General features: G+C 42.9%; 1 protein-coding gene and 1 long non-coding RNA gene across 2 annotated transcripts; one reads left to right on the top strand and one right to left on the bottom strand.

Moving 5' to 3' along the window:
• Window positions 1-22,240: 22,240 nt before the first annotated feature.
• On the bottom strand, window positions 22,241-60,666 carry PKDCC (protein kinase domain containing, cytoplasmic). Its single transcript, XM_062571891.1, has 7 exons — window positions 59,583-60,666; window positions 45,794-45,916; window positions 43,314-43,585; window positions 39,186-39,265; window positions 38,083-38,190; window positions 26,361-26,534; window positions 22,241-23,499 (listed from the first exon to the last, which is right to left on the bottom strand). The coding sequence occupies exons 1-7, from the start codon at window positions 60,195-60,197 to the stop codon at window positions 23,414-23,416; spliced, it is 1,458 nt and encodes a 485-aa protein (XP_062427875.1). The 5' UTR covers window positions 60,198-60,666; the 3' UTR covers window positions 22,241-23,413.
• LOC134138352 (uncharacterized) lies at window positions 51,071-55,882 on the top strand. Its single transcript, XR_009957864.1, has 2 exons — window positions 51,071-51,406; window positions 52,591-55,882. It is a non-coding gene; the product is annotated as an uncharacterized LOC134138352 (long non-coding RNA).
• Window positions 60,667-72,089: the final 11,423 nt, after the last annotated feature.

Below are 72,089 nucleotides of genomic sequence, written 5' to 3'. Positions count from 1 at the left end.
GGACCAAGGGAAAATTACAGAGAGCAGAAAGGTGGGAAGTACTACACCCCTACAAGGAAACATTTATAGCAATAACCTGGATTCGGTTCACTCCTCTTCCACCCCTGGACAATCCTACCAAAAAAACACCACAGCAGCAGTAGAGTCATATGGGTACAATTTATGGCTGAATTTGGCACTGCAGAGTGTTTCTTCATTCCACTGGGCTGCAGTCCCTCAAAAGTCTGATCAGCTAATTCATAAACGCCTTGTGTAGTTATATTGTTCTGTATTAATATAAGTGAGACAATATATTGTTATTACTTCATACAATCTAATACAAAGTTCATGAAAAAAAATCCTTGGCACTGCAGAAGCTGTGAAACTATACACTTAAAAGAAAATACTGTAACAGAGAGCAGCTCTGAACTCTTTAATATTTTTCAAAAATTCCTCCAGTCCTGGAGAGTCTCAGGAATTTCTTTCATACTGGAGCACCACAGAACTCTGTATGTCATGCACCAGAGACTAAGCTGAAAAGGTGCCGTTTGCTCATCCTTTTAAGGCTTTAATTTTGAGTCTCATATGGTCACTTTTTCTCTTAGGCCTCCTAAAAGAGGGTTGTCAATTGCAGCAACAGATCTATATCTGACTACATTGAATGTTGTTTTAGCCTTTATTCATCAGAACCAGATGCTTCAGGTCCTAGGTTAAAGCTTAAAATGTTGTGCACTGGCTTACAGATATAGCCTTCCCTTCTCACCGTTTGCCTTCTGGTAGCATCCTGAAGTACAAGTCAGACATGGGACCCAGTTAATAATGCACTATTCCTACAGAAATCTTTAAAAAGTCCTGTTCTTCAAGGGCATATAGTTTATACAGACCTGTCAGACTGAGTGGAGCAACAAGGCTGGAGTGTGCCAGCCAAATCAGCAGAGTTCACATCAGAAAAACTTGTTTTGCTTCCTTTCCTGGTTTTATTTCAAGGATATGTATTCCTGAGGGACTGGCCAAAAAGAGATGAGTCAACAGGATATGAAATTTTAAAAAATGAAGGAAAGGAAATCTTTATGGAAAGGCAAAATGGAAATAGGAAGGGAAAGACCAGGAGAGAAATGCCACAGGGCAAGGAGCGTGAGGCTGTAGAAAAGCCACGAGGAAAATCTGAGATTGCACAAAGTAAGGAAGCAGAATGGAGGAAAAAGAATAGCTGCAGTGTAGTAAACTCAGAACAGTCAAAAATTAATTTCTGAAGCTGTTACTGCCTCAACTGTATGCCCTGAAATGGGAGCCAGTTTAAACAAGCCAGCCTGAAAAGCTGCAGTAGGAGCACTCAGTCACAAACTGATCTTCAGGGTAGCAATATGTGCCACAGAGGTGGAGCAGTAGGTATATCTTTAGTCATCCAAATTTAAGCTGGCCTATCCAAAGTCTATTCTAGAGGCTGCACTGAGAGAGGATCAGAAAGACTTCTGCCTTTTTTATGATAAAAGTGAACTTAACAGAATTGTCTCATGCAAAAGGAAACCCTGCTTGCCAGAGTCCGATTATTTAAAGCCTTTGAATGACCTGAGAGACTTCCTAAACTTTCTTCCCTCTACCTCCCACTCCCCACACTCTAAGGGTCTATTTTTTTTTTGGCATTTCATGCCAATAAATTTAAAACTCCTGGATCTCTCAGCTCGCTCTTCCTAGTTGGCGCCTTACTTGAGTAATGGGTCATGAAGTTGACATTCTTCCAGTGATGTATTACTTGCTGGAGTGGCATTGACCAGGAAAGGCAAGTCAAATAGTGTTTTAATTTAATCTTTTACAGCTAGAGATGAGATTGCTATAAAAATATCCACATGATATCCACATGATACTCTCACTGGATAAAGTATCCATGGTGGGGAGAGAGAGAAAGAGGCAGAGAGAGAAAAAGAAGGAGAGAGAGAGATGACATCAGGAGCCACTGAGAGCTATATCTCAAGAAACATGGCTTATTTTGGGGACGAGCCAAAGGCAAAATAACAAGCGAGAGGGAAATGACAGAAAGATTCTGTGGAATTTTTCAGTACCTGATTACCTTCTGCTTAAAGGCTTGGCTCCAACTTCTTTTTAGTGGCTTCATCCAAAATACCCTTCACAAGACAGGAAGAATGTTACTCCTGGGAAGTTGAAGTTGAGCACAATAAACTTTGTTTTCTTTCTGTGACTTTGAGTAATAGTTTTTTAAAAATATATCCTGTTTCTGTTGGGCCATTACTCCTGATGGCATGGTCCTAAAGTTGTTGCAAAAGACTACACTGTTTCTTTAAGTTTAATGTGTCATCTTAACTTTGTGGGGAGCTGGAGTCTACGATAAACAAGAAGAAGCAAAGGAAAAGTGTATTGGTTAGTAAGCCACTACCACTCTGTAAAATGTGATGAAGCTCTGCTAACCATTTATATAGTTAAATTCAGGATGATACGGTTTATTTTCATTAATTTCTACTTCATTTGATGGAGTAAAGCTTGTTTGATGCAATTCTATTATTCAATGAATAGACAAAGGGTATACATTTCCCAAAACTGAAGAATAACATAAATTGTCTGCGTTCAAAGTTCTGAATCCCCTTTCCCATCGTCACTTTGCCCTTTTGCAATTCCCCAGGCTCCATACAAGATGTGTCTTTTTTTTTCCTCTCTTCTTATCTTTTCGGTCTTTTTGTCCTTCTTTCACTGGATCGCAAACCTCTATAAAACTGTAATAAAGAAAACCCATTCATCAATACTTGTCTTGAATGAACAGGCATGTGCTTCTACTTGTGATGGAAACTTGCTATAGTTTCAGCAGTCTGACTCCAGAAAGGAGACTAATCATTCTGACAATAGTTGTAAATGAAGGGCTGTATTTCTGATCAATCCATAATAGTATTTTTTTGCTGTTATTTCAGCTTCACACATTGTTTATGCTGATCCCTCTCTTCATACAGGAAACTAATTTTCTATATTTCACCTAAAGTTACTCCATACATTTTAAAGTTTGAGGAACAAATTCCAACATTGTTACTCATTCATCACTGATACTGAAAAATTATGAGATATCATAAGAATGTCTCAAGAAAGAAAAATGTTTATGTTTGACTTCTGCTTTCTTGACCCTCTGAGGTTATTTGCTTCATATTTTCAACTTTTCTCCACATCCTGGAAGGCTACCCAGTCACTCTATTTAATGGAAGCTTAGATTCTCATGGACTTCTCTTATTCCAGGATCTGGGGCACAGAAAAAAAAACAAGTATCACAAGACTTTGAGATAAAATTGAGAAACTTGGCAACACTTTTTCCTCCTGCTGATTAGCTGCTTACTCTGTGAGTAATCTAATATAAATCAATGCGATCCATCACCGGTAGGTATTATTCATAGTGAGAAAAGCTGGCAGAAATATGTTTTGTTTGAAACAAAACATACTGAAGCAAGCTCCCAACCCAATAGTCTTGGTTATAGGATATATACTATACAAAATGTATGTAGATGCACACACACACCATCTGTATATCTGTATACGCACACACATACACACATTGTTAAAAAATACTGCACTAAAATCTGAAGTAGAACTACTTCAGATATAGTTCCAGTATGACCATCCCTATTAAATAAAACACCAAGTGGTTATTTCTCTGTTCATCTTGAATGAAGTGGACTGCATCTGTATGAAAAGAAAGGAATTTTTACAAGACTTGCATCTTAAATGCCAGGTAGCCACTGCAGGAGCAATGTTGTGTGATCACATGGTGATACACAGCGTGAATTGACATGCATAAGCCAGGTTGGCTGGAGAAGATATTGCTTGCATCTTATGTTATAACTATAAAACTCTGGGGCATTTAGGGTTCTTGGTTGTATGGATTCTTTCATGTGTAATAGAAATATGGGCAGCCTCTCTTTTAAATAGGATACTTCAGAAATCGCTTTCTCTCTTTTCCATTTGATCAGTGATTTTGACACTACTAGTAAGAACTTAATTGCTTTTGAACCTTCAGCTCCCTCTGTCAAATTTAGCTGAAATTGGCTGTTGTGATAAAAAGACTATTGTGGGGACCCACAGACAGTGTGACTATAAAAAATGATGTGTGTTCAGCTAATAGAAGTAATTCTGGCTTATTTCTGTATTATATCACAAATCCCCATGAGAACCACGAGCTGGCATTTGTAAATGGCAGCTGCTGCCTTTGAGCTGGTGCAATCAATCTTCATGCTACAGCAGTTATCCACATAAAAAATAACCAGTGACAGTGAGTCAATAGGCATGTACCATTTATCCCTATCCACTTACAAGTATCAAAATAACAGCTGACCAAGGCAGAAGTGTAGGCAGTAGCCTCTTATTTTTATGTCACATCCAGTGTGAATGCAGAAGTTCAATACAGGCCACAAGGTCTCACTTTACAAATTGATCTCATTTAATTAATTTGATATGTCTGGGACAAATCAAGACAACATAATAGATATTATTGCATTATTGTCTTAGTTGTTCTAAATTTTGATATCAGCTCCATTCTAGGAAAGCAGTGACCTCTAAACTGAGATTTGATTCCATGAATGTGATCGTATTTATCAGTGAAGAATAGAGTATGAATTACGTAATGCATTTACACTGTTGCTGACTGACTATAGGAAAAAGTTCTGTTAAATGAGGTTATTGGGTTGCCATCATTGGTAACATGATATTTAATGGTATGATTTTTACATAGACTTGGAGAAGATACTTCTCTATTGGGGATAGCAGCCATCTGAGTTTCATCGGATGCTTTCTTACGGTGGGAAAAAGAAGGAAGAAATGGATAGCTGCTCTTCTCATTGATACTCATTATTTTGGGTTTAAAATCATCCATAGGTCCCACTAAGCCAGTCATTTTCAGCTCATAGGCTTTGGATGCAAGTGAGTCATGGACTACTGTGTGAAAATCTGCAGAAGATAACTACCAGAGTGAAGGCTATTCTCAGTAGTTCATATTCAAACGGGTTCCATATCTCAGGCTGAAAACACCTGACCATGTATCTGTTAAGCACACGCTTACTGTAAGCACATAAGAAGCCCACTAATTAGAATGTGGTCACTAAACTTAAGAAAATGCACTTTGCCTGAAAATTTTGATGGTCCCATCTTTTACATGTCAAACAGCCATAGTCTAAGTAATCGTTCGTGTGACTCTTCACATAACTTGCACTGGTTTTGTTATTCTTCCCTGGACACTTTCTATTCGTAGCATGTTAATTTATATTGAGGCATCTAAAATTGATTGAACTGTGGTACAACTGAAGATGTATTAATCGTAGCTTTCTATTAAATCATTATTGCAGTGAGATATTACTTGTATAAAATATTTTGTCAAGACCTGTCTTTGTTAGTTTGTTTTGGAAAGGCCTATTCATTAAGCTGCAATACTCACAATGATTCATATCTGTTTCCTCAGGGAACCATGTTAGATCAAAGTCCATTACCATAATGAGAAGTTTATTATATATTATAACACACACTACTTTTCATAAGAGCTGCCAGAATGCTGATAGATGGATAGAAGAATGAATGCTTTGAATGAATACAAGTCCTTCTAGGAGTCTCTAATGGCTCTCTTTTGTTGTTACTTATCCAGAATCACTTGTTAACAAATTTTATTAAATCTATTTTCCCAAATTTTTCAAATAATAAGCACAGACTGACACATTTTCTCATTACTCTCTTAGTCAATAGTCAGATATTTACTATAAACTCTATATATCCTATAGGTTTTGATTTGCAACAAGATTTGCTATTTATTTTACTTCAAAGCCTCTCATACAAGGCCCTGTCAGAAGCCTTTTGAAATTCCATGTAAATTGCATTTGCAAGATTCATCCTATCCCTTACTTTGTGCACTTTTTCAAAGAATTCTTGCAAGATAGAGCAGCACAATTTGCCCTTACAGAAGCTCGTGTCAGTTGGTCCTTATCATATTATGCTTATCTTAATGTGTAATCTAGTCTTGAAGCAGATTCCATTTGGGGTCTTATCTTTCCCAACTAGAGTAGATTAAAGAGGAAAGTCTTTGTTCACTGAAGTGCTGTGACTTATTTGCCTTCAAATCCTTGGAATTCAGAGCCTGAGCCCTACTAGACCACTGCCTAGCAAAAGCTTTTATGCACTTGCTTAGCTTTGAGCACAGTCTCACTGCAGCCAGCATGCCTGCTCTCTTGCTTAAAATTACATGTGTGATTAAATACTTTGCTAGCTGTATTGTACAAGTAAAAAAACCCTGAACCTCAGGTGAAGAAAAACAGCAGAATGCAACTATCTCAGCCAATTAGCATTTTTTTCCTCTTTTTGTATGGTTTTCATAAATCATATACAACACTCAGCATTCAGAGGGGTTCTCTGTAAATACCATATTTCATTAGTTCTAACTTCCTCAAACATAGTTTCTGTCATACCTAAGGAACTGCCAAATGTTTCCAAAAGAAGCACATGATGAGAACATTTCTTAGTGAGAAAAATGAAAAGAAAACATATGCCTGACTTTTCTGAAGTGTGTTAGGGTCCTGCCTAAATTTCTGTTTTTTCCTCAGCTTTGAAGAGAATCCTATGCTTAACACTAAACTCACAGAATTAGCCTTTTCTACATTTTTCCAGTGACCAGTGGAAAATATACTCATCTCTACTCCACTTTCTGCTGTATCTCTTACTGCATAGGTTGTTTAGTTTCACTGTGTTAGCATCCAATGCAAGTCATTTTTGCTGCATGTAGCTGGGTCTTTTAACTGTTGTAAACCCTTTGAAGTTTCCTCTTTCTGCCGAGAGGTCAACGCGGTCTTTCTTTTGCCCCTTCAAAAGGACCTTTCATTCGTTCCTGTGTTTGGTCAAGTTGTTGTGGGTTCTGCTGTGGCCTGGCACCATGAGTCGCCCCTACACAAGCAGTTGCTGCTTTCGTTGCTACTGCTGTTTGTACTCCTTATTGCTTCTTTCATTTATCTTCACTGACACACCAAAGGAAAGAGGGGACTAAAAGGGGAGAATTTGGCTGTAAGCTAAATTTATTGCATGTTATATTTCATGGAAGTCTGGCAGGAAGAGTTGAGTGATCTCAGAGGTTCAGGAATATTTTTGTTCCTATTGTGCAAATCAATCAAAGCAAGGCTCAGCCCAGCCTCTCCACCCCCTCAGCAGCCCGCAGCAGAGCTTGCTGCATTGTCAACAAAGGCTTGAATAGAACAAAAGTCTCCCAAGTGGACGCTGCATTCACTTGATGGGGTCACATATTACCCAATGTTTAATAAAACTCACATGAATTTTGAAAGGATTCCCAGATAGATCAATGACTGGAGAAGCAGTAAATTTAACTAGTGGAAGGGATGCCCTAAAATCGAGGTAACTCCATTACATGTGGCAGTTATTCTTCTGTTCAGATATTAAATATCATGGGTGTCTTGGGACTATTAGGATGAATTCTGGTCAGATAAACATATCCATCTCTTTCCTGTGATGTTCCCACCGACCCTAGATCTTCCATGAAAGAATTCTCTTAAGGAGGGTTGTTTTTCCCAAGCCTTCATATGCAACCCTGGGTTAACAGGCTGGCCTGCATCCACCGTTACATTATCAGCCTTACATGTTTCTCTGCAGCACAAACGCAAACCTAGCAGCGCTGGTGACTTTGGAAACGGTGAGGCTCAGGCAACACCTAAGCAACTGCCCTCCTGAGTACCTGGGTAGGACTGTCTCCAGCACATCACACTCCCTCCCTTTGAGCCAGAGCATTGCTTTAATCTTTTCCTGCCTTTTCTGCTTAATCCCCAAGAGATGGCCATGCTTTCCTAAAATTATAGCCAATCTGTTAACGTCATTCTTCACCAAGCCCTGATAAAAAAGTGATCTCAGTAATCCTGGATGCTGCTAAATTAATCAACTCTTAAATTTTGACACAATATGTGATATTTTCATTTCATGCCTGAAAATAGTGAGAAATAATGACTCTGCATTCTTTCCTAGCAAATGCGTGGCCCCAGGCTGTCTAATGATCATAAGGTGATATGATGTGTCACTGTTCAAAAATTCAAGAGGAATCCAAAGGAGTGCTTTATCCTTGATCCTTCCAGTGTTATCTAGTCCACCACTAGCTTTGGCAATCGCTGTCAGAAGTGAGAGCTGAGGGAATGCTGAGTCTGGAGTCATCACTCATCTAACAAGTTAGTGCTTCTACAAGATACATGACAACTTGCTGACTGCCAGCACCTTAGTTTGGACATAAGTCAGACTAGAAAGAGAGAATGGATGTGAGACCTTGCAAAAAACAGGTCTCTGGACAGGCTTCCATTCTGCAAAAAATCTCATGTGCCTAGTTTTGCTTTAGCAAGAGCATTTGGGGGTCATATTAATCACCCATCTCTGCAGCATACTGCAAAATACATCATTCATTTGGAGTGTTTGTTTTTTAGTGACTTATTTTTGCCATGCAAATATATGTCTCATTAACATTCTTATGAGAGGAAGAATATATGGAACATTAAGGTCAGAAGAAAATCCATGAAAAGGGACATTTTGAACATCAGAATTTATTCCTGGTGTTTTCTTCTCTCTCTTTTAAAGAAACATTCATTTATTTTTAGCAAATATTCAGAACTAAGTTTTTCAATTGGATGCCCAAATTCTTTACACCAATCTTATGTTTCTACAGCTGGAAAAGCAATAGTGCTCAAAATGTGCATTGACTTGCCATTTACCCATTTTTCCCACACAGTTACTCTATAAGGTAATTCCGTATGGCCGGTTTAGAAGCACAGTTTTGGCTTTTTAGGATTTTCAGAAGGACTTCAGGGTTGGCTACTGCTAAATGTAGATGGCAGTTGGATTTCTGGCTCTAATAATCACTTCAGAAATCTCAGTTCAAAAGGCCCATGTGACAGCCATAAGACCAAGGATCTAACAGAAAAAATGTATTCTTACTGGGACTTTACAGGGGCAGTCAGAATACCACAGTTAAGAACTATTCAAAAAAAAAAACAAACTTGGAAAGTGAAGGTTCTGAAGCTCAACCTGTATATTTCATAAACAATAAACAAAAATTAAATCTTTGAGCAGCATGCACTTTTATAAGGCCCACATACTACCCTAAGACAGCTCCCTGTTTGAAGCTGCCTGGTCTGTACCAGCCTCAGATATTAACACTAGGAAGAAACAACATTATTGTCTGGCATACTTCTACATTCCAGCATGGATGCTAACTGTGGAATTTAGGGATATTATGCTAAATGTTGTTATTAGCCGATGTTAATAATCTGCCTAAAATGCATAGCTGTTTTCAAGTTCTTTGATCTATGGGTGAGTAGAAGGATATATATATATGACATCTACTTTTGCTGAGTAGTAACCCCAGAGTTAGTAGTTGAGTCCTGTGACTGCACCATCAGTTACCAAACCAACTTTATGACTGATAATGAATGAGCTGTTTTGTACCACAGTTCAAAATAGAGGGGTAGTCTAAATAAGAAAAAAAATTATGCCTAAAACTCAACTGCTGTTGAAAAACTTCAGGAAATAATGTAAATACTTCTTTTACTGGCTCTAGGAGCAATTTATGAAAGAAAAATATGAATTGCAAAAAAAAATGAAACAATTATTAATATTTCTATCAATACATTTCAAAACTCTTAAATATCTTGGGATGCTGTGATCTCCACAGGAAAGACCACCTCTGGCTCCACGCAGATTTGTGTCAAACCCATAAGAATTTGCTTGAAATTAGCCTCTTTTCTTAATATATGCCAGTAGATCACCACTTGGTCTGGTTAATCAGACATCTTTTTGATTTGGAGCTGGAGCCACTGACAAGCTACTTTCAAGGAGTACTGTGTAGATGTCATTGGCCAAAAGACCTCAGATCAGTTTGGCTCTGTTTCTGCACTGAATGTGTGAATGAACACATCCAGAAGGAATAAATTCATATTTACTTTGAAATACATTTCCTCAAGTTTTCCAGTAATCCACTTTTTGCAAATATTTAGGCCAGTAAAGTATAATCACACAAATATTATGGAAAGCAAATACCAAACAGGTGTGAGCCAAATGAGTTCTTCTAAAATTCAAGGAGAACGTTTGCAGTATTCACCCAGTACTGCTATCTATGGATCCTGAGAAAAGGAGATCTCTTAGATCCTCTTGCTAAATGTGAGCAACTTTGTATAATTAATGAAGAGGCTGATGCATGAAGGATTAGATCCTGACTTTTCCCAAGTCTGGGATATACCCTAATGGCTGAGTAGTATTCCTGTGTCTCTGTCTGCTTAAGCTTGGGTTTAGTCTTCAGTAAAATTGTAATCTCACAGGGTTCCTATATGTCTGTGTTCTGCTGTATATAGAACTGTGCAAGTACGAAATATCAATATAGAATCGTTTAAATGTTGATAATTCAAACAGGACCTCCTCCTTTTGGTGGACTCTACACTTCTGGGTTTTTTTTAGCTTAAAAAAATGCTAGCTTTTTAACATCATTTTTGTTTATTTATTTTCTATTAGAATTCTTGAATGTAATCAGCTGGAAAAATAAGCACACAGGAAAAAGTGTTGTGGGGCTTCCAGCCAGATCCAGCACTGCCCCAGGAAACACTGGGGCACCTTGACTCTTCCTGGTATCAGGAGGCACTCAGCACATAACATGACTGGCCAATGTAAATAAATGTTGGCAAGGCACTGATACCCTTGGATTAAAGGTGATATATAATTAGTCTGTATGACTTTTGTTGATAATAATTGCAGGTAACTGGCTGCATTCTGTTAATTCAAATGACCGTCACTGTATGCTGAGGGCATATGTTATCTACAAAGGCTTCGTATTTCATTTCAAATAAGGAGTTATCCATTAATAAAACAGAAAGTGATTACATTAATGTGTTCTCTGCCAAGACTGCCTAGCAAACACATGCAGAGCTTTTTGCCAGTGCTTTCCCGCTGAGCAGCGCTACCCTTGCGTCTCCCCTGTGCAGCACGGCCAGCCGTGGAAGGGCTCCCACAGAATGGCAGAAATGCCTGAGTAATTCACTGCAGTGAAATGCAACAAGTAAATACTTGAACTGTGTTGTCCAGTGAAAAGCAAACAAGACCATCTTGCAGTGGGAGAAGGGGCGTGAAAAGATGTTAATCGCCTGAGCAGTAATCTCTTCGACTGTTCAATGTGCCACACTTGGGCTTTGTTTGCCTTGACTTATCTGGCTTACTTATTCCAATCCATGTGATCGTGGAGGTGGTGGAGGGCCTTTTTAAGTGTGCACAAGATCAGCTACTGGAGAAGGGGAATGAAATAGTAAGGAGGAAAGGTGGTATCATTAAAAAAAAAAAAAAAAAAAAGGCAACATTCAAGGCCACCTATCTAGACAAAAGGGCTCAGACAGGCAATAAAAGCAAAAAATCATTGAGACAGCAATGAATTATGAAGGCTATTAAAACCCACAACTGAATTTACAGAATCAACTTCCCCTGGTGTATTATAAAAATGCTTTTCCTTAAGAACTGGAGATAACAGAATTTGTATTGCAGATTAATTACGGTCTTATTTAGCAGAGCTGAGGAGGGAGAGTTCAGCTCAGTCAAAATAGTGTGGATATTAATAGTGTTAAACTTTCCAAAACTCAAATACTACCAGGAAATCGTTAACATTACATTTAACAATTTCAGGTACTTTTGAGTTTGAACTCCAATTTTATTATTTATGGAATCTTTATTGCAGAAAAAACATACCCAGCACTTGTATTTAGATTCTGTTTACAAAGGAGCTCTGTGTTCTCCCTGGAACTTGCATAAGAACAGAAAAGTAGATTATGTGGTTTCTTAATAGTTCTTCACAGAGAGTCTTCTGTTTCTAACAAATGGTTTATGCAAATGTATTCTCTGTATGGCTTCAAGCAGAATACATGGAAAAATGACATTTTGCAATCGGTAACAATGAATATTCAACACATCATTTCTTAGGTGAACTAATGTGCAACATATATCCTATGGCAGTGCCATTCTCTAATTTGAAAATTTCCACAGAGAGCAGAGAAGCATCAACTGGCTATGGGCAATACAAAGCACGAATTTTCAGCTCGTCCAACAACTATTCTGAGAAAGGCAATTTGGGATTTTAAGTGGAACACTAGATGAAAATTTTCAGTTTCTGCATGCTAAACTAAAGGATTGTTTATAAAGGGGCAGTATGGATAAAAAAAATTATCTTCATCTTTGAAGTCATAGCTACTGCTATACTTTAGAAGGGCAAGAGGGTGAAGGCTTCACAGAAGCCTCCCACAGATAGTAATCTGTGGTGTGAACAGCACAAAAAAGAGCCAATTTGGAATGTACAGGCCATATTTTATAAACCTCCTTCATACAAGCAGTCATACTGAAGTCAATGGCGTTGTTTGTGTAGGGCTGGGACTAGTCAGAGAGCAAAGACTACATGAGAAGTCCTCATTTTAAATCCGATTCAGAAAGGATGTGTTGGCAGTGTGAATATGACCTTTTTGCGATAAAATAGACCATCAAGATCTTCCGAGTTCATACACAGCTGCTATACATGAATGACAGTGTAATATGATATAGAGCAACAAACTGAAAGGTGTAAGACAGGCAAGTTAAAGTAGCCATGATGTATATGCTTTAAGCCTCCTTTGCCTCTCATGCACCTTCTATAAAAGCAGTAAGCTTTAAATGTTTAGTCTTATAAGTGAATATAGCAGTTATAGGGGGGAAAGCTAAGCTTTTCTCTCTCTTCCTCTGTTCTGCAATCTTGCAATTTTTACCAAATGTTTTTCTGATTTGGAGATTGGATGTGAATTGTTCTCAAGAGTAAGGGAATCTCAGCTTGTCCATGTCCTTGGCCACTTGTATTTTGTTCTTACCAGTGTTCTACAATTACCAGGAAACTAAGTTGCTGTATCTTTGAAAAGTAGAAGTTCAGAGATAAAGGATTGCTCATAAAATCTTGATGCAGTTTGAAAAAAAGAATCAGACTGCTTATTTCCACATAAGACAGAGGAATATAGATGTGCAACAGAGTAATTAATATGTTTGAATGCTGGGCTTTTCAAGTTTAACACATGAAGTGCAACTGGGGATTGAAAAGCAATAACAATTTCGTGCATATGAGTGTCTACTAGTAAGTACGTCTGATTAACAGTTGCCCTTAAGAGAGAGCCTCTGGACATAGTGTGCAAGTCTGGAACTTGCATTCCAAAAAGTGAATTAAACAACAATGTTATGGGGAAATCCACTGCAAAACAATGTTAAATGAATAGACATGTTATCTCTTTCACATCCTCAGTCATCTGAAGTTAACAGGCCAAATTCACTGTTCAGTTGCATAACCATAATTCCTAAATTAGCTTGAAGTAAAATTCATTCATTCAATGGGGACCGGAACTCAATAGCTGAGAGTGGGATGTGCACTGCAGGATCACACAGCATTCAGTCTGCCTGTTTTCCTCACAAAGCGTATTCAGGAAATCAGAAATGTAATGCTTGATCCAGATCTATATAGTAACAATATTTGTCAAAAATGCTGCATTATTACACTTCTTTGGTTCCATCAACAGAAATACTTAAAAGAAACTTTCCTAAATAACTGCTCAAGATATGGCTAATAGAAAATTCCAATCTGTATGTAGCAATACCATCCACTGCAAAAAGTTTATCTTAGTCTTTAAGGATGGCAAAAGCTTCACTTTGTGGAAGCTGAGGCTTTGTTAAATTTAGGGTTGTTACTGCCTGATGTGGACTGTATGTGCTAATATCAAGATTTTAAGCTAAGCATTGTTTCCAGCTTCCCTTGGACTGCATTTCTGGCAAACGAACAAACAAATATTGAAAGTAATTTGCAGAGGAAAAAAATTACTGAAAACACCAAAGACGTGTTCCATTTGTAGATTTAATTAAGATATCATGTCAATAGAAAAGCACTCAGTTACAGAATAATGATTTCCTCCTGCTGCATATGCACAAAGCCAAAGCTCAGGAGTTTGTTTTCAGAGTAGGAGATACTAGTCCTGCACAGCTGTCAAGAGGAGTGATATGACACTCTTGTAGATAATAACTTCAGTTTGTTTAATAATTTAACCTTATGGAAATCCCTGAACTGCCACCTGACAGAGTCGGAAAGTGTCGGGAGAAGAGTCAGGGCTGTACTAACCCCGTTTCTTTCCCTAGCGGTCAGTCGCTGGCCACTGTCAGACAGCTGCTTGGGTGCCTGGCTTTTTGATCAGCCCTATCAGGATCATTCTGGAGCCTGTAGAAGTTGCCTGGGTGGGAGACTCTCAGTGTGGCCACAGTTTTGCTATCCTTGATTGAGATAGAGGATGCCTAACTTCCCACGACCCTTTAAAGGCCAACTGGACCTTTTGAAAGCCTAGTGCTGCTCCAGGTGTGGGAAGGTACTGGAATTTGTGTGATCTGGCCAGTTTGCTTATTGAGTGCCTTCACTGGAAGACCGGCTTGTCTGTAACATTAACTCGCATGGGGGAGCTGGGGCATTCTCACGCCGGAAAACCATGGCCTAGAAACAACTGCTCTGCTCCTGGCTCTGTGTCATAGGTGGGGAAAGAGATGGAAATGGTGGAGAGAGGAATAGGTGGAGCGCTCTGACAGTTCCCCAGGGGGAGTGTGGTCCTCTGCGAGCTGTGCAGAGGCCAAACAGCTAAAGAAAGCCCTTTGTAACATGAATCTAGGGCCAAAATCAAAGAGAAATTCGGGATGCAGAATTCAGTCCCCATGTCTCTATCCCTCGCTGGTGCATTAGCCTGGTGCTCAGGCTAAACGCAGCAGAGGCTTTAGACCAGCTGGTCCATTTTCAGCAAGGAAAAGATCAGCTAGTTTATTTTTAGCAACTTAAAATAAGACATTAATTTGATTTGCAGGGACTATACCCTTCTGACAAATAAATAAATTCATATGTATTTATCTTAAACACCAAATGAAAGTCCTTAATCTGCCCAAATTACTGCATGTTAAACTGCAGCTAAAAGTCTCTCCATGAGGCTACTATATTTATTGCAAATAAAATCTTGATGCAGACAAAGCCAGAGAATGCTGTGTCCAGGTAACTTTCCCCAAACAGGCACAGGTAGGTGTCATAGTACCGATGACGTTAGCAAATCAAGTTTCTGACACTGTGCTTGACATGAACAGAAAATGGCCTAAAGCTTCACCAGAATCTTTGATTGACCAAGAATGTAACAGGAATGGGAGTGTAAACTTGGTCTCCTATTATTGCAACCTCAAAGTTTCTCTCAAATTCCTTCTTGGAGGCCATACTTGCCCTACTTAGAAAGATACTAAAATGATTCTTATGTAACTGCTCAGGAAAGGCTGTACATAGGGAATAAACTACTGAGCTGGCATTCATTTTACTCTGATGTTCTGCAATATGAAATATTTTACTTTAGCTCCACTGCTAGAGGTTCTTCTATCTATCAGTTTAAAGAAGAGAGTTTGACATTAAATTTGTTTCTTGGATAATATACTGGATGCTTCTGAAGTCTACACTGAAGAATGAAGTGATAGTGTCTGTTGAAGCCATCAGTTCTTATTGACAAGTCTGGTTAAATTATCAGCTTGTATGTAATTTTATTTGAGTGTAGGAAAATGAAGGTTATAGCCAGGAGCTTGGTGGGGTTTTCTTTCCTGAGATGATGATTTATTCATTTTGGCTTCAATAGCTACAGTGTCAGGCATATTTTATATTTTTCCAACTTTGACACTTCAAACATTTGATTTCCCTTTGCAACTTCCAACCTTAAACATGTTTCCCATTATAGATTTTCAAGTGACTGCCTTGCACACACTGACTCATGAGGCTGGTTTTTATTTTCACAAAATATATAACCCTATTTGAATAAAATACAGATGGTGTCCAATACATTAAACACAGCAAATTTGCCATTCCCTCCTTCATCCCCTTCGTGTTCCATTCCCCAGATTTTCTGTGGCTATATGAAATCTTATCAGCCTGGGTCTGAACAGCTCAGAGAGGACATAGCAACAGAAATTTGATGCCATTCATATTTGGTTTGCTACAATAAATAATATGCAGATTTTAAAATCATTGTTATTTTTCTGTAGAATTATGTGTTCAGAGCTCTACCTTAAAAGCAAGTACCTACCTCTGGAAGGTACTAAAATAGCCAGGTTTGCATGGTCCATTGCTGGAGTTTGGACCAAGGACATACTAGATGGAATATGTGGACACTTGGCACAAGTATCTGTGCTTTCTAGGGAACAGCTGGAGCAGACTCAGTGGCTTCTTATTTCACCAAACAATCCAGAAGGAACAAAGACACAATACACTAATAGGCTAGGATTTCATTCAGAATAAATTTAACCTGTTGAAACCAGTTGAAGAAAAACTGTTACAGGTTTGCTGTAAAAGCACAAAGATCCTAGTATACACATCTAGGTTTGAATAAGATTCTATCATCAGCATCACTAGATGGCATTGGAGGGTGGTTTGTCTCATCATGGGAGATAAGGTTTCTGTCAGTAGATTATGGTAAAATTTATTAGAAATCTTAGTAGTTAAGGAATTTATTCTAAGAATGCTGAAAGCATGTTCTATGCAACTTAGGGTGAGGGAAATGCAACACGAAACAAGAAGCAAGGCTGGTTGAGCAATCAGGGCATTGCTGGAATATCATTCTCTCTCCATACAGTCTGTGAACTGGACCTGAGAGACAAATGCAGATGGAAATAAATGGCAAAAGTTACTGAAGAAACTGTGAACTCATATGGTTGGTGATTTCAAGGAGATGAGAGTTAACCTCTTTTTGAGATTTAGGATAGAATTTTTGGTACTACATATTTGTTTTCCATCCACATTAGAATTTCACCATCAGACAAATATGTATTATTTATTATGTGCTTATTATATCCTTTTTTACAAATCTAGTTTCATTGTCCTTTTTTATTACTTTTAGGATGAGATATGTTTGCCATCTCTCTCTTTTTTTTTTTTTTTTTTTTTTTTTTTTTAGCACCAGCATTCACACAACAACTACAGTTGTTTGTGACTTGCATGACTATTATTATAGTTTTATAGCTTTTATTCACACTTTCTAGTAGTTGATAAAAAGAAGCAAAGAGGATTTTGTTCATATGTAACCATGTGAGCTTAATCTTTAAGGAATGAACCAGATATCAGAATAATCATAGGTCATGAAACACATGTTGCAATAAGATGCATCAAAAATGGCAATTTCTTTTCACATCTGTCACACTGACCCACAAAAACGGGCAAAGAGGAACTTTGTGAAATTCAGCAACAGGAAGCACAAAGTCCTGCACCTGGGGAGGAGTAACCCCAGGCACCAGTACAGGCTTGGGGACAACTGGCTGGGAGCAACTTTGCTGAGAAGGTCCTGAGAGTCCTAGTGGACAAGTTGCCCATGAGCCAGCAATGTGCCCTTGTGGCCAGGAAGGCCAATGGTATCCTGGGGTGCACTAGGAAGAGTGTTGCCAGCAGGTCAAGGGAAGTGATCTTGCCCCTCTACTCAGCCCTGGTGAGGCCACAACTGGAGTGCTCTGTCCAGTTCTGGGTTCCTCAGTACAGGAGAAATGTGGACACACAGGAGCAAGTCCAGTGAAAGGCTACTAGGATGATTAAAGGACTGGAGCATCTCATACTAGGAGAGGCTGAGAAAGCTGGGACTGTTCAGCCAGGAGAAGAGAGAGCTGGAGGTGTGTGTGTTGGGGGGGGGGGAGGCGGATCTTAGCAATGAGTAAAAGTCTCTGAAGGGAGGGTGTAGAGAGGATGGGGCCAGACTCTTCAGTGATGCCCAGCAATAGGACGAGAGGCAACAGGCACAAACTGAAACACAGGAAGTCCCATCTGAACATAAGGAAAACTTTCTACTGTGAGAGTGGCTGCACACTGGAGCAGGTTACCCAGAGAGGTCATAGTCTCCATCCTTGGAGATATTCAAAAGCCATCTGGATACAATCCTGGGCAACATGCTCTAAGCAGTCCTCCTGGAGCAGGAAGTTGGACTATGTGATCTCCAGAGATCCCTTCCAACCTCAGCTGTGCTATGATTCTGTCATCCAACTCATTTAACTCAGTAGTTCTCAAAGTAGAAGGTGTAGAGTCTGTTTGTGAATTCATTTCCTATATAACAAAATGGCATTATTTTTGCATCTGTAATATTGTCTGTTTAAGAGCAGTCTTCTACTCTAAATTCCATTCTGAATCAGAAATCAGAGCCATATACAGATGAAAACCTGATGTTTAATCAAAGTGTTTTTATTTTTCAAACAAGCTTTAGATCTGGCACTCTTGGGACTAAAGACTAGGATGGTAAAAAATGTAGAAATAGTTGTGTTCTCATGATCAAGAGCATGTGTTTGGGATTGAGATGAGACCTGATAATTATGCATGTACAGTCTTGACGGGTTGTGAACTCCCACAAAACCAGTGTCTTGTATAAAATGTTAAGTAAGCCCACCTCTAAAACTGCCACTGTGCCCCTGGTTATCTCTTTGTCTGACTGGCTGCTCCACATTCCTTCTAGTATATTTATAGAAAGCTGCTATTTGTAAATACCAACTCGTGCCATTATCTTCATATTTACAGGGTACTTTCAAATATTAAAAACTGGAAATTATTATTAGTGCATAATACCTGAGTACAGATTGAACTCAGCAGGAGGATGATAAATAAGGATTACATTATACCTGTACATTCTATACATTCTTCATGTCTTCTTTGTTCAGCTCTCACAGGAACCCATGCATGTGTTCACGTATGCATGCACACACATACGTATATGGAGAAAATAGTGTATTTTTCCTTACCTCATAGTCAAAATATTTATATCCCAAAAGCAGGTTTTACTGAGGTTCTATTCTATAGATACTTTAAAATCTAACAGTCTGATTCATTTTTTTTGAACATAAATGATGGATTCACTGAATTACACTGGTAAAATCTAGCTAAATAGCATCAGATTTAGGATCTTTCATTTCAGATTGTCACGAGATAGCTTAGTCTTCATTCTCAGCCTCACAGTCTTTTGCTGAAAAGCTATGGTTATCAGGAATTTTTGTTTACAAGCCATAATTTCTACTAAATGTATTGTTTGCCCTCTAGCTTGACATCAAAGACAGATTCATGAGGATGTCTTCTATTGAATCATTTTCACCTTCAGCTTGCATCAGGAAGTGGGCACATCTACCAGTAAAAGTGGAATAACTAGAATAATAGTGGAATAAGTGGAATAATATTTTGTCTCTTTGTAATGTCTTCCTCCAGCTTATCCCCAGGTGTTTCTTAGAGTGAGGAGAGCAGGCAATCTGGACAACTGTGAGGAGAGCTGCTGGGGCTCAGCTCTCCATTAGTATAGCAGCTAGCCCAAATGGATAACTGCTTCCTTTAGGATGTTTGTCTGTGACTGACTGGTTAGCATTTTGCTACTACATCTACTCTTTTGTTCACCTGGTATTAGCACAGCGGTTGCACAGAGTTATGATGTGGTACAAACTGTTTCACAGGTGGATGGAGAGTGCAGGCTTTCAGAGGCATCAACAAGCTCTTGACTGTGCATTTATAATGGACTTACCATGAACAGGTCCTGCTCCACGGCACTGATCCATAGCAGTTAGCACACTGTATATAAATACTATTCACAGGAAGACATGTCTTTGCTCTGAGGTGCCATCCTCCCTGCACAGAACTCTCTGCTTTTCTGGGAGACCATTCTCACAAACTCCGTGGGAAATTTGTGGTGAAGGCCGAGAGAAATACTAAGCAAAATGCTTTGGTAAGGCAAGGGAAAGTATATTAGGAATAGTTGTACTAACCTGTGGTACTAAGCTCTAAACTCTAGTACTAAAGATTGATGGATTCCTAAGTGCACAACTGTGGTGGAAGATTCTTGATTCCTGACAAATGTCTCACTGCACATCAAACCCCTTTCACTATCTAAACAAATTTACCAAAGGTCCTCAGCTGGCAACAAGGCCCACTAGTTGTAGTGCTGTCTTTCGGGGTCACAAATGCTCATGATCATATAACAAATCCCATAGAAGAGATTTCTCATAGATGAGATTGATGTAATAACTTCCGTTTCTAGAGCTGATTGCCTGAGACCTCAGCTTTCCACTTAAAAAGAAGCATTTTTTCAGAGGTAGGGGGAAAAGCTTGGCAAAATGACCAGGGAGAAAACTGTAGGCTCAGATATCATACAGAAAAATGGAAGAACACATTTTTATTTTGGTCTAAGCATCATACTGTAGACAAGTTTCATTTTCTGGGATAAAGAAAGGGCCTTGACCACTGGAAGAAGACAATACATTTTTCTCTGAAGTGGTTCCCTCTAGTCTCCTCCCACTGGGATGGTCTGTTTGCAGGGTCTTGCTGAAGGACTGTTCCCTTCCAGCCTAGGCTGCTGATGGCTCTGTTAGGTCCCTTCCAGGGTTTGACCAGAGATAAATGGTGTAGGGGGGCAAGGTGGTGCTTGAGCACATCTTTGCCTGAAATCTGTTCTCAGTGACGGAGATAGCGTCTTCTCTTCACCAAACCAGCACTGAGACCATGGGCAGCTCTGCAAGGTCCTGCAGCTGGTTTGGAGCATTGCCAGTTGTCCTCTCCATGACAGCCTGGAGTGAGCACGTGGCAAAGCCCCTCTGACAGCAGCAGCACCCACCGCTTCACTGAGCTTTCGCTTCCCCAGATGGATTCAGTAGTTCTCTGTTCAGCATGACGCATACTTACTTAAGAACACACGTACATACATATGCACACAGACAGCAGTCATTTAAAGCCTTGTGGGTGTCTGCTTTCATATTTCTACCTTGAGGCTTGAGGATGCCAAGAAATGTAAAAAGTAGTCAAAATGTGTGCCTTTTCCACAGAAAATGTGGTGCAGCTCTCAGGTTGCCTGGCCCAGACCCACCAGCTCACTTCATGCGCCCTCCTCCGCTGTGACTTCTCAAGGGTGTCCATGCCATGAGGGCTAGCTGGGCAGCTTGCTGAATTAGACTCCTAGCTGCTAAAGACACTTTCCCCTGGCAAATTCAGATTTTTATCAGTGCTTATTACAGTTATTATGTTGTAGTATTGAGCCTCTCTTATTAACACTGATTATTTAATCAGCATTTCCACATGAAAGCCTTACTCTCAGAGTTATAAAACTGCCTGTATAAAGATGACTGTTGTTGAAATCTAGAATCCAGTTTCTTGACTCATGGCTGTACTTCTGTTTTGCTTCTTTGATTTATATTTGCAGAGGCTAATGTAAATTGTTTTGATGAGTTTGTTTAATGCCAGAGACAAACAATTTCTGATTTCAGAGACCTTTCTTTAAGGCATACAGAGAATGATAGCAAGAAATTAGGATCCTAAGTTACCTGCCTACAATATTAAGGAATTACTCTCAATATCTTTTTTCCTTTTAACAGTTGATAATTTTTATCTAGGAATGTGACTAAAGAATTTAAGTATTCACATTGTTTTTAAATGTTGAGTGTTTTTGGAATGGTGTATAGCACTCATGTGAAGACACACAAGGGAGGTTGAAAACTTTCAAAACACATACCAGCACCTTGGTGCCAACAAACTGTATCACTGCAATGATCTGTGCAGTATGTGTTGGCATGATTCATGTGGCCTTTTTAAAAGAATCTTTAGTGTTTGTTTATTACCACAGAGTGATTGATGGATTCCTAAGTGCACAGTGATACAATCAGCTGAGCTATTATGGCTGCTGGTTTGATAATTTGTGAGTTACAGGCATTACAGCATGTCATTTCAGCGAATTGCTAGAAGTTTTGTTACAGTATCAGTGACCTCAGAGAAACTGCGGTGAGACAAGAACTGCTGCTGACTGTGTCCCTGTCAGGCCACCTCTCCTGGGCAGGAGAGACCCTAAACCACCATTTAGCCCTATGAGGAATTACTTTAGATTCTCTTCTAATCCTCTCCCTGTTCCTAATGCTATATTGTTAAAATAATGCTAAAATTGCTAAAACAATGCTAAATTCTAAAAGACTGGTATTGACATGACTCAAACCGTGGAGCAAGAAAGGCTGCTAAAGCGTTGTCTTCTCAGGGTCACTTGCTTCACTACATGCAAACGTGCAGACAAGGCCAACGTTTGCCTCCAGAAACACACTTGTCAGAAGTCCAGAAGTCACTGGAACAACTTAAGTTTCTTCCTGGAAAAATACCTCCCACTTAATTTACTTACAATACATTATGTCTTCACAGGATCTAGGCGTTTATTTACAACATAGAAAATACGTGTAGGAAAGAAATTGTATTTATTTTTTTTTTTACAAAAATAAACAATTTAAGAAACAAAAGCACATTTTTTCCTGACTGTACAAACTACAAAACAGTATGACATTGGTCACTTTAGCATTTACTTTATTGCTTTCACTGAAAGCAAATTCTCTAGACACACCATGCCTATAAAATGCATTTTATATAGACTTAAGGCTAGCGTTCATTTGCCATTATTAAGGTCATTTACTTCATTCATTCTAAGAATTAGCAAGCAGTGCCTTAGAAAACCAAGGATTTGATGATAAAAAATATGAATAATTGCAAGATACTCATTAAAATAGTACAATTCCACTAGATGGATTGCTTTGCCAGACTGTCAAAGATGTGGCTTAGCGAACAATTCAAACTTGATTCAACAAAAGTCTTAAGCATGGGCTTAATTGTAAGCATATGCTTAGGCCTTACCCTATTCAGCAAAGCACTCAGCACTTGGGTAATTCCCTTCCCTTTCAGTGGGACTATTCATATGCTTATGTGATTTGCTAGACCTACAACATGGCTCTTTTAAATTAAAAATTAAACTTTATGATAGCATTTGAAGCAAAAATAAAAATTAGCTATAGTCTTGCAATTATAAACATAACCAATTCACTGAGGAAGTACTCCTTCATTATGACAAATAAGTTGGTCTTGCATATTTGATAGCTTTAATACAAATGCTGATTGTCTTCAGTAATGTCTGATATTTAGGTTACAAACTGATATGCTTCAGTAACGCTGTTGTGATTGTACTTGCCCAAATAAATATCAATGCAGAGGATGCAGACTTCTCATAGAAATGATCAGCTTTCATCCCTATGCAAATAGGCACAGGCTAGAAAATTTATGCTAACCTTGGTTAGAAAAGCTAGAGCTGCCAGCTGATTTATAACCAAAATTATACCTTAACAGTGTATCATATTTTGTATTTTGCTTTGTTTTAAAAATCACATTTTCAAAACATTGTTGTATTGCACATTCATCCTGGTCATGCAGGTTATTTCTTTAAAGTTTTGTTTAGCACTCTATAGATTAGAATGAGTAATAGTGCAATTATCTCTCTGGCCACAGCCATCTTAAACATAACAGCTGCCTATATTTATACACAAACAGCTCTTGTCACTCACGAGTCAAACTGGACCACTTTAGCTGTCAACCTGTCACTTTCACATATGTTATCTTGTCAGGATCGGGCACGATATGATTTGAGGCCATCTTGAAGAAGACAAGCTGCCGACCTGAGCAGAACAGGAAAGGGAGGAAAAAAGAAAAAAAAAAGTAATTAGAAGTGATGAGCCCATTGCCTATTTTGAAACACTGACATCTCATGCTCTTTAGGCAAGCCACGACTGAACTCCTTCTTAACTTCAACTGGTATAAAAATGAAATGCTTTCATTTAAAATTACACTGAATGTTCCTTGGTTTCAGTATGCTTACCCTTACATAATTATTACCAAACTATGGCTACATATAGCTAGCTCAATATAAATGAGGGAAAGGTCTGAAGATTTTAATACAAATTTCACATAATCTTTGAAAATGTATTTAAGGACTCTCCCATCGATATAAATGAGCTTGGGTTCAAGGCTTAAATGAAGGATGTTCATTTGACTGTACAGAAGTAGTATCATCTTCACTTGGATCTTTACAAAACTGTTCCGTGCAACATGTTTTTCCTGAACCATTTCTTGCTGATCTTCGCAGCTCTCCGTTTTAAACAAGCTATAGCAAGGTTTGACTCTTCAGATAACAAAACTCTAGCAAGATATGAACATCCTGGGCAGTGTAGGTCACCTGCCACATATACATCCAAGTCCAGTGAGGCTGAAGTTACTGAGGTTTCACCCACTGGTACTTGTGGGACCCATAGTACAGATCTCGAGTCTCCCCACTCCTACAGAACTGGCATCTTATTCACATCCCTACCTCCACCTAGATGAGCACCTGCCATGCCACAGACCCTGACTGTGGCTGACTCTCCTTGGCACAGAGGCCACAGAAGATGTTCGTTATTCAACCTCTGCCTTCATGCTCTCTAAAGTTCAGAAAAGCAAATGTTATTTACTCCCAGCCTGCTTCTCTAGGGGGCTCCCATAGCACTATTTTCTTAAAGAGTATCACATGGCAAACTGGATGCCTGGACTACTGACCAAATTTCCACTCCAAATTTCCACATTTCGCAGACTAAGTGCTCATACATCAGGAATGACACAGTAAAGCTGATGATAAATAAGATTTACAGTATTGCTACTCTGACTCACTTGCTTTTAATATTGTAACAGGAAACAAGACCTGCTCTAAACTTCCTATGAATTTCCCTGTGCTGTAAGACTTTTTTTTTAGTATCTTAGTTAACTTGAAAGGTCTGACTATAGATAGTTTGATGTGATAAGTTAATAGTCACTGGCAAGGTTAATATAAATTAGCTTTTTCTGGATTCCATGGAAGTCTGTTTCCATCTCTGGGAAGCACAAGAAATTCAGAAAAAACATAGCAGTACGTTGGCTAAAACATGCAGGAAATTTCTGAGGTTTCTTCTCATTTGTAATGCTTTCAGAGCTGGGGGCCTGCACTCGAAGACACGTATTTATATAAGCCTGGCTTGGTGTATATTTATGTTGCTCACCTAAGCACAATGAAAGCCTCCAACTGCACACAGGATACATTTTGACATAAGGTTAAGACATATTAAGGTCTCAGTTTTGCAGACCGAAAGATGAGTCTTAGGGGCTAGGTTACACGCCACACAAGAAGTCTGGGCAGAGTAAAGCCTTATATCAGCTTTCCCAAGGTTTGGCTAGCATCAGACATCCTTCCCTTCGGAGACGGCACGGGGGGAGCTACCCTGGCCTTAGCGATGGCAATCCCAGGCAGGAAAGCAGCTCTGCCTGGGTGACGATGATACAGGGCACTCACTGGGCAGTAAAGGCCGCAGCACATGTTTGGAAGTCCACCACCAGTCACCACACAAGAAAAACTGGCTTCAGTGGGAGTTTTGTCTTGTGTGAGGACTACGAAGGAACATGGACTTTACTTGTCTTTCTTCATTACGTTTCACGAGGTGCAGTCACCTCACAGGAACGTTGCAGGCGGATGTGGCCGGCACTGGCTGCAGGGAGACGCAGCTCTGCCGGGCAGTGGGAACGGCTGCAGGTTAGGAGCCTCCTGCTCATCTGCATGGGATTCAGCCCCGCTCAACCTCTAAACCATCCTGGAGCTGCAGCTACAGAGGATTACTAGACACTTTAACATTTTAGTTTCTCAGATTACTGTGTAGTTCCTTGAAATAAGCCCCAGACTGGTTCAGAAGTAGTGAGCCAGGGCCAATTCTGCACTAATGTAAATCAGCACTAACTGACTGACTTCAGTGGGACCACACTGCAACTACCAGGCCCACAAAACTCTTGGAAAACATACTTATCTCTTCAAACGAGCTACATTCTGTTAGACAAGACAAGAAAATGAGTCATGGTGGCAAGTGGGATTTTCCCCTACAAAGTTCTTTGTGGCCAAGATACAGAGTGCTGGGCACTTCTATTTCTCCTTGATTTTAAATACTCCCTCCTTCCTGTCCTTCAGCCAAACCCATACTGAGAGAAGCACACCATTCCCATCAGAAGCAGGGCATCGCTTACATCAGTCGGAAAGTCCCAGCTGGCTGGATGTGTGGGAGAACCTGTTTGGTTTTGCATCAAACCACAACAACCATATGGATTGGAAAGATTTATTTTAATCCAAATGCTGGGCCATATTCTGCACATTCAACTGCAGAAACAAGTAATGGACTTTTGTTGTTGCTTCTGCTGCTGTATTTTAAAATAAAGTTTTGTCCCCCCAAGCTGAAGAACCCCACAGCCCACGCATGCCAGCCCTCAGTGCCAGCTCCTTGGAGTCCAGTCACAGATTGCTGCTCCCCCACCAAGAGCCATGCTCTGCTGAAGCTGAAGCTTCAGAAGCTATCCCATTTCTGGCTCGTGATATTGGCTCCCATGGACAAGCACAGTATGTTCCTCAAACTGTGTTAAAACACTGCTTCGCTTAAAGCAGTCAGAACATATGACTCAGCTGCCGTTATGTTGAGCAGCATCCGTGACCTACCTGTCCAAGTTGTCTGGTTAGTTAAGACAAAAGCTTTGCACTGGGAGTAGCTGTCACAGATCTCGATGGCTTCGTTGACATCAAACACGGAGAGGAGGCAGCCCTTATGATGGTAAGATGGCCAGCATCTGTAGTTCTCATCAGGAATAAAAGCTTCAGGCACCCGTTTGTACTCTGCAATTAACCAGAGCAAAGCAATCATTTCAAAAGCTCTAGCAAACTCCTGTTTTGATCAGGCAAAGTTTACTGCAACAGCCTAGGAGAGGGACATGTGATAGAAAAGGTGAACAGCTAGACCACAGCAGCCCCATTTTAGTCCCAAACGTGTTTATAGCTCTGCACCTTACTTTGCTTTTCCTTTATTCCTTTCTTCTTTTCACCTTTTTCTTTTTCCAGAAAGTGTCTGTAAATAAACAGTCTGTGCACAAAACGCTTTCCCCTTCCCCACTGCGCAGATGAGGCTTTGATTTTATTAGGAGTTTTACAGGAAGAATGTCGCTTTGAATAAACAGCATCCACTTGAATGAACTGACTCACTGTCCTACTTCTTAACAGGGAGCGGGATTGTCAGGGTGAGACCCGACCAGGCGTTCCCAGCCCTCCCTCTCAGTTAGAAGAGCACGCTATTTTCCTCTAGCCCCTTTAGAGAAGGAAGAAAAGACAGGCTTTTAATTAAGCAAACTTTTTTGCTTGCTCAGATTAGCACAAAAGGGGAGTTGCTTGATGGGCCTCTGAGAGAAGGAAAAAAAAAGTACGTGAAGCATGTCAGCTTGCTTCTTGCCCAGCGCCTCGGCTCTGCCCGCGGATTACTCGTCTCCTTTGGCTGCCGTTCAGTCTCACTTGCCTTTATGAGCTCCCTCTTGTTCTCTGTGCACAGCTCCTCTCGGTTTCCCAGCTGCTTGGGGGGGGGGGGGGTTCTTTGATGAATGCATCAGCAAATTCAACTAATCACTTATAAATATTTCTATTTAGCTTCTAGGCACACAAATTGATAGTTCCCTCCCATCTCCCCCACACACACACCCTATTCAAAAAAAAGAAATACATTCTATATTTCTTCTAATTGTATCTGTTACGGAAACTGGAGCTGCCTGCCCTGACTCACAGCCTGTTCTGAAGTCACTTTGGTTCAGGCGTTTTCTGCCTCACGTTGCAGATTCAGCCTGTTAATATTTCAGGCGTTGCATTATACAAACACCACCAAGTCAGAGACCAGCGAGTCCACCAAATTCTAAACTACCAGTATCCCAGTTACGAGAAGACTTATACATCAACAAGTGCTCATTCACACCACAGTCTGAAATAGTGTGAAAGAAATGCAGTAAATGCACTCATTTCTAAGTGTAGCTCATTAAAAGTATCATAAGACACATTCACCAAAAGGAAGCTAAATCAGAGCTGATCATGTCCCACTTAAATCAAAGGCAAAAAAAAGCTTGACTCAGAAAAGGCAGACTCACACTCCCAAAGGAAGAAACAGAATCAAAACACAGTTTCACTTAAAATGTTCATTTCACTGCCAAAAATATGCATACATTTCTTCTGACGAAAAGTTGCTGCATAAATCAGAACTGCTACTGGCTGGATAGGTAATGTCCCTTCTTTTCCCAGTTTCTGTATAAACCATATGATGACAACAACTACAGAGTGTAATTGAATAATATTATATAGTATCACACACACCTCTGTGTGATAACTCTTGAATATTGTACACTGCAGCCAAGGTCAGTAAAATAATGGGTGAAGATGAGATGCAAAAAGTACCAGTCCACCATTGTCTGCACCATATATAACCATTTACATCGGTGTTTATGACACGTTGACTGGATATAAAATGGGATCATTCACAACTTTTCTTTGTATGACTACGGAAGTGCCACATACCAATTAATCCCACCAAATCCCATAGCACAGCCACAAAATGGTCACACTGACTGCAGCAGAAGAAAATGAACACATCTCACTAACTCACGCCATTAGCAGGGATCGTGTCCCGGTTCCTCACCGGAAGCGCTCCTCTGAGCTCGCCCAGCTCCCAACAGCAGTGACTAACATCAGCCTGCAGCAGCCCTTGGCATGCAGTCAGGTACTGACTTAGCCAAGCAGCCCCAATGCCACATTATATATTTTTCTCCTTGTAAGGCAGGAGCCTGTCTGAGCGGCCCGTATTTTGAATTACTGTTCACTTTTAAACTCCTCTGCTCACAGCTATGTCTCTTAACATGCCTACAGCACTCTCCTCCCTCTCAACGCTCTCTCTTCCCATTACAACTGTTATGGGTTAGACTCTCGACTGCTTGAACAGATTTCAAAAGTGCAACAGTGATTTACATGAGCTGAGGTTCTGCCAGAGGTAGAAGATAAAGTTCTCCCCTTTTATTGACTTTTCCAAGGTGACTGAGCCTGGTAAATCATTTGGGCAGCTCGGAAACATTTATCAACAGAGATGGGCCAGCAACAACTGTCATCATGAAAGTGAGGTCCTGACTTGTGAGTTCAAGAGAACAAGTAAATCTCCAAGATGGGATTCAGCATGTCCTCATCTTGTGAAAGAATACAACTGCAGTCCTTCCTCTCCTTCAGATCCCTGTTAGGCAGGGTGGTGGCATTGGCCAGGCCCTAAAACAGGGAAGGCACCATGATCTGCAGTGATTGTAGGGTGCAGTACATAAATCATGTAGCATAACAAAGTTAGTACCTGATAGTGTGACCTACATACAAAGAACACTTTCCTGGCTGTGAAATCATTGTTCCTGGCTCATTTCTGCCGGACAGGTGAAGTCCTTGGAGTATAAGGGAAAGCCTAGAGGCATATAGCCTCCACAAAGAACACTTTGGCGGCTACCCCAAATTGGCACAGATCTTGAAATACCTAGAGATTTGAGCACCCTGCCTATCCTACCTGTTGGAAGTTTAGTGGAGAGGGAATGGAGCAGGGGAAGCACCAAGACAGCGCCCTTGCAAGCTTCTCTTTCCATCATTTGGTTTTGCCCAAGAAGAAGGAGCCACACCAGCATCACAAGCATGAGTCACTGTTGCAGCACCATCCAAAGAGACCACTAACTTAGTTCTCAAAACTCGTGTTCACATGCCTGAGAGCCTGATTGTACATTCACCTGGAGATTCGACATGAGAGACCGTCCACCTCTGCTTCCACCAAAGTCAGCGGCAACAGGAGCATGACCAGACCTTTCATGATGAAGGAAATACCAGCTAGCTTTGCTGTCAAAGCAAGGACCATATGGCTGAAAAGGAAGAACTGGCCACATCAGACACTCCTGAACTTCCTTTTCTGCACACCACTTTTCTTCCTACCACTAGCATAAGAAGTCTTACAACATTTTTCCTTTAATCGTTCTTTCATGTCCTTTTAAAAACAGACATGTAGAGCTGAGCTACTCACTAAGGACCAACTGTGCCGCTGCCTGATGTGGCCACACAGGGGAAAAGCAGGAAGGCAGCTCCTCTGCCTGCCTGTGTGGCCTGCGGAAGAGAGGCCCGCAATCACCGCACATACACTCAGGGACTGCACCAGCAGCTCCTTCCCCTTGGAAGAGGGACAGCAGAGAGGAGCAAAGAGAGGGCCCAGCTATGGCCCCACATCTGCTCTCACGCTCCCAAATCAGCCTGGCGCTCTCGCCTTCCCAGGAAGCCAATATAGGGCAATATTAAACTATTTATTATTACGAATGATTCCCCCTCCCCTTACACTCCTAGCGAGACACCTAGAGGCACTCTCTTCCAAGGACAGTGCTGTCCATATGTCTTTTACATCCCTGTGGACGCATCACACCTGAGCCTACAGAAACCAGAAACCAACTGCAATACCAACCAAGCACTGGTCTGAGGAAACTGCATCTTTCTTCAAACTTTGCTTTATCTCGAGAATGGCAAGATAGCTGCCCTCCTAATTTGCAAAGCGAAGGCAAGTATCTTTGGAATCTCGTGTTTACATTGAGACAAATTAGGGAGCTGACCCTTTAGCCCTTATTTGTACAAGTTGTGAAGAAGGAGACTTTTCTCACATAAAGTAGGAGCAGAAAAAGGAAGGGCATTCTTGAAGGATGCCTCTTTATTAAAATGTGTCCCAGCAATGAAGGCTCCTCCTGTTTTCACTTGCACTCTATTAGCAGCAGCCAGCAGGAAATAGATGTTCACACTGCGTATGTGTGACTACATAGCCTTCACAGTCAAATCAGGGCTGCACCAGCTCCTCAGATACAAGTCCAAATTATACAGGATGGAAATGCCTAATCTGCATGAGATATCTAAACATATAATGAATCCAAATGTTGATACTCATTGCACTAATTCAAAGGGCTGCTCTCCTCTTATGCAAAATTTGCTCAATAATCCATTATAGCGAAGCACAGCTAGAGCTCCTCGTTCCATGCTTCTGGAACCTGGCAGAGCCTTTGCGGTGTACTTTGAAATACGCATCAGGACAAAAATACTATAGCACAAACTTATCTTATGTTATAGACACAGAGTAAGTCAAAGAGACATTAATGCCAACCATATCAAATCTCAGCTACAGTGCTGGGTTTCCCCTACCCCTTTAAATGATCACCCTGGTCACTACAGTGCAGCTACATGGCCAATTTAGCAATTCTCCACTGCTTTAAAGACAGCTCTAGCTCAGGTTTTTGTCCTGCCAAGACCTGAAACTAACTTAAATGGAGCCCATGGAATTTGAAGGCTCGCGGCAGTAAATCACATCATAAAAAGGTCAAAGTTCTGGTCGATTTCCAGACTAATGGTGTTTAAAACCAATAAATACTTGCCTAATACTATAAATGCAGCCATAAATTTACACTTTTGCACACATATACGTAGTTTGACACAGAGTACATAAAGTCTATCACAGTAATGGCAAGGAATAGATCAGAGAAATGCAAGACATTCTTACTAGCATCACAACCAAAAAAGAAGCCTTTTTTCCGCTTCCTGATTTTGTGAGGATTGAAGCAAATAAAATGTAATGCAGTAGACCTGATTTTGATGTCACTTATAACACATTTACTCCAGCTTAGCAGAGGGGAGCTGATTCATTGCTCAGTTATACAAATAAATCTGTGCAGGAAACATTCTTCCTGTCACATAAACATTTTGAAATTTCAAACTATTTTCGTATGTGGAATCTATGCAAATCTTGAAATTTTTTATTTTCAGACTTGTTTAATAGTTTTTAAATGTTTTTTGAAGTTTGCTCTGATCAGTGAAAACATGCTGTTTCAATCATTCCAAAACCATCCATTTCCAAGTCAACCTCTTTATTTAAAAAGGTAATTATAAGCTAATAGGGACCATGAAACAATGAGAATAAATCAACAATTGAATCATCAGTCTTTGTATTTTGTGTTTTCTTAATAAGACAGAAAAACCATTGAGAAAATATCCTTCCTGTGAAAAGTTTCATTTCCACTGATTTGAAAACTTGTTTAAAACATACTGTGTTGAAAACTGCTCTGCCAGTTCTCAGCATGAATCAAGAAACTTCAACAAAGTTGTACACAGAGTCAGCATAAGTGAGATCAGAATTAAGCTTCTTTGAGTGAATTCTATCACTTCCCATTCGCTGCAAGTAGCAAAAACAAGATTAGGCTGATCTGCGCAGCTGTCACCAGTGCAAAATGAGCATCTTTTCATGCCAGCTTTAAAAACAATCTGCAGCATCACTGCCCGGTGTAAAACTATAAAAGAAAAGCAAGGCTTAAAAATCTTAACCTATCAAAAATCACCTGTGCTGTCCCAAAGCCAACTATAATCTATAAACATACTCATTTTCACTGTACTAGACTGAATCATATAAATAACTCCACAAGTATATTATAAACTATGTGAAACCGCCTGTGGTTTCCCCCTTTTAGCTTGTTTGAGTCACCCTAAATCTGACTTTAATCAGTCCTAATGACCGTTTATTTCAGCCACAGCAGCCAGATTGCATTTTTACTACCAGCTACAGCTACTAGTTGGAAAATTGCCCAGTTTTCTTTTCTAGTTATCACCTGCCAATACACCATGGGTCAACAACACAGATGCAATAATGTTCATCCTTGAAACAGAAATCGTGTTACTCCTTTTCCTCCTTCCTCTCTTCCTCCACTCTAGCATAAAACAGACAGTTGAATCTGTATTTACTTTTAATTGCTTTGCTTGCAATTAAGCAGAAAGACCTTGAACCTACCAATCTCAGTTAAATGTGGTAGTCTCCCAGGGAGACTAAGGAGAACAGAATCAGATTCTAAACAGATAATAACACATTTATGTTTCAGTATGATTCATTCTACGCTAAAATTTCCTCATGCTTCAATACACCACATTTAAAAATTCTTCAGACAAAAGGCTTCATAAAAGCTTATGTACGAATGTGCTATGGAAAGCTATTTATTGTTATGTCTGAGACAAGGACTCGCTAGGCGTATCCTGGGCATCTCTGCTTTAGAACATTTCTGACAACTCACAACTGTTTGGAAGGACAGAAAGGCCTGACAGGGCACTTATTTGCCATAAGGCAAGTAAGTATTACTTCTCTGCGTGTATTTTTCATCCTTCAGCTGCTTCACGCATGTAGGCTGCCAGCTAAGCAACACTGCCTCTTTTTTTGTGCTTCCATTGCACCTACAGTAGAGCCACATTCAAACTGGAACCTGTGGTGCCACTGAAACACGAAGAAATAACAAGAATGACACGTTATGCTGCACTATATTCCTATTAACATCGCACAGCTGGATTCTTTTCCGCCTTGCACACCACGATCCAGGGCCAGCTCACCAGGCTGCAGCTACAGAGCCATTCCATATCCACTGCCATTTCTGCCATGCACATCTATTTATTGAAGACAACCATACCAAACAACTGAGTGCCAAAACTGCGCGTAAGCAACGTCTGGCCCTCTCGCTCTTAAAAACAGTGGTGCTGATGCATGTGTCAAAAGGCACATAGGGTCAGACGGAGGTATTTAAATTTGAAGACAGATGACTGTAGGATTTTTAAAAAGATACTTAGTGACTCTGTTAATCTTTTTCAAAGCAACTTAGGCTCTAGTCCAGCAGCAAAAATTATTTTGCTGTAAGCTGCCAAGTTTGACCTGGAGAAGTTTAGCAACAGCAGACAGAAGAAATCAGAGCAGAACAAACTGCTGAGTAAGTAGTGCACATTGTCTGCACGACGGCGGCGATGTGCTTCTCCCACGTGAGCAACGACCAGTCACTGTTCTCTGCCTGAAGGCTACAACCCTGCACTAATGACAAAACCAGTGACACAGAGGAGAAGCCGCACCTTGCCAGCCTCACGGTGGAGGTGAACGTCGGCTCCCCGTCTCATTTACGTGCTGGGAGAAGACCACTGCCTGCTGCCCCCGCACCAACCTCCCTCTACCACTCAGCGGTGCCTTGCTGCGCTTCCCGCACTGTACGGGGTGCAATGGGCAAAACCTCCCGGGAGCCCTCTGCGTGCCCATGCAATTAATACGAAAGCTTCTGGCATGGTATCAGTTAGAGAGCGCCACACGTTTTCAGTGCCCTGTATCTTCACCTCTCAGCTCACCACAAAGCTGCCTTGACACCCCTGGGAACGGACCACAAAACGCCCGAGCGCCAGACAAAGCAGGAATCTGGGCTGCAAAGGCTGCTCTGCAGCACGCTCCCCACAGAGCCTGCACGCGCCTTCGGCAGGACGCTTCCAGGACGCTAAGGCGTTTCAGCCTGCCATAGGATACGTAAACTGTCTCAAGCAATATTCAGCAACTTCCCAAAATTTCTCTCTCGCGCATGCACGTGTGCACAAACACACCCGCCCTACTTGACTCCAATAATTCTTGCAGAGATTTACAATTTCCTAAGCAGGTTGCTATAGTGATCCTGCAGAATATTTTTTCAAAACACTGTTGTACTGTAAATGTTTACATACAGCATAATCCTGCCAAATTGTCTCAAGACAAAGGAAACGCAAAGTGCCTTTGCCTTCTGTCCAGCCTTCTAGCTTTTTAGCATTGCGAATGTACTTTCCACTAACAACAGAGGCTAATTATGCCTTTCTGTGGGCTTGCACAGCCTTAGGCCTAATAATGGGTCATCTATTAGCTTTAATGAATAACAAAGCTATCGGATTTACTAGTGTTAGCTGATTTCACGCATTTCTGAGTAAATTCTGAGTTAGCTGAAAGGCTGGGGCTTAACTCAAGGGCCAGACATCCAGTTGGTACAAATCAGTGTCAGTTGATCGAAGTAATAAAAATTTTGATGCTGCGGCAGGACTCTACAGATGAACAGCAGTAGATTATTTTTATAGTTTTTTTAATCTTGATAATTAAAGGAACAATTTAACCATTTTAGATAGCATGTGAAAAGAAATACATGGTCCTGGTTTAATTCACATTCTTCTGGATTGCAGCAAGGGAGGCCAACAGTCAATGAAATATAAAGGTATTTGCTCATGGTGTTGTTTTAAACACTGTAATGTTCCTATACCAACATTAACAGTAGTGTGATTTATGATTACAGAACATATAAATAGCTATCGAATGTCTCCCGCGCCTCTACTCTGTTTCTAAGATACTAAAGCAAAGTCCAGAGCATAATATAATTTACAGCACTATAAAATGTTTTACAACTGAAGCACAGTGAAAGCTTAATATCCAAGACCTTCTGTAATATGACTATGTCATCTTGTTAAACTTTATTTATGGGAACACTAGGATTGACAAGAACTTTCTTCATGTCACTTTCCCACTGATTATCAATATCACCTTTCGCACTTCATGTTGTTCATAGGAGGAGGTCTTCCTTTCAAAAACAGAAGTTCACACAGATAACAGCCTGTTTCCTAAAAGTTTATATTTTAATTATGTCTTTAGATCACTTGCCCAAGATCATGATCTCTTCCTTCCTAGTAAGAATTTATAACACTCTATTCAAGACAATGGATAATTCAAAACATCTAAACTTATGACAAATTCTCAGGCATCATCACTTGAAACCTTTTTGTTTTTGTTAAAAAAAAAAAAAAAAAAAAAAATCCATGCCTGCACTTCTTGGATCTGCATTCTCCCCTAGTTTTGCTTTTATTATTTGGAAACAGAACATCCACCAGGGAGGCCTTACTTTGCCAGTCCTTCAGATGCCAGGCAGATTCATGGCAATGGCTACTTTTTCTTTTAAGATTTCAGACCAAAAAAGTTTGCCTCACACTGAATGGTTAATTCTTGTCTTTTCTGCCATTTGAGAGGGTGAAAATCTCAGGAACCACTCACCTTGACAGACTTTCATTATCTGAATCAAAACCTATGTGAAGCCGTGCCTGTAAGACCTTGGCACCCTGGTACGTGAACGCAAAGCCCCTATTAACTCTGATCTGGCCTCAGAACCAAACCATAATCTCTAGTTTTAACTTAATCTAGTACTGGATTGGAAAATAATCTCCCTGAGTTTTCATTATACTGTAGAACAAGAAAAAAAAATTAAAAAACCTCATAACCACAAAAATATTTTTCCTTTGCCTTCTGAGAGTAACACAGTGACCTCCAAAAGCCTAAACAGGACCAAAATACTACCGCAATTTGGGAGAGTATCAGAGTCCTCCCTCTTCAACCCTGTCTCCCCCTCCACTACCCACTGGTTATACAAAATATAGAATTTCTTCTACTGTTGAGCCTCGGTTTTGCTTGGCCAGGAAGCCAACTCAGCTGGGAATGTCCCGCCAGCAAGGAGAGGTTGGCTACATGGACACTAAGTCTCTTTCAGCACCACTGTCACCCTCTCCTGAAATGTCACTGTGCCACAGAAGAATTTCTCATTTATTGAGTATACTTTGGACTGGAAGCATTAAAAATGAATTCTAGCTTGACTTTACAAGTGAAGTATTAGTTGACGGAGGAATGTGCGTGGAATAAAAGAGATATGAATGAGTAGGTAGGGCTATTTTCATCCTTACGGGATGACTTCTTCATATTTTTCTGGCAAGGAAAAGGAGCCTTAAAATAGAAATAAATTACAATGCCTTTTCTGTTTGGGTAAAGTGGCCTTAGAACAAATGAGAAACAGGCCTGCACATCTTAAAGATGTGGCAGCTAACTCTGAAAATATATCTCCTGTAAGCATTAACTTCTACTAAACATGTCTGATTTCTCAGGCTCACTACAGGTTGAGATCTTTTTCATATCAAGGTATTTACACTCAGGAGCTTTAATTTAGCACCCTCTTAGACTGGCAAAATATGCTACTTCAAATTTCCATGTGTTTTCAGTATCTTTGCTGATGCTGTGAGGTACACAGGTGCCCGAGCAGTGCCCTAGAAGTAAAAAGAGCTACTTGCGCAGAAAGGTGTTACTAACCCTGAACAAGGGCACCAGATTCTGTTTTATATTATCCAGGACTCTATGAAATTAAACTAACACAAAAATGTGTATTTATTAGAGTAACCAAATATACAGGAAGTTCTGCTCCGTATTACTAGGAACTTGCACTGTTAGGTTTACTGCTGCCGTCCTAAACTTTTCTCCCTTCGTATTGTCCTGATGTGGCGGTTAAATCTGGAATCAACCAGCATCACAGAAAAACTTCAGCCCTCCTGGCACTTCTTTAACAAAGGACGTGTTTGTACTATTGATTGTACTGCTGAAAATAATTTTGCTGTGTTGACAGGCATCACTCAGCACAGATTGTGATGAAAAGCTGAAAATTAGAAAGTTAAATGAACACCTGCAACAATTTTCCTGCCACTTTTACAACAAAATAAATATTGAATTATTTCTGATAAGTGGGTCAAATTCATCCCTGGCGTCATGGCCCCTTGAGGTTAACAGCGCTACGACAGGAATGAATTTGGCTCCTGTGTCTTTCACAGAGAAAATACTTCACTGAACTTTTCAAACACTCTGTGCCAACATTCATCTTCATTTAGAACCCATCTCTCCTTCTTTACTGCGCCTTTGCAGCAAAACCATAATTTTCCTATCAACTTGCAGTCAATTATGTCAACAGTCTGACATGAATATTGTACATACACAAAAAATAATTTGCACAACAGCTTTTTCAATTGTTTGGCTTAACAGACGCTTCCACTCTATATAATCTTATTTGAAATGTATTCCTTCACAAGGTGTCCTTGGGAAGAATATATATCCCTTTATATCAGAGTTGCTTGAATAGCATTTTACATAACTGTAGTGCTAGAGAAGAGATTTTATGAAAAAGAAAGAGATGTTATTGTGCAGCTTCATTTTCAACCTTTGCCACTTTATTCTTCCAATCTACAGATGCTCGAGTCTGCAAGAAATTCCTGTAAGTCTCAGGAAATCCACAGAGGATTAGGGCATCTTTATGAGGTTCCTATTTTAATCTTCTCATCAGCTCATGTTTGGGGGGATTTATCACACTTCCAGAGTAAGGAAGTGTTTGGATATGCTGCACTTCTCAGCATAAGTTTATAAAACAGATTTTCCACAGGTCTGCTACTATGGAGAGCAGCACTCAACTGCCCTTCCCTCTTCCAGGTAGACCCTGCTTGCACCTACAGAAGTCCGACAACCTTAGTTAGTCTGAGGAGCTTCAGAAGTTGTCCAGGAAGCACGATGCATACCTGAAATCATTTCATGCTTGAACTCATGTGCATGATTTCAAGAGCCTTTGAGCCCCAGTTTTCTGGATATTTTCCCTTTCAAACTTCAAACAAAAGACAAAGCTGAATCTCTGATTTTAAATCTTGAGAAAGAATACTTTACCAGTTTTTGGTATCCGAGTAGTGTTCTGTAAGTACTCTCCACTCTTATACAAATTCAAAACTCTTTCTAGCTGAGCAGCTGTTTCATCTATTCCCCAGTGAAGTTCTCCTTTAAAAGCACAGAAAAAGAACGATTTAGATGAGGAGCAACCTTTGCAGAAGTAAAGAGAGGTTGCATTCAGATCAAGTCCTAGGTGTCAAAAGTTGGTGGTGCCCTACTTTATGATGGTGCCGTGATGTGGATATAAAGCCTATTAGCTATTACAAAGTGACTACCCAATTGGTTTTCGCACCAGACACAAGCCCTTCCGTAACGAAGCTTGTCAAGAGGTGGCTAGTCCAGCTGGGGATCCCAGGCCTGCAGGCAGCAATCACTGCAGTGGGCTCCCCAAAAGAGACAAACTTTAACCAGTATAGGGAACACCTAAGGATTTGTTTGTTCATTATTTGTGGCCTGGCATTGTTAAACTTCTCCATGAAATGTACACAGCACAGGATACAAAACCCCGAGAACAAGACACCAAAAGCCTCAAAGTGCATACAAATTGCAACTTAAACTACTCTTTTCCCACAGGCACTATCTTTGTAAGAAATAAAGATCACGGGTAATTTCATTCGCCTCTGGCCTCTGAAGTACAAAAGCATCATTAGTACCAGTGGAGACAGGGAAATATCTTATCTTTATAATTCAAATTCCCCTTGGTAAGGACAGGGACTTTCCAGATCACGCAGTTAAGTCCACACTGACCCAACTCTTCATGTGGGACTAAGGCCACCGAGTGTCGTGTACTGAACGGGAATGAATTTTATTTGGATTGTTCCTTGTGAGAGTGGTACTGAAGTGCATATAAAGATGCAATTCACCCTTGTGTGGAGTTACCAGGAAGGAGTATGCATGGCTGAAACCTAGTTAAAAACCTCAAAATACAATTTCACTGATATTCAGGACCATTCTTGCCTTCTCTCTCTGGGGAGAATTTTATCCTGCAAAAACGGACAATCTGGCTCTATTGCAATGAACATAAAAGCATCATCCCCCACATCCCAAGCATGATAGTCGCACTAAAAAAATATATTTGGCATTACCACATTTAGTGAGATTACCTGTTGCGTTGACTATCTTATCCAATAATGGTCTCAGTGAGGATGGAGCACTGTGTGGCAGAAGATATGTAAAAAAAAATCTGCAATGGAAAAATAACCCATGTTGAAAATTTTTTTGAAAACTTACACATCTGGTAACTACTGAACAACATAAGGAATAAAATTCCTATTGCTTATAAGCCACTGACCTATTCAGGAAATATAATCGTATTCTATAGTCAAATAAATATATAGCTGAGACTATTCACACAGCTGTCTGGCATACCTAGACCAAGCTGCTACATACAAGGCTGCCTTGTAACTATGTGTAAATGTTCCATTAATACAGAAATTTGCTATGAAGCCCCATGGATTGTGACTATTTGCAAAGCTATCTGTACTTCAACAAACTATCAGGACACCATCAGAGGTCTGGGGGGGGGGTTCAAATCTCAAAAGTGCATAACTCAGATTTCTGTTAATTTTATTCAACTATTATTTTCTTTTCTACAGTTTTCTTAGGCATTAAAATGAATAGCCAGGAGAAAACCTTCTTCTCTTGTTGTAATGCCACTGCAATTCAGAATATCTGTTCTGTTATCATCATTTATCTAAATGCCAGGTGTGTTCATGTGGATAGTCATGTTTAGATGCATATCTACTGAAAAAAACTGTAATGATTCAAGTGATTTTGATCTATTTTGCATACATATAAAAGTACTATAGCAATTCTGGAACACTCATATCAAAAAAGATCTATGAGTTTACACATACTTCTCACAGTCTTAACTAATCAATATTTTTTATGACTGCTCCTAAACTATCCATGCTCAATCACTTTTGATAAAACAGTGGGAAAACCTAACAGGAGAGAGAATTTAAATGTTGATATTCTTATAAAACACCACTCCTACGACACAGGAAAGGAGGGCTGAAAAATAAAAATATCCTATCACAGAGACACACAGAATCACAGCATGGTTGAGGTTGGAAGGGACCTCTGGAGATGATCTAGTTGAAGCCCCCTGCTCAAGCAGGGTCACCTAGAGCACGTTGCACAGGGAAATATATATAAGGTACGCTTAATAGCGTATAGTTCCTTTAAATTCCTCTTACACTGCCAATATTGCTAACTACTGCAAACTCAGTGTCATAGGAACGTAACATAGAGATGGACAGGTCAGGATCTGACAATATAAACAGAAGTATCAGACATAAATATTAGGTAATGAGCAGAACAGTAACATAATTGGGAAACTGTCCTGCTTTATATCTAACCTGTAAAGCAAAGTAAATGTTTTTTTCACATACAGAGACTCATAGTTAGGAGAGAGGATAAGAGATGTCTTACACAAGCACAAATTAAAAAATTGAGTTACTGATAGCAAAAGTTGATCACAGGCAGAGGTATTACTGAGCTGTCATATTCCACTTACACAATGAATATTTTCTTGAGATTTTAGCTTACATTACAGAAGAGTAAAATTATCTGCTGCAAAAAGAAATATTTATGATTTTCACAAGCAGGATTTTGCACATGTAGGTTTTCTCAGTGATGAGTATGAAACAGTCAATATAAATACATGCAGAAATTTAAAGAGCAGTGTAACATATGCAATGAATAATTTACTGGGTAAATTTTACTAATTTTTCTCTGTAGAGAATATCCACCAGGAGATCCAATTGACTGTGAGCAGCTCTTTGCAAACATTCAGTAGCTGTCATTCACTTTTCTAAACACAGGATAGATGCAAGTCACGGAGCTTATTGTTTTTTCTTGGCTAGATAAATACACAACTTGTACTATAACAAACACTCACATGTGCAACTCTGAAATGTACAGACCCTTGCACAGGGAAAACTTAATTATATGAGCATTTGTTACTCATAGATTCTAAGGCCAGTGGCATCATCTGCGATCTGCATAACACGGATTGTCAGATTCTCTTAAATTAATTAATTAAATCTCTTAAATCAGGATTTTTCTCATTTCTTCTTTTCCTCACAGAACTATCTTGTTTAATTTAAGACTATTCAATGACAGGAAATTCACCTCATCCATTCATTAACAGTTCTAAATAATAATTGTCCTTACTTTTAAAACTTTTAAGTGTTTTTAAAGATGTTCATCCAAACAGTTGGAGGAAAACCCACGGAAATGTGGTTTGTGATAGAAGGCAACTATTTGAAAACTAAGATGTGCCAGTTCTTGCATGGCGGAGGTCTTTTTTAAAATGTTTTCTCTCTTTTAATTATTTACCTCATAAAGAAACAAACTGGATAGCCTAATTATCTTTTCAAGGCCAGGGCCTACAATATTTTAAAACTGCAAGGGATTTACGCAGTTGTTTGATATAGCGCTGCTATTGACTTCTAGCTAACAGCACTAGTAACCCTTCGCTGAACGTGGAGGCAGCAGTGCTGGGAACCTCTAACCATACAGCAACAGAGTGCACAAAAACACCAAAGTCCGTAGTCTACGCCCAAAGAACCGAGCGAAAGCCTTCCCAGCCAAGCACACAGAGACTGCTGCTAAAGCTTCATCACGGATGGTCGCAGCCTACTGTAGTGTGAATCTGCTGTCAAACAAAAGCCCGCTGTCTCCATCATATTAAGCAAAAACAGGGACTGCAAACACTGGGATACCGCATGTGTTACACCCTGGCGAGCAGTTCAAAGGAAGTGTTAAGAACTGTAATAGAAAAAGACTGTTTCCTTCAGCGAGAGCGGCAACCTGCCCACCACATTGCAGGCAAACCCCTAGTTAGGACTGAGATATATGGATGCCTATTAAAGGTTTCTTAGCCAGACCAGTAAAATGGTCACAACCAAAAGCTAGCTAGCTAAGCAGGATCTTTAATCCAAGTAAATGGAAATGGAAAATTTTGCAGGACATGCTAAAAACTGCACTGCGCAAATGCAGCTGGTTGTCATGTGGCACAACCCGCTTCAGTGTGGTCAGCTAATGCAACACATATGCTGGCGAGCGCCCTGGGACCAAAGCAGAAGACTCTCTCTGGAGAAGACTCTCCTCGCTGTGGTCTGGCAGGGAGTGAATGGCACGATACTTGAAAGGGAAGTCTAAGGAATGAGCACACCATCAGGGTATTGCTTTGAGATCCTCCACCATCATATCTGCATCAGGCACCATGGCCGTCTGCCTCAGCAGCACCCTTCAGCATGAAGTCGCAGCAGTGCTAGGTGCCCGGCATTAAGAGCCAGTTACTGATAAAGCTCCCCTAGGCTCCAGACGCAGCCCTAAGAGGAGCGCGATCTAAGTTAGGGAAGAGCCCACACCACAGACACAAAGTCATCGCTCCAGAAGAACTCAATGGCAAATCAGGGTAAACACTTAAAATAAAATTCAGAAGGTAGATGTTTCAGCTGAACTCTTTCTTCAAAGTTTCTAACCGAACGGGCAATTGTCACCTACCTATCGCCATTTCTGGAGCACAGCACTGCCATAACGTGCGAGTGGCAGCAGCACGGAAAGCGAGTAGCCCACCGTGTCCCCACACAGAGACCAGGGAGGGAATGCAAACGGAGCCCCCTCTTGGTTCAAAAAACTTGGGATTACGACCCAGATCGTCCGTGACTGACATCTGAGCACTGCAACAGGGTCCATGCTCTCAGCTGTGGCCACAGTTGAGCCAGGGAAGATTTTCATCAGAGCAAAGGCAGGCTCAGGAGAGGCGGGTAGTATCGTGCCGGAGTGCACAAGAGGAGCTGGATGCTAATCCTGCCTCTGAGGCCAGCTCGCTTTTCAGCTGGTGGTAAAAGCAAGATGAAAACCTTTATGAATTTACATCACAGAAGAGTTATAAGAATTGTCTCGTTGCAGAGTTAATGGGCTCCCATTTTCACAAGGCCTCAGTTTTTCTCTTATAAAAAATTTTACTTGTATGACTGACCAGTGTAAAACTAGACTAACTTGGTGAATCACACTCAAAGTATGCAAAATATTTCCAAAATTAAAAATGCCACGTTAAAGTATTTTCACATATGAAACAATTATTCATGGCTTAACTTATTTTTGGGTAACAGAGCTGAGCTAGTATGTGTTCATTGGTCTAAATAACTACAAACGACGATGAAGAATTTTTGCCCATTTGTAATTCCCTTTTGCGTTATAGAAAACGGATTATGTACCTGTAGGCATTGTAGAGATTCCTCTTTTCATTCATGTTTTGACATCGCCCCTCAACAGAACATGGAAGAGTGAAATTTCTTGCTGGGAATTCCATAAAACAGTCACTATTACTGGTACAAGAACTTTCTTCGATACTGGCATCATCTAGATCTGTCACTTTCAATTCCCCATCTACGATCACAAATTGTCGAGGGCGAAAGTCCAGCAATGTCACAGAGCCAAGAGGAGAGTGAGCCAAGTAATGTAAAAGCCGAACTAAGCTGAGACATATCTGAAATATAAAAACATGGGTTCCTTGGGTTATTTTCTTAGTACAGAGCACATGAATGAAACCACTTTAATTGCAGATATATTCATAACTATGTGACTAAATATAAGCATTGTAACTTATCTCCAAAATTGAATGCTGTATCCAAGGTATTTTTCAGAGGATTAACATAGTTGATTGTAATAACCCTTAGAGACTTGAAACCAAAATAAGCTTCTTTACCAGTGTTTTCCCACACTATTCTTGAAGCATGGCCCATTGTTGCTATTCTTACTTTTAAGAGAAATAAAAGCATTTACTTTTAATAACACATTACATACAGGCCTTGATCATGCAGTCTACGATTCTGTTCTTTTATGAGCTCAAGGTCTGGGATTTTTGGCCTCAACACTCTGCATCTATAACTGGAGCTTGAACAAAAGAAGGCGTCATACTGTCTCTTTATTCATCACTCCTTTTCATTGTTTTTATACTTATTTTCCACTGATTCCTCTTATTTTTGTCTTTTTCCAGGAGACAAGAAAGCAAATATACTGAAAGGGTCAGTGACCCACTGTAACTCTTCACTGTGCATCAGTGCGTACGTCTGTCTGCCTAGGTGGACCCTTACGTGCCCCAGGGGATGCCCACTCTTAGGCGGGGGTGGGGACCCTTCATTGACCCTGCCCTTTTCAACTGTGGGTTGGAAACTTGAGTAATTATTAGACATCAAACCCACTGAATGTTGAACTCAGTCCCCTTACCAAAGTGCTGCTTCCAATTCATGCATTTCTTTAAAATCCAGTATATAATGCACTAATACAAAACTAGCAGTAATATGAACACAGTTAAATACTGGAATTTTCAACTAATAACATAACTTATTCAGTCTAGCAAGCTTTTTATTACTTATGTATAATCTTTGGGTTTGTTAAAATACGCTGTTAAGGCCTCACGTGTTAAAGTAGTCAAATCAAAATTCAGCCTTAGTATTGGTATACGCAGGGGAGCACCTGAATGCCCACTTCGGAAGAAGGCAGCGGCTGAGCACGTCTGAAGCTGTAATACCTCACAGATTGAGTGTCTGTGGGATGCTAGGACTACCTGACACTTCCATCGTCATCTCCCTGCCTGACCAGACTAGGAATATTTTTATTCTACTTAAATGATACCACAAGTTTATGTGGCGATATCCATAGGTATATATGCACACAAGCATGGCTATAGGATGACAGATTTGATGACCCTTTTCTCCCTCTGGCAGTAAGCAGGATTTTTGCTGGTGCTGCCTTATAGTACAGCCACAAACAAGTCTCTAGTATCAAGAAGATAGGGTTTTATTTCCTTTTTCTTCCCTGGGACCACCGAGTCCTAGATAAGGTAATGAGCATAACGTTATCTAAGGTTTCATTACAGTAGTCTCAGAAATGTTTCATTTGTCATTACACCTCTGAATCAGCTCAGCATTAGCAGGGAAAATCCTCATCTCCTGTCGTACCTGCTCTCTGAGAAATGTGGGCTGTACCACGCCAGGTCGCCCGCGAGAACAGTCGGGGGCACGTTTAATTTGCTAGTGCAGCTGTAGCCATACAACCCGAAGTGTTTTAGATGAAGGCTGCTGCCTCGGTATGTCTCAGGGGGTTAACCTCAGTCGACTGCGCGGCCCAATATACACAGCACTGTCTTGATCAAAGCATTGCTGCAGTCCGCCTTCGCGCGGCACAGATTAAGTGTGACCTTCGTGCTCCGGTGAACCGCCAACGCGGTGGGCAAACCGGGTCCGAGATGTGCGCACGCTTATTTTACTCTTGCCTAGCCAGAGACAAACAGAAGAGGAAGCAGTGGAAAACAGCTATGAAGCCGAGCTAGGACAACCATCGGGAGAGAAATGTAACACCCTTCTATTCTTTAAATCCCAGCCGTACAGCATGATGCTCAACACCAGCAATTTTGCGCCTCGACATTTTAACAAGTATGAACCGTTTGAAGATACAATGTAAAAAGCACATAACCAACTACAATCAGATAACATCAACAGACAAAATAACACACCTTAAGCACTGCAGAAAGGGAGTGTTAAAATTTGTTTCTAAACCAAGACGTAATCATAAGCGAAGCAAATGTTTCATACACGTGAATTATACGGCATAGTATATAAACTCTGTTTCAGGCCTGCAGTTATTTTGTATTCATAGCCCTCCTAAAATCCCTTTTTAAAAAGCTGTTACTTACTCGAAATCTGTCTTCCCAGGAAGTCTGTAAAAGCTGAATCATCTCTAAAGGCGAGCCTAATTCAGTGATGGTCGTCAGGGTGTCTGGGATGTCGTTGCTATCCTGGTAACAATAGCCATAGAGCTGGAAAAAATCACAGAGAGGCAATTATCACTGTAACATATCTTGGCATGCTTTTACTTTTCTCCACGGATGAGCTGCAAAGTAAGCATTTCTTAAAAGGCTCTGAACTCTATACATTTTATCACCCCGAAGTCTCCCCCGCAACAGCTTTTGTATCCTCACATTTGAGGAGCGCTTCCTTGAAACCCCTGAAGAAAGCTCTTAAAATAGTTAGCATAGTCTGAGGGCATCATACAGCACAAGGCTTGTAAAGTGGTTTCTGCATACCCTGCTGTGCAGGATTTTATACTAATGGATGTGTAACAAAACAAGGTAATACCTAAAAATACCCATGAATGCAGAAAAAGAATTATGTCAGAGGAAAATTAGTTTAGCCTATGAAATATCTGGCTAAATAAGAATCATTTTCTGCTTAAAAGACATTGCAGAATATCTTTTAATGACATTTCCTACAGGACTGCTACTTGTGCACTGGCTGGCAATGTGTTTAAGTGAGACAGCAGCTTGAAAGCAACTGAAATGCCAAAACTTATCTTTTCCCACCCAGAAATTGTTTCTCACTGTATCTGATGGACATTCATTTGCAGTATCACTAGAGAAGGGCAAATACTGCAGAACATTATCTGCAATAGTTTCTGCAATTTAAAAGAATTTAAATGGCAATTCCAGCCATGCTCCAGCTCCTTCTTGCATTTGCGTTCCAAGGACATTTGAATGATTTATTTTCCCTTGCACAAAGACTTGCACAAGAAGAATATTTAACGATTGTGGAGAAGATGGCTTACTTTATATGGAATGGGACAACATCTGACACAGCTAAGCAGACAGGCTCTTTGCCTGCCTTCTACAACTCTTTGCCAAGCCCTGGCAGAAAGGCAGTTAAATGAGCCTCGATAAGGATCTGATTGCAACCTTCCAGCTAGAATAGCATGCACAAGAAATGACATTAGGTGTAATCTCTGCTCTGAGTCGAATAAACCTTGCAGTAAAAGGAGTTGTGTGAAAAATAATTTTTTAAAACAGTCTGATTCTGTTCATCTACTGCCTTTCTCCAAGTAATCTGATTTTCTTCCCCTTTGAACCTCTTTTCGTTTTAAAAAGCTCAGGGAAGCTGACAAGGGTCCCCACTGAGCTTGAGAGGACTTGAATATGGCCCGGCAGAAGTCAGGCGCACACAGAGCACAGAGCACTGTTTCACCAGCAAGGCAAGGACCCTGGGTAGAGACTGCAGCCAACTCACACTGCTGGGTAAGACTGTAAACAACCACTGCAAATATATTTGAATATCAAGTGCTGCCTTAGGACTCATGACCCTGACAGACAGAAAAGCAAAAAGAGTGGCTAAAGTCAGCAAATACGTGATTTGTTATGAACCACTCTGCTAGTTCTAACTGTAGTTGTCTATATTTAAATGACAAAAAAGTGTTCCAAAAATGTAAGTGAAGTAAACAATTATTCTTCTTGGTGTAAGAATTGCGCTGTATTTCAAAACAGCTGCTAAAACACAGACATTAAACTAAACAAAAAAGAGCTAGAAGATTTTATTTTAAAACATGCCATAAAGATTTTGGCACTGATGCACAATAGAGAATTCATGATAGATACACACGAACATTTGAAATAGAAAAATGTGCTTTTTTTATTTACTGCCACTACCATGACAACAATTGCAACAGCAGTAATTTATTAAGCTAGAGTTATTCAGATTGGCCTCAGGGACTGTTCCTTGTCATCTGTGATACCATTTTTCTGCAGCTTGTTTAACAACAGTTAAAACTGTGTGCTGCAAGCTATCTTAAAAGATCACACCAGAACAACAGTTATGTTTAAACCTTGAGCATTAACAAAGAATGAAAGAAAAAGAAAATCTTAATTATAATATGTATCTTTTCAGACAATGCAATAATTTTCATTACAGAGGAATCATGAGCGTGGTTCTGCAACTCTTAATAGATACTTGATTTATCTTTTGTGTGGATGAAGACTAAGAAGGCAGGATCAAACTCAGTAGGTCTGAAAATTTTCACTTTTGAGTGTCAGAATCTAAGATCTGTTTCTGTATTATCTGCAGAATTTAGTTCTTGTCTATAGTATACTAATTTTATCCATTAGTAAAAAAGTCATAATGGAAATTAACAAAGAATACAGGCTAGAAAATCACAGTATCACAATAAATGTTAATTCTCAGTAACAATGAACACAAAAAGGCTATCAGTCTTCATTAGGCATTCTCAGCATTTGTGAAAACTATTCCAGGAACAGAAATAAGGAAGTCAAATTACAGTCATTCAAATATAAAAACATGATACATATACCTCTATCCACATAAAATATTGAGAAAATAGTCTCATTATCTACGGATATGAGCACATCAGTAGAAATGAATGACAGTGTGTGTGTGCATATTCTACCTCAATGAATGAATTCTAATAGTTACAACAATGATTTAGATTTATTCTCAGGGAGATGGCACTTTGCTGTTAAGTAATTCTTTCATTTTAATATTCAACTATCCCTTGGCAAAAGTCTTAATTGCCCATGTATCTATGTATTTGGTACATGTTTTACTATTTAAGGGCCCACTTAGCCACTTCAGTCATTGTAGAAGCTTAAAGGACCTGATCCAGTTTTGGTTTCACATTAAATTGCTCTTTATTCTCATAAGAAAAAATTCTCTACACAAGTATTGCTGAATTTAATCAATCTTACAAACTAAAAACACAGTACTGATGAAGTTACTATATATGTCTAACTCAAAAATACATAGAATCTGAGTTCTTTATTGCTTTTACTTAAGTGAAATCTCTCCAGATGTGGTGTTATTACATAATTATATAGAGTTATAGAAGCACAGAGGCTCAAGATATAAAGGATTTATTGCACTGCATTTATACTTTTGTAAATGAAGTCCTCAGACTAAATGCAAAAATGAGCATGTAATTACATGGCTATATTTTTATGTACAATTATCATGATTACAAACTGGGCATGTCCCAACAGCCAATTAAGCATCTAAAATGGTTACATTCATCCCATCCTGACGAACCACCTCCCAAAATACAGATGTTAGAAAATATGCAATATATAGAGATGCAAAATATTCCAGGATGGTAATTCTCATACCTTTCATTTCAGAAGCTGACTTATTAGATAGATATAATGAGTACAGAAGTGCTACCCAAGCCCTTTTTTTCCTTTTTGTTTTTGTCCAATTCATTTTTAAAGCCTGAAATGAGAAAAATGGTTTGTATGGCCAGACAGCAAAGTAAGAAACAGATATCTGGATGCACCCAGGGAAAACGAATACAGCTGGAGTCAAAAGATGATCCAAACTACCTCCACTACCTGAAATTCTATCAGGATGGACATCACTTTCAGTACCACAAAGTTACATTTTAGATATATTCAAGGGTGATGGTTTTCATACACTTTTTCTGCATGGTTCCAATTAAATGAATGGAAAGAAATACAATCGCACATCTTTTTTGATATCTCAAGGCATTGCATTTAAATACAAATAGATTGCCACCAATATACTTTTGCGTAGAATCTAATAGCAAACAGTCACAATATTGGGCTGCCTTTCCTTCTGTTTAGAAAAATGTAAGCCAGATATGAAATGTTTAACTGTTCTCACATTGTCTGCCGTAATCCATTTAAAGTAGTCCTGTTTACTGAATTCTTCAGCAACTGTTTGGATTTTCTCAGTCGTTCAGGCTCTCTCCTGCATCACTTTTTATGCGCCAAAAACTCTCCCTGACTTCAATGGTTTTAGGCACATTGGGCGTACAGGGTCAGCCCCTGAGAAAGTTATATTCCTTTGTAGGAATTGGTGTCGGTACAGCCCGTCAGTTCATGTCCCTTTACAATTCCCTTTTACTACAAATTATAGGGACAGAGGTGCCCCTTTCAGACAAGCTGGGGGGGGAAGGGGGAAGCAGAGGTCAGGCTCCACACAAAAGCTGACAAGCTTACTGAATAAAAACACAAAATAAAGGAGCTTATTAAGCTGTCATCAGCAGGGTAAGTATATGCAAACAACAGACCCTCCTGCATTAGCGTGGGCACCCTAGCTGGATTTTGAGAAAAATAAATGTCAAGGCAGAGCCTCAGCCAGAGTGTTACATTTCATTTATAGAAGCTGCTCCGTCAGGAAGGACACGATCAACAACCCTCCTCGGCAAGGACCCCAGGCTGGTCCTGCTGCGGGGCTGCAGCAGCCACGCTGCCCCAGCGGCTGGGCTTCCCCCGCCGCCATGCAAACACTCACCCGAAGAGATCATGTGATTTCTCTAAAAATTAAAATACATTTTGAATCTTTTTCTTTGCCTTGTTCGTTTTTAGCCATCACCGGTTTGGGAGTTTTCTTTTTGCCTTTTTCTTTTCTTTTTTCTTTTTTTTTTTTTTTTTTTTTTAGGTTCTCTCCACAACCACAAAAGCTGAAAATTTCCACTTTTTTTTCCCCTTCAATGAACATGAGAATCTCCTGACTCAGAACTGCAAGAACACTACTCCCAGCAGTAACATAAGTGACAATTCAAACGTACTACACCAGACATAAACTCAAGAGAACTAATTCTCTTCTCTTGCAGTTTGGAGTTGCCCAAACTTACTACAGTAAGGCACTGACTTCAGCCCACAATAGAAAAATGCAATCAAAAAAAAAAAGGATCACACTTTCAGGATGAGCAAAAGTAGTGAACATTCACTACAATCTTTATTTTCAATACATGTGGGCACAAGGTTACCTAGTCAAAACTGGCTATTGCAAAATTATATTCCCTAGTGACCTGGGTCCCATGAGAAATAAAAAGCTCCCACAGACACCAGTAGCCATTTAATGAGCCCTTTGCATGAACTGCTGCATGTTGAAATCAGAAAAGCACACGTTAGAAAGTCTTGTTATTTCATTGATACTCAGTTGAACATAAATCTTTATACGCAACGAATCTGTGGATTCACCATTCCTTCCTGGAGCACCGGGCCAGTCCGTGCAAGAACAAGACACAAGAACACCCAGCATCGCCTGATACAGCTATGATTTACCAATATAAGATTTGAGACATTTATGTCACCCTAACATCTATTCATGTCTCTGGTTTTAAACATTTCCTTCCATTGCTGAGTATGTGTATGTGTGTGTACACGTGTATCTTTGGCACTCCTACTCAGCCCAAAAGCATCTCTGCAAACCTGTCACATGCCTTTCCCTGGAAAAAGGGCAAATTCCCTGAATGGCCTGAAGCTAATAAAGATCAGTTGGAAGCCAACCTTCCTGCCACAGGATATAGACAGATAGTGCCCGAGAAGTGAACTAATCTTCCTCACTGACATCAAGTGATCAAGTCCTGCCAAGTGCTGAACTTCTTTGGAAAAGCTCAGGATACAGACAGTGTCCAGCACAACTCAGGGCTTTCTAAGGCTGGGACTACAGCTGTATGCTGAAAGCTGTGAGGAAGAATTTCTTCCGCCGCTGAATACTGAAACTAGGTAAGTAATTTAAATATTACACTCTAAATCCACATCTCTGCTTAGGCTTTTGTTTATATATGTTGTAACAGTGCTGCATTTTAGAAGAGTTAAAAGGTATCAGAATGTCCTACCTGGTACTATTACTAAACATAGTATTCATGTACATTAAGATAAAAACTGGAATGTGTTAATTAGAAAGATATATATAGATACATCTAACCATATCTCTAGGTATATTCACAGATGTCCATAGATATCTCTATATATTTTAACTGTGTATATATATCTATATATACTTGCTGGTCTGACATACATTATGTGAGCTATAGTCTTATGATTTAGTAACGTTATCTGCTTTTCACTCTCCCTGCTTTCCTTATACTCTGAAGTGGAAAATTTTTCACCTAAAAACATTTACAGCACTTTGCATTTGCATTGCACTGCACAAGCTCAAGGCCCAGCCCTGCAAATATTTAGTCACACAAATAGGCTACTCTTGTAAAGCGTTCAGCAAAGACAAATAGATCACTCGTACACCCAAGATTTCGATGGAATTGCACTGGTGGCACTGGAGGCATAGTTCATTACCTTGTAAACAACCGGATCAGCATCCACCCTGACATCCATCCACAGCGACTGCACTCAGCTCCGTTGCATGAGAAGTTTAACCCTTAATTACGACATTATTTTGCTTGAACAACTATCAGATAGTCTCTATGCATTTTATGTTCCGAAAAGATAAACTTGCTGGACTATTCATTACACGTGTCTATATATCATTTTCTTTGTCAGGCATCTGAGTCATAGACACTGTGTATTTATCACGGTGAGCTTAAAAATGAACTTGGAGTCTACTTGCAGTTATACAGTCCAAGAAAAAGCAGCTGTTTCCAAAATACATTGTCCCAAACTTGGCCTGAAACAATACAGAACATTCATGTTTGGTGCCCACTATCTAAATACAGCTGAGCTTGATGAAAAATAACAACTTCTTTAAAATTAGTCTAGAATCAATATTAGTATTAGCATACCGCCTGTGAGAACTAGTTCTTGGCAAGGCTTTCATGGCCAACGCAGAAAAGAGGAATCACAAGGGGAGTTAGATGCCACAAGGCTCCTATCCGAGCCATCCGGTAACTATGTTACTTAAAACCCCAAGTAGAAGACCTTTAAAAAAAACGTAGTTTGTATATCTGATGCAGATGCTTTACTAACAAGGGCTGTGACACCTCCAGACGTGAGGCCGGCTGGCGCCCGAGTCCATCCGTGCTCCCAGCCACCACAGGGGTGAACCAACGGCAAGAGGAGCAGGGACTCCGGCCGGGAGCTCACCGCCGCATCTCCTCCCGCCAACCAGCGCCACCGAAACGCGGGTGCAACTAGAAGATGGAGCGAGTATTTGTCAAAGCCAGGCGGGTGAGCGGCCGAACGGATCCATCGCCACGGCAGGGCACGTGCCGAGCGGCCGTGGGCAGGCCAGGTCCCCTCACGGCGGGCAGCCAAAGCGTCCGCGGCGAGGGCTGTCGGGAAAGGCCGGGGCCGGGCTGGCTGAGCCGCCGGGGCCGGCAGAGCAGGCCCTCGAGCCAGGCGCGGGAACAAGCCACGTCCTCCCCTGCCCGGCGGAGGCAAACCTGCCAATTCGGGGCACGGCGGGTCTCCTGAGAGCGCACGCAACGCAAGCACGGAGCCCCGAAGCCAGGAAAACCGGAGTCGCACCTTAGCTCTGACAGACTCCGCACGTAGCCTTCAGCAAGTTACTATACTCCCTACATCTTACGTTCACCAGGTGTATTAAAAAAGGAGCACGAACACTTACAGCTTACTTAGCAACCCCATTCAGGGGCAATAAAATGAACTCTAAAAAGCACGGGATTTCTCTTGCAATTCCCAGGATGTTACCTGGGTCAAACCCAGCTTTGCTCACTGATGGTTGCTCCTCCGAGCAAGGTAAGCAGCACAGGAGAACTGGGTCATGGGAAGAGCATCCAGCGGTGACCGGCAGCCTCCCCGCACTGCTGCGCAGGGGGAAGAAGGCTGCCGTGAAAGGGAGCTGGGTGAGGTTGCAAGTCATCAGCTCTCATAAAGAAGGCAGAAATTCAAACCAGAGTCTTTTGGCATGATTTACATGGCACATAAAACAGAGAAGCGATCACAGAAATCATTCAGCAAATTATGGGGATTAGTTTTATGAACACTGTTTTCAAAAGTGAGTACGGAGGACGTAGCCCTTTTAACTAATCTGATGGCATGTTCTTGCCTTATGGAAATCTCTTCCTGCCAACAGCTCTGCAAGTTGAACACCCTCTGCTGTCCCGTGCAATTCAATGGGAAAAAATGCTATTTGGCAACTTCACAGTCAAGACGTGCAGCCTGTCTTACAGTGACATGAACAGTTAGAGTTGGTTTGCAATTGTATCAGCTCTGTGCTACCAACAGCTCTGGAGCTCTTGTTAACAGATCCTTTCTTCATTCTCAAAAGTGCAGGATAACATCTGGGTCTTTTGGGAAGCACTCTTACAATAAAGAAGCACTTTGTGTAATTCCTCTTTCCTCGCCAAGCCGCATCTGTCTGCTCTCCCTGCCCTTCTCCACTCCACCCCTCGCTCCTTGGGGCTGGGGGGACACACACGAGCAAGAGCTAGCTGTCTCCACTGAGTCATCAGTAGGTGGCACTGCCTGCTTTTCTCTCTTCCACCCACACGCCCGTCCAGTACTGTCATCCTAAATTCAACCAACAAATTCAAAAGTAGCCTAAGTGTTTTACAAGCCCCGTCTCCTTGAAGATAATGTCAGTTAGCGAACCGGAGTGGCTACAACAAAGGCACGGCTCCATTTGTGCTCGCTGGTCAGCGAACGTGAATATTTCACAAGACAAACGAGGTGGAGAGCGAGAGGTGGGAGCTCCTCCAGCCACCCCACCAGGATCTGGCAGACTCATCTTCCCAGGGCCCAAAGCTCGTCTGATTCTAATGCCAGTTACACAGATGGCGTCAGCCTAGTCTTGCACTGTGCGAGGTGGCCTTGTTCACCTGTGTTCAACCCAAGGGCAGCAAGACTGAGCTATTTAAAATATCTGTTAGAAAATATTCTCTGCCGAAAAAGTCCTTCACACTTAAAACAATCCCCTACTGACAACCGCATATGGAGAACATAGCAAGTCCCCAGCCTGCCTCTTGGAAAGTGGATTTGAAGACCTTCCTTTTGAAGGTACACTCTAAAATAACCATAAACATCTGCCGCCCCATCGAAAACTCTGAATGACAATTTCCCCATGTCGTCACCACCACCTTGCATCAATGGTCAGGCCATTCTGCTCAGGCCAGAAATTCCCAAAGTTGTAATGATTAAACTGGGGGCCTGGTTTGCTGCTCAGCATCCAGCGCCACTGCCACCACAAAGGGTGTGCGTTCCCTCAGCCTCAGCCCCAGAGGCATTCCCACCCACTGCAGCAAGGAAGAGCGCCCCGAGTGACTGTTTCCACCTCATCTCACCTTCCCTCACCTTTTGTGAAGACAGCAATGGACCACTGCAAGAAGGACAATGACTCCAAGAGTCCATACACTTTCTCTGCCAATGCCTCTGCACTGGAATTTAATGGCAAACTGGTTTTCTCAACACTTGGAAAGACTGTCTACTTCCACATGGAATAAGTAAACTGTATCCAAAGCTTTACTATTTTAACTCTCACGTTAAAAATAAAATTGTGCCCCTTTCAACTGGCTATGCCTATGCATAGGGAAAGCATCATGGCAGAGTGTTTGTTAATTTTCTTCATTATCAAATGTAGAACAAAAATCATATTTAAAAACACGTTAGCTGCCTGTAATAACCAATAGCATCACCAACCAGCACATCTTAAGTACTACTGAACTTGTCAACAGCAAGTGACTTAGTATTTGTATATAATTGTATTTTAGCCAATTAATTTTCTAACTGATACTCACACTGTAATCATGACCATTTAAAATATATCAGTAATAAATCCACTAGTGCTAACTGAATCAATTCATATAAAAACTGCTTTGACATCGTAAGTTAGATGGTGACTTTTCCAGTGTTGATGCTATTTCAGTATTTCATCGGTTTGCTTTAACTTTAAACTAAAACTAAGTAAGCCAAATGAAACGGCCTTGTCTTTGCAGTCAGCAAACTACTGGTTATGTTACCAGCTGTTGTCTTCCACCACCTTCAGGAACAGCTCAACTTTCGGTTGAGCTTTTGTGTTTGTGCCTAAAAAAGAGTGGTATCTCCTTCATAAATGAATCATTGTGAACTGCTGCTGGAAGTGCTCATGGAGATCTGCCACAGAAATAAGCTTGCACTTTTCCAAATGTCTGCCAGTCTCAAACCTTCCTTGCCTTCCCACCAGCTTCAGGAGTGCTAAGGAAGGTCGAACTCCTCCAGAGAACTGCTTATGCCCCAGAGTGGCAGCACCCTTAACGCTGACATGCTAAGGCTGTAAATATATTATTGCAGTAAATCAAACATCGCGGATGTGTCTTCACAATCGTGCTCATTGTTCAAAATTAACTGCAAGTGGTTTGATTCTTCCGCAAATAGGGCAGGGAGGAATTAAAGCACACTAAATCATCCTCCTTACTAAATGCACGGTAAGGAGGATTCAAATACAGGAGTATTTGAACTTTGCAAGGAAACAAAGCATTTCACAGAGGGAAAGGAAGAGATCAACCACGGCATTTGACACAGAGTGGCCGCAAAGCAATTAGCAGGCTGCTAAATCCTCAGTTACAATGAATCAGTGACCCAGTTTCCCCTCTTCTCCAACGCCTTTCATTATAAAATCGACTTTAATGAACTACTCCTCTCTTCCCCACTCCACAGCAAATACTTTTACCCTGCAGCCTGCACCTGCCCTTCCCAGTGGCTGCCGCACCAGGGAGCCCCGGGCAATGCCCCAGCTCACGCACCTGGGCGGGCATGCAAGCACTCTTAGTGAAGGGCAAGGCACCTAAATAAAAATACGAACGCAAGCTGCCTTTGCATCAGCATCGGCAAATGCGAACCACTCTCTCGATGGTTTTCCACATGTCTTTTGATGGACCTGATTCAGCACATCTGCAGGAGCTGACACATCTGGCTCCTTCCACAGGCGGAGGGCACAGTGGGTATGTCAGCACGTTGTCTGAAGGCAGGGGTATATTCTAGAAAGAGCTCTTTTCCCTTCTATCGTATATTGTACAATAATCAAGTATTTTAAAAGGATGCCTAAAGAGGGAAAAAAAAAAAAAAAAAAAAAAAAAAGCTGATTTTGACAAGAGACAGGCCAGAATGGGAACTGCTGAGACAGTAAAGAACAAGTCTGTTATCTTACAAACTACACTTCAGGCTGTCAGCTGCCAGAGATTTACAGGAAAATCCCCTTTCCTTGGACAGAACCTACACGAAAGGAGAACTTTATTTCCACCAAAAGAAACTCATAAACATATTCACCCCGAATAGCCCCTGGCCTGAGCTGGGGGAGGCGCGCGCCTGGGAGGCGGCGCGCTGCGGCTGCCGCCGGCTGCAGCAAGGCGCTCCCGCTTCCCGGAGGCCGCCGGAGCCGGGCCGAAGGCACCGGGAGGCAGCGTCGTGCCCGCCCCAATGCCGTCGCGGCCTCGAGAAAGTCCTGGTGGGAAAGCAGCGGCCGCCCCGCCGGGTCTGCTCGCCCCCCGCACCGGGGCAGGGGACAAGGGGCGGCGTGTCCTCTGCGGACTGCTCCTGGCAGCGGCTCCCACGCCGGTATGCCAGACCCGGCAGCGCAGGGCCGGCGGTGCTGAAGCCAGTATTTCTGCGCCGGAGTTACGAAAAAGACAAGGAGCCGAGGCAGAAAACCTCCCGGCATTTCATTGCCCAATAGATGGAGTGCGGCGAATGTGGCATCTGAGAGCAGCGTGGGTCCTGTCGCTTCGAATAAAACTGAAGCTTCTGTCAAACGCCAGCAGAGAGGGGAGGGAGATGTTTGCTTTCAAGCCAATTTCCTCTCCATCGGCCACAAACCCTGGACAGTGATTGCTAAGCCCGGAGAGGGCTCTGGCCTGGCTTCCACTGACAGCAAGGAGAACATCGCTCTTGAGGTGCAAGACCCCGTTCGCTCTGCGATTTTAACAGAGACATCATCAGTAAATTTCAAGGTGCTCGTTGGCCCCCACTTTATGTGCCTCTTTTACGGTTCCAATATGACATTGGAGATCTATTCCTGGCCCATAAGGGTCCTCCAACTGTGACTAGATAGAGCGTGTCAGGTTGGTTTTTATAGTCTTTTTTCAAGGTAATGTCTTATCAAATGTTTAGCCCTCACTCATGTCGCCATAACCTTGCCCCATGCTTCCCTCAAATGAAATATGTTAAACAAAAAGGGCAGTGATTTACAGGGGCTCACAGCTCTTTCTGGGACATTTCCTTTCTGATCTCAGCAAGGAAACTCTGCTAGCATCTGATGGAGACAGAGGACAGACAAAAGAAAAGGCAATGACAAAACTGGAACAAAACTGAAAACATGTTTCTGATTTAAGTGTAATCTATTTTTAAATTGGGTGGCATGTAAATATGAAGCCCTAATTAACACGAGGGATTTTTGCACATTAGATTGTTTTCCCAGCACGGAGGCTGGGTGTGTTTTTGCTCACTGGCGCTTATGGAAGCGTCTGCTCATGTTCAGGCTGTTTGCTCCCGTCCTGGCCCTCTCCACTGGGATTACTCACAAAGGGACATTTGACATCCCAACTCGGTTTACCCATTCTCGAGCCCACCTGACATCCAGAAACAGAGGAATGAACTAATCTGCCGTTCCTCTAGACTAATACAGAAAGAGCATTGCTCCTAGGTGGCTTTAGGAATACGGCGCTTCCTCATGCTAGCCCAGAGACTGCTGCTATAGTCCTTCACAGATGATGTAGCCCTGAAGCTTAGCTTCCATTTTGTGGAAGAGGATAACCTAGTTACAAATTAATTTCTCCTTAGGAAAAAGAACTACACCCAAGTAACACCTGGAAGAAACACAGTATGACTGCGAGTGCCTACCAAAATGAGCTGCAACTTTAGAAACACAGACATCAAGCTCATTTTTGCCAACTTGCTTCACTTGTCACTAAACAAGAAAAACAATCTTGGGGAAAAATCCCCTCAGCGTTTACAACTGTAGCATATATTTCCTGCTGTCAACTCAGTCGGTAATCATGGCTGCACTATAGTCACAGCAACCTAACTCAGTCTTCTGGAAAAAAAGAAATTATTATAGCAACAGAGGAGCAAGTAAAATATTTAACAGAAGCACCTCTTTTTGTAGTTTGCTAGATGTTGTTCTCCTTAAATATTATAGTTAGACCTGGCACCACAGAGGGAATAGTAGGGAACAGGAAGGAAGGAAGAAACTTTAATATCTGCTTTATGGACGTGGATAAGTCATGACCACTCTCTCTTTATACAGTATATGATACTTGAGAGCTTTGATCGTTTGGGCCCGAAGTTTTAGTGGGGGAGCTGGTACTCCTTTTGCTGCTGAAGAGGGAACACAAAACTTCTTTACTTGGCTCAGTTCAAAAAGCACCTACTGTGAGCCCGTCTGGTCCAGCGTTCATTTTTTATTCCACTGCAACGTCCGCGCTATGCGAAACGCCACAGAAATTTCCATACCGGCATTTACATCCAAATGGACCCGTCGAGGCTCACGCTGATGTCTAACAGCCCCAGCACGCAGCCCTTCTGGCGAGCGCACGCCAAGGACGGGCGCTCCGCGGGCGCCGACCCCCGCGCCAGCACTGCGCGCCCGCGCACCGCGCTGCCGCCTCCGCCTCTCCTCCCCTGCGGCGGTGCGGATTGGGGGGGACACTCAGCATAGCCTCGCACCTCACTCCCCGCATTTGCAAAGCGCCTTTGCACCTCCGAGCCCTTCCTAAACCCCGTCTCTCACCTCTCACCGTTGATTTTATTTACAACGAGGAGACACCAGGAAAAAATAAATAAGGAAACAGCCCGATCGCCGCCGGCCGGGCGCCGCCGCAGGACAGCCCCGCGGCAACCAGCGGACCGCAAACGCGCCGCAGCCCGCACCGCCCCCCGGGCCGCGCTCCCCACGCCGGGCGCGCCCCGGCGGCGCGGGCGCGGGCGCGGAGCGGCGCGGAGCGGCGCGGGCGGGCGGCGCGGGGCTGCCGCCGCGCTGCGCGCCCCGTCGGGGCGGCCGGGCGCCGCCGCGTACCTGCAGGATGTTGGCGTGCCGCAGGCGCTGCAGCAGGATCATCTCCTTGACGATTTTGTAGGCGGCCAGGCGGTAGCAGTCCCCCAGCGCGGCGAACCGCTTCACGCAGTCGGCGATGTCGTGCCCGCCGAAGTCCACCGCCTTCAGCGCCACGGCCAGCGTGCGGTTGAGCACCGCCTTGTAGACGGCTTTGGTGTAGCCGGAGCCCAAGTAGCGCACGCCGCTGACATTGCGGATGTCGCCGCAGCCCAGCAGCGGCGGCTCCAGCGAGAGCTCGGCGGCGGCGCGGCCCCGCGGGCCCGGCCGCGGCTGCTCCGCCGAGGTGCGCGGCGGCGCCAGGTCCATGAGGCGCCGCTCCCGCGGCCGCAGCGCCCGCCGCCCCCCCGCCGCCGCCGCCGCCGCCGCCCGGTGCTGCCGGTAGCGCAGCACCTCCTCGTAGCGCTCGCGGAGCTGCCGCGCCAGGGCCTCCCCCGGCGGCGGCGGGGCGGCGGCGGCGGCGGCGCGGGGCGGCGGCGGCGGGTGCTCGGCGCCGGGCATGAAGAGCACGTTGAGCGCGGTGCCCAGCAGGAAGGCGAGGCAGCAGCCGGCTGCCGCCGCCACCTTTCTGCGCCTCATCGCCGCCTCGCTCGCCAGCTTCCCCAGCCTTCCGCTCTCCTCCGCGCTCCCCGTTCCCTGGAGTCAGGTTTGAGGCTTTTTTATTTTTTTTTCCTTTCCCCCCCTTCCCTCCCTCCCCGGCGGCGGCGGCGGGGCGGGCGCGCAGCCGGCTCGGCTCGGCTCGGCTCGGCTCGGCCCGGACTCACCGCCGCGGGCGGGCCCGCATGACACTTGCCTCCGCGCTTTTAAGCCCCCGCCGCACTCACCATTAGCGGCCGCGGAGGCGGGCGGGGGGGTCCCCGCGCCCGCCGCCCGCCCTGACGTCCCCTGATTGACAGCGCGGCGCTGCCCGCGGCCCGCGGAGCAGCAGGGGGGCCTGGGAAACGTAGTCCCCGGCGGGAGCCCCGCCGGCCGCCGGCGAGCCCGGCAGCCAGGACTACATCTCCCAGGCGCGGCCGAGCCCCCCGGCGCCGGGCGCGGGGCGGGGAGAGCGGGCGGCCCCCGCGGGGCCGCGCCGAGCCGAGCCGAGCCGGTCCGCGCTCCGCGCCCGCGGCGGGCAGCGCCGCTTCCCCGCGCCGCGCGGTGCGGGCTGCCCGCGGCGCCCCAGGCGGCTCTGCCCGCGCTCCGCCGGCGCCGGCAGCGCGCTGCCGGCCGCGACACGCATGCACACACTCACACGCACTCAGGCACACACGGATGCACGCACACACACACATGCACGCACCCACGCCGATGCACACAGCCGTGCGGGGAGGCACACAAAAGAGCGTTCCCGGTGCGTTTCCCCCACCTCCTTCCTCTCCTCTAACATAAAACGCAAGGGGCCGGCTGCAGCGCAGCCCCGCGCCGCCGGCGGCCCCGGCGCTGCCTCTGCGGCGAAAAGCGGCGCCGGCGCCGCGGACGCGGACGTGGACGCGCCCCGAGCGCGGCGGGCGCAGGGCGAGCCTGGCCGTGGGACCAGATAGCTGGGCTCGATGTGTCACACGCACTAGACTAACGCTACAAATCATGGGCGCGACATGGGGTAGCCCCTGCCCTGCTGGAAATGTGAATTGCAGGGGTGAGTGCTAATGACACGGTTATCCATCAAGCCCGCATTACGATGCTGTTAGCAACTAATTAACAAACACAATCAGCCAGAGAAACTTCCACAAAGAAAGCCCATCAGCAAGAGAAAAGCCGTAAAGAGTCAGGCGAGGCAAAGTTCACCACAATGGAAGCGGGAAATCATCTCCAATAAGGGAAAGGGATCCTTAAAGAACAAGCCATTTAGGTAATACACATCGGACGCAATAAAATAAAATAAAATAAAAATAAAAAATCAGCGATCGTTCCCGGGAGCCTGTGTGTTATAATTGCAAACTTTTCTTTTCCGCGCTGGCAGAAAGCAAAGCGCTCTGCTGCGTTGCTCGGAAAAATTCAGACTCCAGCGTGCCGCTCACCCGGTTTCGGTGTGCAGGGTGTTGCACCCCGGCTAGCTCCCGGGGAGAGGTTTGCTTTGTGTCTCGGGCGAGAGGCTAGACTGAGTCCAGGCCAGCGGATGGAGCATCCCCGGGGGCAGCTGAGGGGATTCACAGTCTCGCCTTTTTGTCACTCCCTCGTTTAAGCCCTCATCCGGCGAGAGCTGCGCTGCAGCTCGCCGCCGCGCCGGGGGCCGCGGGCGGCACATCCCACGGGAGCCCCCGCGGGAAACGCGGCGAGGAGGCGCCGCGGGCGGACACGGAGCCCGCGGCGGGCGCACACTAAACCCCCCCGCTAAAACGAAAATACGCGGCGGCGGTAGCGGCCGGGCGGCTGCCGGGCGCGGCGCTGCCCCGCGGCCGCTGCGCGCCGCCCCGCGGGACGCGCGCTCCGCCCGACGGGGCGCACGCTCCGCCCGCCGCCGCGGCCACACGGCTAGGAGGGGGCGACGGGGTGGGGGGAAACGCGCTGCGCGCCTTGGACAGCCAGGCTTTAATGCTCCCTGCTTTTTTTTCTTACCCCCCCCCCCATTACTTTCTGTTCTTATTAGCCGGGGCAGCGTTTTACCTCTCAGGCAGACCAGGGCGCCTTCACTGTAATTTTCCCGCCCCACACCGTGGGGTCAGTGGGGTTTCACGGGTGTAGGGGAGGGCGGGTTGTGGGACGGGATATTTTCTGCAAAGTAAGCGGGTTCCTACCGATCTTAAATGTGTTCCCGGAGATGTTGGGACACCTGCAGCCCTCCCTGATTTCGCCGGGGTCTGCCCACCCCCAGGGCCGCAGACTGCAGGATTGCGGTGCCGCACTAGCTGCTGGAGATCCTGAATGTACCGGACCTCCCCCAGTGCAGAGCCTTTCCCCCCTCCTCTGGCAGGGCAGAGGAGTCCCCAGGAGACACCGTGCAATACAATCCGACCGGTCATCTAAAGCACATATTGGAGGTCACGTAACCACAGAGGGGAACACCGGTACTCGATTTCAAGCCAAATGCACACCCTGTGCAGCAGAAATAGGGGCTCGGTGGCCTGCCAGCCGGCGATTCTCCAGGAACATCACTGTGATTTCCCCGTGGGCACTTTAAACGTGCACACTGTCGTGGATTTACGGCTTGCTTGATGTTAACCAACACTTACTGCAGAGATAGAGCCAAACGAGTAAAGTCGGAGCAGTTGTGCAACCAGAGGAAGGAGGAGGCCCTGGAAACGTTACGTGCGAACAGTGCAATCTCACAGGCCAAGCCCGAGGGGCCCCCCAAGGCCAAGCACCTCTTGAAGGAGGAAGGAGGGGGCTTCCCGCAGCCGAGAAACACCGGCGGAGCCGGGCTCCCTGCTTCCGACGTGGCCCTGCGCGGCCGCGGATTTGCACCTGCCCCCGCGGGCGGTTTTCGGGGCCGGGGTGTCCCGGTGCCCCAGCGGGAGGCAGAGCGCAGGGGCTGCCGCCCGCCGCAGCGGCTCGAGGGAGGGCGGCCCCGACCCTCTCCCCGCCGCCGCGGGGCACCGCGCACCGCACCGCGCACCGCCGCGTTTGTGCCGTGTGCAGGAACAAAACACGACTGCGAAACAGATGCTTCCCGACACATTAAAGTGAGACACCTGCTTTCCACATCACGCCTCATCTCAAAGCCGGGTTTCTTCATTATATCACTCCCGACAGATACCATGAAATACATCACTCATGTAGATATGGGAGCAGACCTCTGGAGGACGACCTGAGCGGAGCACTTTGATGTCGAGAGGCAGATTTCAAAAGGCAGAAGGCCCCCTCGATGTTTCTAATTACCCCGCGCCCGGGGTCTGCCGCTGATTAGGGCGCCGGTACCGCGGCGGGCGGCCCGGCCCGGCGCGGCCCGGAGGGGCGAGGGGCTGCCCACCTCATTAAACGGCGCTGCGAGAAAAATCAACACGGGTTTATAAACAGAGCTACTGGCTAAAGTCAACAGCGAGCTGCGGCGAACAGCAAACAGGACGTGCCAGCCCCGCGGGGCTCGGGGACGCCGCGGAGGGGAAGCGCAGCCATTTGAATGAAAATGGAGCAGGCAAAAACATTTTGCTATCTCCTTGCCCTGCCCCCCATCCGCCTCCCCAGCTTCCTCGAAGGAAATTTAGGAATAGTTTATATATGCTCCTGCAGCCAAGGCTGCTGCAGGACGGTGCGCTGAGAGCGTTACAGACCTTGCTAACACTTCTGCTCACACGCGAGCCTTTTATCTCGGCAGAGCGGTTGGAAAAGCTGAATCACCACGGAGAGAGTGAGGACTGAAGTGTATTTTTTCATATGCAACAGGCTGCTCCTTTTTTGCTCTTCACAGACCCTATTTCTATCATTATTGCTAAAGCTGAAGGATCAAACATGGAAAAATTAAAACCATGCTACTACGCTAAATAAGATTAAGATCGTGGCAATATATATTAACTGTTCCTCGGGGAAATCACTCTGTTACTGCAGAAGCCATAGCCATCCTGGATGCAAATGTTGTGCTCCAGGAATAGGCGGTGGGAATGAGAAGTTTGGGAGCTTGCATCCAGCCGGGGCCAAGGGCAACCTCCCGAGCCGGTGCCCACCTCCGGCACGCTCCCAGCCCGGCCACGCTCTGCTTCCTGGGGCATCACTGTCCCGCAGCACCAGAGAGCTTTGCCACGCGAAGCGCAACCAGCCCTTGCTTTTACACTCAAAAGCAGGCATTTTCCAAGGTCTCAGAGCACTTTGACTCCAGGTCCAAACAACAAGTGCCAGATTTGCAAGTGAGGGAGCTTCAAGATCTCTGTTAAAAACCACAACTCGAAACACGTTTGTGGGAGCTAGGATCCTGCAGAGCTGGTGCTGGGGAAGTCTGTTTTTCCAAAAGTGCTCTGCACTCACATTGCTCTCCCTTTGACACTTGGGAGTTAATTTTTTTGCGAGGACTTCATAACCTTTTGAATTCCTGGCCACCTGCTCTGGCTGTTTACATGGAAATAGAGCCTTTTTTTTGGAAAGCCCAGCCTCAGATGTGAGGGCAGAACTCCCTTGAAAACTCAAGTCCATGTTCTGCATGCCTTTTCTGTGACGGCTCCTCCACTTCCAAACTCGGTCATCCTCTGCTTTGCCAGGGTCTTGTCGGCCCTCGGAGCAGACTGAAAAGCCCCTCTTCCTCAGGGATGTGAGAGAGGAGGCAGGCCCTTGCACGTGTATATTCTGCAGTCTTTTGTGAGCATTCATACATGGAGAAAGCTTTATAGTGCTTGTTACTTTAAACAAGCTTTCTCTTTTGACGTTATTTCTTCCCTTTCTCTGCACAAACCTGCTCCTTTGTATATTTGAAGCAAGCAGAGATGCAGTCAATTGTATTAGTTCTGGCTACAGCAAAAATGCATAATGAAACACTGGATGTGTGGTGTGAGTCCAAAGTAAATGGTCACTAGCAGAGCGAGCAAAACCCTGCAAGCACAGGCAGTCTGCAGAAAGGAAAAGCTTGGGCTCTACCTGCAGTGCTCGACACCTTTCTAAAAGGAAACCTGAACTTTGGGTTTAGAGAGCTTGGGAAAAGAAGCTAGGATGCTGCACCTTTTTGATTACCTTTACGGGTTGTGACGATTCTTGTGTTATTTTGCGAATACGGCATCACTAAGTGGAGGAAGGTGTTTTATCTCCTATCCTGTGTCCTCAAAGCACAGCGGTTTGATTTCTGTATGCCAGATGTCAGTGTGCCCTGATTCTTCACCACTCAGCTGGGATTAAAGTGTCCCTGTATCAGAGAGGTGTTGTAAGAATAACTCCATTAATGTGCCTGGAACCCTGGTACTGCAGCGATAAAGACTCTGTAAATATTTACACAGACAGAGCAAGCTCAGGGAAATTTTACATTATGAGCTTAACTTCATTATAAGGAAGTAGTTGAGAAAGTCACTAATATATTGCATTCACTTTATCATTAATTCAACAGTATATTTGGTGCTGCTTCACACAACATTCAGAGAGTTGCTACTCTTAACATTTTAGAGTCCGCAGGGAAATATCAAGTCCCCAGCAAAGGCAAAAAGCAGTTTTGCTGCTATAAGAATAAATCTTGCCAGTCAGACCTTTTACAATTTTAGGAGTTAATAAAATAGTGGGTGGAGAACAACCAAAGGATATAATTTATTTAGACATTCAAAAGCCTTTTGATAAGCACCCATACAAGAGACTGTTAAGGAAACTTGGTAACTGCAAGGTGAGAGGTAAAGCCCTGTCATGGATTAAAAACTGGTTATAAATGGGTGTAGAATAAATGGCCAGTTCTAGTAGGGAAAGAGATTAATAATGAGGTGCCCTAGAGATCAGGACTCAGACCAGTCTTGTTTAATGCTTTAATAATAACCTAGGGGTGAATAGTGAAGTGGCAAAAGTTGATGTCAATAGAAAAGTACTTAGCGTAGGTCAGGAGCAACTTTAGAAGAATTTAATAAAATGGCAGGACCATGTGCACAAGTATGAAAGCAGCTTGGAAAGTGCCTTCAAAACCTACCACAGCCCTCCTGGGTCCTCCTGGCCCACTAGCACTGGCAGAGGGGCAGGTCTGCCCCACATTTGCACTATGGTGAGGGTAGGTAAGCTGAGGACAGGCAGATGTTTCCACATGTCTTAACTGCGTTTTCACTCCTCCCCTCTGGCACTGACAGAGATCTAAAGTTCCTGAACTTACCGCCATTGAGTTTTGGGGTTCGTTCTTTACTACATAGCTTTTTCTTCCCACCAATTCTGTTTTTACAGTGAGGCTAAACATTTTGCCAGTCTTCCTTGATGTGAACTATAGAGTCACAACCTGCCATAGACCTGAAATCACACTGCAAGCTGTTTATTTAAGTCTGGTACACAGACAAATATACTTCCCAGCAGTCTGGACAGCATTTGATGGTATATTTGTGTAATCTTATTACTGCCAGTGCTCTCCTCCAACCATTCTCTTCTGCACATTGCCACCCAAACACAACACAGTGTCGGATGGCTTTTGAAGGTGATGATATTCATGGAGATTCAGATCGCTATTTTCCACAGGGATTTATTATTATTTTGGTTTTAACCAATGGGTCATTTCCAAGGATACTGTTATGGAAAACAAAGCATCTCATAAAGAAACATTTTTAAAAATCTTCTTGACATGATTGGCAAAGTGTTCTGAAGTATGACCTGAAAAAAAATAGTTTTTAATTCCCCTTTCACCTAATGATTTATATTACGTTAGAAATGCCCCCCACCCCAACATCAGGATCCCAGTGTAGCAGGTGAGGTATAAAGGTGGATCACAGCTGGGTCTGCTCCCAAAGAGAACCAGGACAAGTCTCACCACAGGAGGGAGGTGGCAGAGGCACATGCGAGTGGGAGGCGCCTTGTTGTGGACTCTGTAGCACCCAGGAGGGAATCCAGGGCTCACCCCTCCCAGGTTACATCCAAGCCACTGCTTGGCCTTGACCTCATGCTTGTATTTTGATCCAAGCTATACATGACTTTTGGGTATCTTCCATACCGTGAGAGACACTGTTGTGCTGCAATGAATGTCTTGCAACACAGCATGTGTTACCAGTGCCAAATAGCAGGTAGGAAAGCAGCCTTTGACAGGCCAGGGAGTGGGTATTGGTTTTGTTCCTGATGTTGGAGCCTGATTCTCTCTGGCAATGGTTCATCATGGTTGAGTTAAGGGAACAAAATGTTCAGGCGATTTTATGCCAATATTTGCAATTAGCATGGTACTACATAAGCACAGTAATGCAAACACGAAGGTCTCTGAATGGCCTGGGACTGATGGCATGAAGTTGATGCATTTTACTGCTAGATTCTTTTATCCACAAGCTCCATCAAAAGAAAAACCTTCTGGAGCTTGTTCTGAGGATCCAGAGAAAGGCCAGAGTTTTGGGCAACCAGTGGTTCTGGGTGTGCTGCAGCATTCAATAAGAAAGACTAAACCATACTTACTGACTTCAAAATGCAGAGGCATTTCCCTGGTGTTTCCCAGGAGGTGGCTGCCCTCTGCCTGCCTCACCACCCCGGTGCGGTAGGAGATATTGCTTTATTTTTATTGTCCATCTCTCCAGACCCCTTGCTGGTGTAGCTGATGCCATGAGGGGGGTGCCTGGCTTGTCGCTGGCAGCACCTTCTCCTCATACAGGCTTTGAAACCACTTTTCCCCCAGCTCCTCCTTTGTGATCTACCTCATTCAGATTTCTGTCTCACTCTCCTGGGTCTTCTCTCCATGTCCTCTCACTGTGGAATCCTCTTTCTCCTCTGGTCCCAGCATCTTCTTATCTCCATGCTGCTGGTTGCAGGCACCTACCTGCCTGAGTGCCCTGGCTGGTGTCTTCCTGTCTTCACATCTGCACTGCTAAGCCTGCTTCTGCCACCACATCCCATTTTCCTTCCAGGGAGTTTTCCAGTACTGTCATCTCACTACCACTGGCACAACCTCTGTGCCACGGCTCCTCCAGTCCCTTTGGTGGGACAGGGAGGTTTGTGGAGCCCTCTGTAATACTCCTCTTTTAGTCCTCGCAAGTGAGCCAGCGGAGGCACCGCTTCTTCGCCTCCCTCCTGCCAGCAGAGGAGAACAGCGGTTTTTCAACCTGGACTTCATCTGTCTTTTAGGACTACAGTGGCCTGCTGCCTGAGCTGCTTCCAGGAGGGCAATGCCAATTCGTTTCTTCCCAAGGCTTCTAGAACAATTATCAAAGCCTGGCATTTTGTTAATCGAGGCATAATTAATCAGCACTGAAGTTTTCATTTCTCTGTTTCTATGGTCTTTAAGAGCTTTAAGATCTCTGAGTTTTTATATATGGCTTTAGAAGACTCTGATGCTGATATTTTGCCAGGTCATAAAATCCTCAGTAGCAATAATACTTTTTTGGAGGGCCTAGCCTAACAATTTTGGATTAAAATCAGGGCAAAAATATAAGGCCCAGACTGGAGAGGTGCAGGAGGAGGTTGTCTGAATTTTGGTTGCTCCAGTGGCACAGAGTAAAAGAAAGGCTTATGAACAGAGTATTTTGTATTCAGAGGACAATTTCTTGCTACTTAGCAGTTAGCAGAGACATGCAGAAGCAGAAGACCTGGATCTATAATTTCTTCCTGTGCCTTCTACCTCCAAGGATACCAGTAGGATAATTGAATTAACTGGCATTAAAAATGGGAATGTCATTATGTGGTATTTTCTATGAGAAAAGTACCCAAGATTGCATCCGTGAAAGATGTCAGGTCATTTTACAGCCTCTCGTTTGAATAGACAAGATATTTGAGTTGTTTCCCAGAGTCACTTTAAAAAAAAAGGCATGTGAAAATGTCAGAGAATTTCCTCTTTTCCTTTCCCACCCAAATACAAAATCAAATAAAAGCAAACACATGGGACACAAATATAGGAGCAGCCCCCTCTGCACGTACTTACTGTGTTATGCAAGTTCTTTCCAGATGTATGGATTAGACCTCATCCAACTACTGCTTAAACATCAGCCTTAAAACACTGACCAAATGCCTCACTGAGTCAAAAACTTCAGGAGCCAGTGGTGATACTCTGAGAAAACTAACGCATTCAACAGTTGTGCTTCCACCTTCTGCAGAGCTGTTGGTTGCTGCGTCCATCCCGTGGCCCTACTTCCATCTCATCATTCCAATCAGACCATTTTTGAGCCTTTTGAAGTACAGATTTGAAGTTTCTGGAATGTTATTAAACATGAAAAATGAAATATGTGAATATTTTGTTTTCCTTTGAATATTTTTAAATCGACTGTTGCTATAATGCTGCCAATCTATAGCCCTGATAGCATGAGCCAGAAAGTACATTCATGGTGAAATAATGCAGCATCAACACTACAGCATGTATAAAAAAACAACTGCCTCCTAAAGATAGATTGTTTAAAAGTACTTCAGGATATGCACTCAGAAACAGTTAAGGATTCTTGCACATCCTGTGGATGCACATTTCTCAAAACTACTTTTGCTAATTAGACATTTTTGTGTGCCATTGGACACTGGATGAGAATTTTCAGCCTTAAATTCCCATGCAGGAACAGCAAGAACCCATGCAAGCTGGTGGCACTACGCTTGTCTCCTGCCCTAGGCTGTAGTTGCTATTACCACATAACACAGTGCTTGATATTTTTTGGTTCCAATTCCAGTATTAATATGCTTCAGCCCTGATCCCTTATTTTTGAATGACGTTGGTGTGAACAAAAGCAGAAGTGGTGTCCTAGAGCTTGATGTGCAAGAGGCACTTTGGCATTGCAACAACCAGCCTTACGGTGCCTGGTCACTCACCGAATCTGCTATTCCTGTTAGGCACCAAGAGCGCAGGGCGTCCTGGCAGAGAGCCCTGCTGCGGATGGGGCTCAGGACAGCCATTGGGCTGAGGGGAGAGCTGCTGGTTAGGATGGCCACCTATCCTACGTGAGATACCTGGGTTCAGATCCTCCCCTACTTGCATGGAGTTCATCCCTCGTCCCTCACCTCTCATCTGAGTACTCCAGCAGGAGAGTAACCGTTTTATAACACGGCCTTCTCTTCACCACACCTATGCAAATTGGGCTGTCTATTAAAAATTTTTTAAGTGCTCCAGAAATTATTCTCTGCTGCAGCGTTTTTTTGTCAGCTGGTGTGTCAGAGAACCGAGTTGAACTCTGGTACAATTAAACTGTTTAATTATTTATACAAAGATGAACAGAAGAAACACAGAGATGAAGACAGAGATGTCCAGCAGTTGGGGCATGTTTATATATAAGAATAACAAAATGGAATTGAATGTGTGTCTTTTGACTTGCATGCAGGCTGTAGGAGAGTAAACACACCGACTGAGGGGCACAGGGGAGATGCAGCTCTTCCTGCGAGGACAGCCGAGCTCAGAGCCTGCTTAATGAATCACAACCTCCCAATGACATAGGAAGGACAAGGTTAGATGTGAATCTAACCTAAAGGATTTTTAAGAGTCTAAAAATTTTTAAGCACCTCCATTTCGGACATAGCTCCTTACAGAGGCAGTTAATGACTAAATCCCTCTGTGAATATCACCATTTTTCTCACAATGTTTTGCAGATGCCCTGCGGATGTATCCTCAGACACTGTGACTGCATGTTACATGGAGCTTTTTTATTGAAACCTTTCTCTAAATCATAATAGATACCAGCCAGTAAAGTCAACAACATTGTTTTGCAAGTAGAAAAGCTGACAGTCTACTTGTTAAATATAGGACTTCATTATTTATAAAATATACCTTAATAATTTGGCTCTGTTTATCCTGAAAATAAAAAAGAGAAAGAGAAAGAGAAAGAGAAAGAGAAAAAAAGGAAAAGGAAAAGGAAAAGGAAAAGGAAAAGGAAAAGGAAAAGGAAAAGGAAAAGGAAAAGGAAAAGGAAAGGAAAGGAAAGGAAAGGAAAGGAAAGGAAAGGAAAGGAAAGGAAAGGAAAGGAAAGGAAAGGAAAGGAAAGGAAAGGAAAGGAAAGGAAAGGAAAGGAAAGGAAAGGAAAGGAAAGGAAAGGAAAGGAAAGGAAAGGAAAGGAAAGGAAAGGAAAAGGAAAGAAGAAGCAGCAGCCGTTATTTGGGAAAAATAGCTTTAAAACTTTTCAGTCCTCAAATCTAGGTCATGAGCTGGAGTCATATTTGAATCTAGCAAAATCGTGTTGATCTCAATTGCTTTTCCAGAAATGCTGAGAATTTTCTATACTTTGAGCACCCTGATGGACTGAAAATATTCTCGAGAGATTAGTAGGCTCTCAGCTACTGCCCCAATTCATAGAAATTAAATCTTCCATCATCTGGTTTTTATATTTGGAAAATGTCAGCTATACTTCCTATCACGTATATTGTTGCTTCAATGCACTGAGCCTTCTGCGAATTTCAAAACACATAACTCAGCTCTCAAGCATTTCTTTTGTAAATATTGATAATGGTTTCAAGTTCTTTATTAAATAACTTTTTAATGAGTTTGAGGACAAAGAACTATTTTTTCACAGTCTCATGAAGATAAGAATCATAACATATCTTTCTGTACCATGGAACACATGGTTCTCAATACCTCATTGTGCAGCATAGGTTTTCCTCACTTCTAAAAAGTTTACTTTAACAAAAAAAAAAAAAAAAAAAAAAAAAAGAAAAGAAAAAGACACAATTATAAGAAGTAAAATCTAATAAGGTCACACTAAAATGTCTGAAATTGCATGCAAATTCTGTGTGAAAGTTTTGCAGGCCAGTGTGTGCCGGGATTTGGAGAGCATGAGAAGGGTCCCGTTACCATTTTAACCAAACAGCAAGAAGAACTCCAAAATGCCACAATTGCTCTTTAATAAGGTTTAATGCAGAAACCTCTCTTCACTCAGCATTATTTATTGTTCGTGCTTTTACCAGAAAGAATCCCTGTGTATAGGCTTAGGATCAAAGACAATAAAATATTATGGAGTGGTTCACCCAGGGAAGTTTCCAGGGAGAGGTTTTTTTATCAGTTTGCAGGCATGGCCAAAGAACGGA

Source organism: Rhea pennata, chromosome 3 (assembly GCF_028389875.1).
Source record: "Rhea pennata isolate bPtePen1 chromosome 3, bPtePen1.pri, whole genome shotgun sequence".
Lineage (NCBI taxonomy): Eukaryota > Metazoa > Chordata > Aves > Rheiformes > Rheidae > Rhea > Rhea pennata.
Note: the sequence above shows the minus strand (reverse complement) of the source record. Positions and strands in the feature narration are given on the sequence as shown.

What these genes read in the sequence shown, in the direction of transcription:
- PKDCC (XM_062571891.1), bottom strand. Translation starts at nt 60,197, where the DNA reads ATGAGGCGCAGAAAGGTGGCGGCGGCAGCCGGCTGCTGCCTCGCCTTC. An exon ending in GGCACGCCAACATCCTGCAG is followed by an intron (nt 45,917 to 59,582) that starts GTACGCGGCGGC and finishes GATTTTTTCCAG; the next exon opens with CTCTATGGCTATTGTTACCA. An exon ending in CCTGGGAAGACAGATTTCGA is followed by an intron (nt 43,586 to 45,793) that starts GTAAGTAACAGC and finishes TTTATATTTCAG; the next exon opens with ATATGTCTCAGCTTAGTTCG.